This window comes from Quercus suber, unplaced genomic scaffold (assembly GCF_002906115.3).
Source record: "Quercus suber isolate HL8 unplaced genomic scaffold, Cork oak 2.0 scaffold_19, whole genome shotgun sequence".
Lineage (NCBI taxonomy): Eukaryota > Viridiplantae > Streptophyta > Magnoliopsida > Fagales > Fagaceae > Quercus > Quercus suber.
In genome coordinates this window covers 1121244-1193332 of record NW_027069484.1, presented here as the reverse complement: position 1 = coordinate 1193332, position 72089 = coordinate 1121244, and the positions used below count along the sequence as shown (strand labels likewise).

General features: G+C 33.9%; 2 protein-coding genes across 2 annotated transcripts; one reads left to right on the top strand and one right to left on the bottom strand.

Annotated features, from left to right (window-relative positions):
* Nucleotides 1-211: 211 nt before the first annotated feature.
* LOC112038084 (uncharacterized) lies at nucleotides 212-2884 on the top strand. Its single transcript, XM_024070908.2, has 5 exons — nucleotides 212-359; nucleotides 472-524; nucleotides 2091-2264; nucleotides 2349-2429; nucleotides 2531-2884. The coding sequence occupies exons 1-5, from the start codon at nucleotides 312-314 to the stop codon at nucleotides 2697-2699; spliced, it is 525 nt and encodes a 174-aa protein (XP_023926676.1). The 5' UTR covers nucleotides 212-311; the 3' UTR covers nucleotides 2700-2884.
* Nucleotides 2885-22279: 19395 nt separating this feature from the next.
* LOC112038075 (uncharacterized) lies at nucleotides 22280-62174 on the bottom strand. Its single transcript, XM_024070894.2, is given in 37 exon segments — nucleotides 22280-22732; nucleotides 25538-25681; nucleotides 26404-26487; nucleotides 27052-27174; nucleotides 27285-27380; nucleotides 27466-27548; nucleotides 28577-28711; nucleotides 28714-28724; nucleotides 28835-28941; nucleotides 29071-29160; nucleotides 29265-29393; nucleotides 29611-29778; nucleotides 29930-30046; nucleotides 30761-31062; nucleotides 32548-32644; nucleotides 32755-33162; nucleotides 33283-33544; nucleotides 33680-33766; nucleotides 33851-33936; nucleotides 34149-34423; nucleotides 34525-34944; nucleotides 36212-36425; nucleotides 36507-36562; nucleotides 37891-38042; nucleotides 39736-39830; nucleotides 50103-50219; nucleotides 50312-50426; nucleotides 50538-51202; nucleotides 52549-52673; nucleotides 52756-52882; nucleotides 53057-53505; nucleotides 53578-53863; nucleotides 54123-54884; nucleotides 56927-57041; nucleotides 59131-61436; nucleotides 61778-61874; nucleotides 61976-62174. Coding segments are annotated over 36 exon segments (9180 nt in total). The 5' UTR covers nucleotides 61811-61874; nucleotides 61976-62174; the 3' UTR covers nucleotides 22280-22393.
* Between the last annotated feature and the right edge of the window lie 9915 nt (nucleotides 62175-72089).

Below are 72089 nucleotides of genomic sequence, written 5' to 3'. Positions count from 1 at the left end.
TTTATTGATTGTTAGCGTGTTTTTATTTTATTTTTAAATAGTCACCGCTCTGTCTGGACCGTTTAATTTGGGCCATTCAAACCCACTAAGGATAAATCCCAAATTTTATTTCGAGCTAAGCTCTAATCTTTAACTTTTAGTGGCTCAGATTAATCATGGCCCAGCCCAACAAAGCCCAGCTACTTTCACACCCTGAACTATAGAATCTTTGCAAAACAAAAACCTCGTCCCTGTTGTAGGGCAACCTTAAACCCTAACCTCAAAATTTGTAGCAGACGAAGAAATCTGAAGCACATACATACAATATAGAAATGTCGGACAACGATTCGGACGCACCTGAGGAACTCACATACGAGCAGGTTTGTTCTAATCTGTTTCGAGAAATCAACTTTAAGCAACAGAAAACACTTTCAGGAAACAAAAAATTTTGATATGGGTTTGCTTTGTTTTTCTTGATTTCCTGTTGTGTAGGGAGCACAACAAGATGAGGAGATAAGAAAAGTTCAGAAAGAAAATAAGACCAGGTTTTTGCTTTCTTCTGCTTTGTCCGTCATTTTTTAACCAAATAGCGCTTTTGTTTTATTTTAGGACCTGGATGGTACTATGATTATTGGTCGAGAATTACTATGTAAAATTTTCTGAAATGTATTAAATTTAGACTCTATTGGATTTCACAGGTCTATGGTTTAAATACTTGTAATTTATTTGAGATGATTTTAGGTACTAATATAGAAATTTGAGCTAGTGTATATGTGTTACATTCATTGTCTATGAGTTTGTGCGTGTGTGTATTATATGGACTATGTGATTATCTGGCAGTTTGCTTTGAATTTTGACACTGTTTTTCACCTTAGATGTCCGATTTCAACCTTTGTTGATTAAGATGGGGCTGAATTCTTTTCATATGATGCTGCCTTTACTGAATGTTTTGCTATGAATTCAGATTTTTATTTTTTTTTGGGTTATTGAATTTGAAGCTGACTCGGGTTAACATGTGGGATGTTAAGGCACTGCTTGTGAAGGTTGCTGTTAACTATGAGATTTGTTAGGAATTTCATGCAAAACAGAGATGTTAGAAACTTAGAATAGGGATGCTCTTCTTGCTGTGGAGTGTGGACCTGTGGTGATGATTTACCTCAATTCGGTCTATATGAATAATATAGGTATGAAGGTACAAGGTTCGGAGAGTACATTGGTAATAATTTTTAGAAAAGTTGAGAAACATGACCTTTCATATGTTGAAAATTACACACACACACACACACACGATAACCTTGGATTGGCTCAAGAGTACCTAAAAGATGCTTAGAACATGAATATCTCAAGCATCAGAAATTATGTGGTGGGATCTGTGGAGGATGAGAATGTAGTTCAGTTCGCATAGTTAAGTGTATCCATGGATAGTTAATAGGAAATTTATGGGTAGGTTTGGGGTAACTGTATATTTTTTGTTAACTGGCTCTTCCCAGAATCATAACCAATGGATAGTTGGAAGAGATGGCAAATTATAGGATGTTATGTAGGTTGCTGCCCTATGCCCTTCAGGAGCGGGATATGCAAACAACTATAGAGGAATGAATTTAACATTGTAGCCAAATTAATTGTAAAAATATATGGAAGGATCTTAGGGTTAAGGCATGTGAGAGGAGGAAAGTTCAATATCCAAGCAATGATGCGGGTAATGGAAAGTAATTAATACACCATTAGCTACACAAACAATTTACATGGAACATTACATGCATTGTCAAGAGCCTTGTAGTTCAGCTAGTTGGCACCTCCTAGTGTTTCTAAAGGAGACATTCAGGGTTCAAATCCTCCCTCCCTCATTTTAACTATTGATTTATCCAAAAAATAAAATTGGAACATTACATACATTAACCAATTTTACAAAAATTGGGAAGGCCTGCATTCAGATGCTACCAAATCCTGATTATTTTTCCTCCCACTTCCGTGCCAAAATTTTTGCTGAAATTCAAATTGAAAATGTGCACATATACTTCTTAGCATTTTGGTGGTGCTGTTGAAATTACTTAGAAATATACTATTAAAGTGTGCAAAATATAGTGCTTGATGGAATTTTGTCCATTTAGGGTTGTCCGTGAAGAAAAAGAACGTCGTAGGAAATGGGCCCAAAACTTAACACCAAGACCATCTCGAAAAGGTCAGAGTGCTAAAGATGCAAAGGAAGCTGAAACACAGGAGTCTATGGGCAATGATGGGATGCTTCCAAATGATATTGTTAATGTGCTTGCAGCTCGTGAAAAGTAAGATGTGTCTCTTCTCTCTGTGTTCATGTGTCTGTGAGTTTGTTTCTAGATTCTAACAAAAATGATGTAATCTCTCTGCAGAAAAGTTTTCTTATCAGACTCAGAGGATGAGAAGCTTGAGGTGAAGCCCACTAAAAGAAAGAAAAAATCCAAAACCTCGGGGTGAGGGAGCTCTTCCTTTCGAATTGGTGGAAAAGAATTCCTTTTGAGGTCCACGTTACTTTAAAAATAGAATAATGATTTTATTGCATTGTGATTTGCAGGATAGAAACTGTTATTTTGAAGGACATAGGTCCTCCTCAATGCTTGCAGAGTTCCTTAGAGTTCTTGAAGCAAAGGAAAATGCAAGTTTCAAGGTCATCATCGGTTTTGAACAATTCCAACCAAGCTTTACGTCTTCTTTCTACTTCTGGTGTGATAAGTAAGAAATGACAAATTCTTATGTCAATTTGTTATTATTAGTCTGTTGTACACTTGGTACTGATGCTATAGTTGTGTCATCGATTGCCGAGCTTGAGTGCAAGGTTCATAAAAACAATCCAGAGGCCATTGTGAACTAAATATCAAAATGTGGCGAATTGCAATTTTGCCTTCTTATTTATATATCTTTTTCCTAATTGGAGTTTTGAGATAGAATGAAGAGTGACATGTCTATCAAAAGGTACTGTGTAGGCCTAATGCATTCCAATACTGTCTCCTACTCACCTAATGGCCTGTTTGAAAGTTTAGAGAGGGAGGAGAGTAGAAGAGAGTAGTGGGGAGGAGAGTAGAGGGGGATAGTTATTCTCTACCTTGTTTGGATTAATTTTTAAAATTAGTAAGGGGGGAAGGGAGTAATTAACCCTTCCTCTTGTTTGGATGTTTTAAAAATTAGGATGGAGAGAAGAGGAAATGATTTAAATAGACAAATTTACCCCTATTTGAAAATGGACTTGCAACATTAGTCTATAATTAATTTATTAGTTTTGTAAAATCTTGAACTTGATTATCATTTGTACAAATCTTAGAATATGTTAGTGATTTTTTTTTTTTTTTTTGGGAGAAGCATAAATAAAATTAAAAAAAAAAAGTATATACCTAAAAACTAAAAAAAGAGTAAAAATCCAAACCCAACGGCCAAAAAGAAGAGGCCCAATCTTCAACCACCATGCTTTCACACTCTTCAGATCAAACCAACATTTTTAGCAAATCAAACTCAAAAATCTATGAAATATAAAAACGTAAGAAACTAATAAAAAATCAAATCCTCCGAATTCTCGACTTTACACAATTCGTAAAGCTTCTTCACCTGACCAATCAAAAAAAGAAAAGAAAAGGGAAACACACATTAGCATACAGAAATGATGCAGAGTGCGAGCGAGAAAGAGAATTTTTTTTGCAAAAAGATTTTTCCATTTTTCTCGGGAACCAAATAGAAAAATTGAAGAAAAATAATCAAACATATAGATTGGAGGATAGAGGGATTAGAGGCGGGATTGTTGGCTGAATTGGAGTCTCGAGCACTGTGACGAGAGAGTGAGAGTGAGGTCTGATCTGATATGATTCTTGGTGGTTTCTGATATGATTCTTGGTGGTCTCTCTCTCTCTCTCTCTCTCTCTCTCTCTCTCTCTCTCTCTTTGGATTCAAATCAGCAACCAAAAATTCAATGCTTAAATTTTCTCAGGAAATAAACAAAGGTTATTTATATAATCGGTTTGTAATTTTGTTAATTTAGAAAGGGTAAATTAAGAAATTTCTTTGGTTAATAATTTATCTATTCTACTCTCCCTCCAAATCTCTCCAATTTGGGGGAATTAAAATGAGGGGTTAGAGATAGTTGAAACTCCTCCAAACCTCCCCCCCCTCATTCCTTAAAAAACTTCTAAACAAGGTAATTGAATAAATCTTTCTTTCTCTATTCTACTCCCCCTCCTTTTTTAAACATCCAAACAGGCCATAAATTTCATTGGTGATGTCAACTCAGACGCACATCTCTTTGTTTTCTAAATGTGGGATATAAATTTATAATTATATTAAAAAAGTGGTGCACTCAGCTATTCATTAAAAAAAAAAAAATGATATGAGTACACTTTGTTTTCTAAATGTGGGATATAATTGGATAATTAGTATGTGTTTGACTCCAAATTAAAAAACCAGTTTATTTTACTAATTAGCTTATTTTTGGTATTATTCATGGATCTCACTACACTTTTTAGTACTATTTATGAGTCTCATTGTACTATTTTAGCTAATAGGTACTTTTAGTAAAAAGTTTTTAGTTTCAACAAAATAAACGAATTCCAAATAGACCCTTAGTCTCGTTGACCCTGGGCTTTAAAAAAGAAATATGTCTCTTCTACATTTTATATTGGGTTTACCTCTTAAGTCTTAACCACCAGAGTGTTATATAATTATACAACTGTAAAGCCTAGTGGAAAGCCAACAAATGAGAGATTATTCAAGACCTGGAAAACTTATTGTTTCAAACTACTTGATGTACGCTTTGTATATAAAATGTTTACACCTTCACATTGGTATATATATTTTGGATAAATTTCAATAAACTATTCTGAGATTTGGGCTAATACCAACTAAGTTCAAGACTTATAAAAAATGATCAATATGGTCTCTGAACCTAATTTAGTCCCTAAATGCCATTTATCCCATTACTTATTCTCTCTCTCTCTCTCTCTCTCTCTCAAAAGTCAAACTCTTCTCTTCTCCCTCTCTCAGACCTCTTTGGCTTTCTCTTCTCACACTCCCTCTCTCATGGTTGAAACCCATGTTTTGCCACTACCATCTTGCACTCTCTCTTTGAATAAGTGTTATGGAGACAGTTCATGTTCCTTAGCCATGGAAGAGAGTTTTTATTTCTGTTTCTGGTTTGGGCTCTATTTGTGTTTGGGATTGTGTGCCAAACATCAAAGGAACGTTTGGTAGAGACCCACGAGCTTTGCCACCATTGGAGGCCGCCGACCTTTCTCCTCTTTCTTTGTTATTTTATTTTATTTTTTTCTTTATTTCTCTTTTATTTTGGTTCTTCTTGGTTTGTGTCTTAGTCAATTTATGGATTGGGTTTTCTTATGGCGTTAAGGAGTTGGTGTTTTTTTTATTTGAGTTTGAAATGTGGGGTTTACGTATGGTCATTTGCAGATTTGTGGGTATTTTTTGATTTGGGGTTTGTCTCAAAATGGGTCTAATATGGTGTTTTTGTTGGTTTATGCACATGAATCTTTGTGTATGTTTGGTAATTTGGGATGTTTGGGGGTTTCAAGTTTTAGAATTTGTATGGTTATATGTGTATGTTTGTGTTTTGTGATATGGTGCAGTCGTGTAGTGTGATTTGTGCTCAAAATGCACATATCAATGTAATCACAGTGAATAGAATTCAAAGAAAATATGAGCGAGGGAGAAGAGAAGGGCTTGAGATGAGAAAGAGGAGAGACAAGAGAAGGTGAGAACAAGTAACATGATAAACAGTGTTTAAGGACTAAATTGGATTCAAGGACCAAGTTGGTAATTTTGAAAAGTCTTGGACCTAGTTGATATTAGCCTAAACCTTAGGGTAGTTTACTGGAATTTACCCTTATATTTTTCATGAATGTTCACATTTGATAACACATAATGTATATATAGTGTATAAAGAGATTGTGAGACAATCAAAACCCTTCAAAGCTTCAATACCCTACATCAGGTTAATTTGACAAATAATCAATATCATATATATATATATATATAACCGAAACCTTTGACTTTTTATTGACCTCTCCAGAGCTTGCCACATTATTATTATTATTTTTTTATTTTTTTAATTTGATATAATTATTTTTGATTTTATAGCCCATTAAATTCTCTGGAAAAAGAAAAATTTATACTCGAATAATTCTCTTATTTTATCTCTGACTTATAATCCTACATTTAGGAAGAGAAGAACAAAACCCTAAGAGTTTCTTAGTGAGCAATGTTATTCTAAGGCTGGAGGTAATAAAAAATTTCATCGTGATTTGATGGCGGGGTTGTTGCACATGATTATGGCCCAATGGAGTGAGCCAAACTTCTTAGAGAGCAACGTTATTCCAAGGCTTCTGTGTGTGTTAGCTTTAGTTGGGTGTGAAAGGAGTCTAGGCAGAATTTTATTTCTTATGGGTTTTCCAAGCTCTTGCATAATGGAGTTTATAAAAATTGTGTTTTTTTTTTTCTTCTTCTCAAAATGCAAACACAAAAGATCAGAGAGGACTATTGGGAAAAAAAAAAAAAAAATCACTTTGAGCTTCCCAAATCTCCTACCATCAACCTTCAATTACCTCGTAAGATTCCAATTGCTTATTAATTTTTCCACTCCTACTTTGGTTTTGATTTTTGGTTTTTGAATTTCTTAATTAGTTTATTTTTATGACTAATCCAATTCTTGCTTCTAGAGTGTAGGAAGGAAAAATCCCATCTATTCATAAAAAAAGAAAAAAAAGAAAAGAAGAAGAAGAAGATGAAATCCAAGTTGTTCATATTGCAGAACCACCTTATTTGATTTTGAGTTTCACATACATATGAAAATTTCAGATAAAAAACTATTCTAAGACTTGCAAATGAGACTAAACTTTTCAAAAACATGAAATTTTCATATTTAGATAATAACATATATCATCTATATACAAAAATCTACTATAGCAATTTAGCTGGTATTGTAGGCAATTAGAAAGAATAATCTTTGTGGTTATTGCTATTCTACTATAGCAAGTTAGCTTGCTATTGTAGGCTATCAAAAGATATAATTTTTATGGTTATTGCTATCCACTAATAGTATTTGATGGTGCAATAAAAGTGCACAAGTCTTATCTCGTCCATACGGGTCGTCCGTGAGAAAAGAAGGAAAAAGTGGATGCGTGAAGGAGACTTGTCCCCAATAACTTCGTCCATCCTTAATAAAGGACGAATGAGTTCATTGGGCTTTGAACGTGTCTAGTTTTGGACGAGCATGATTCCCACCAAGCGTAAGGGACAAGTTACACTGCTGCGAGCCATGCCCTCCACTAACCGTAGGTCCAAATAAGGTAACTTCCATGGCAGTTATGGAAGTTACCTCCGAATCTTCCGAACTCCTCGACAATAGGAATGATTATTAAACAAATAACCGTTTCACGTATGCTATATAAGCATTCATCCATGAGAAGTGAAGGCATGGAGACATTTCCACAAACAAGTAAAAATCCCGAAAACACTTCCTTTTACTTGGAATTACAAACCCACTGACTTTACCATTGGAGGATTTTTGACTGGCCTCCACTAGTCTCCTTTGATTTTGTATTTGTTCTTTCAGGACTCAGCCTTAAGATCATCAACGCCTGAGATTTTCAGCCTACTAATTTTTGAGGATCAATCAGTATTCACTATTCACCATTCCAAATTTTAAGTTTGGTTATTTTAAGTTTTTGTAGTAGGATATTACATAAGAGGATTATCTATTTGTTAAATAATTAGAGAATATTCAATGTGAAGCAGATTTTGTTAAATGGATATAGAATTTGGTTGGATGTAACATGTAGCTTAAGAGGGTATTATTTTTTTTAACTGGGAATTTATGGGATATGGTTTATGAATTATGGATTTTGATCAAATTTCTCAGATCAAATAATGATGTGGGATTAAGGGGTTTGTGGTTTTATCGACAAGTGTTGTAATAGGTTCGTACCATAGACACCTGTTAAACAATAAGTCTAGGGTTATAAATTTTTTTAATGTATTAAATTCCTATTTTGTATATATTATTTTAAAGTTAGATATGCACTTATCCTTAAAAAAAAAAAAAAAAATCAAGAGCTAGGGAACAGATTCAATTTCAAACGCATTAACAAATTCTCTTAATTTATGATGACATTTTTTTTTTAATTTTTAATTTTTTATGTTTCATAAATTTTTTTATTCATTGTAAATAATAATAATTGTACAAGAAATTTTTATGTTTTCTTCGTTCTATAACATATAACTATTAATATATATTTTAGCTATAAAGTGTTATTTACAAATTCAATTTATTTGATTACAGTAAAATAAATCAAGATTAAATCATAAATGTTCATCCAAGAAATTAAATCATATATCATACTTAATACCTTTTCCATGCATCGCATGAGTTAGCGACTAGTATACTATATAATAAAAGTTGGGCTTAGAAACTGTTGTTATGCCAAGTGGCTACACCAAATTGCTGAAAATTTTTTAGATTTAAAAGAAAAATAGATATAATTTTTTTGTTCTTATCTTCAAAAAAAAAAAAAAATTGCTATTTTTTAGATAGAATCGTAAAAGTAAATATTATGTATGATGTATATCACCATATCCTAGCTTTATATCTTGGTGTCTTACAACTACTATACATTTGAATAGGAAAAAAAAAAAAAAAACTAAATTAATGTAAACATGCATCTACGCTATCTTTTCTTTTGTAGCAAAAGAAAACTAATTTGTAATAATCTATATCCTATCATCAGAATGATTTACACTATCCAAAATAGCTAAATTAAACTTCGACCACAATCATTATCAATTTCTTTTGTTAGTTACAACTCTTTCTATGACTTTTTCTATGATTCTACTTCAACAAACCAAGTATGATAAGACTCTTCATTTATTATTTTTAATTTAATTTATTATTTTATATGTTTATTTAATTTTTTAAAAACCCCCCAACAACCCAAGTCCGTTATCTATTCATACCGACTTACCAAACTATTTTTTGGATAAAGTAAAAAAAAATATATATTTGTAAATAACATACACATATCAACGTTTCCTTTTTCTTTCTATTCGTTCGAACTTTTTTTTATTCCACTTTTTTATAGGATAGTAACAAAACACATTGATTAAAAATCTTAATTCCAATAGGATTTAAATTCTATATCAAGTGGCACTCTACCTATATATATATATATATATATATATACAGAGAGATATTTACTCTAGTATGTGAATGCCTAAATCCTATTACAATATGGGTATGCATTTTTTCTTCATTATTATTTTTTCATTTTGTTTAAGCTATTTTTCTCTAACTTCAAAAAAAATTAATAAAATCTTCTCTCATGTATACTTAAATTCATGAATTCAGCATTAAAAAATATTAAACATTTGTACACATTTGTTCTCTTCTATAGTAATTGGTTCAGTTTTTCATTACATACTCATACTTTCATCTCTCAAAGTGATAGAGGAAACAAACAAATATATTATTTGTTCTTTTTCTACATTTATAGCTTAATTTGTGATTTGTGTTAGTTTCTTAATTTTAGATTATGAATAAGTTTGATTATATTCCTAATATTAAATTTAATATTATTATTTATAAGTTTTTAGCTGTGTTATATTCTTCAAATAAAAAAAAATAAAGATTGTGTTATGTTTATATGTGCATAATAAGATTAAATTTTTTTTTTCTAAGTAGTGTAATTTTAATTCAACTATTCCTTATTTTTATTTCTGCTATTAGTAATACAATCATATATATACATTATCTTTAACACTTCTTTCCATTTACAAAAAATAAAGATTATATTTCAATTAACAAAAGTTTCAAAGCATTAAAAGGAAGTTTCGTTATTCATTATTATTATTGTCAACAAAATCTTATGCTACTGTAGCTCCATTATATCCCTACACTCTATTTAAATTAATATTATATAATTCTATTTAAGTATTCATTTAGATTTTTTTTTCAATAATTTAAATAAAAATGAAATAAAATAAAATAATAAAAACCATGCAACGCACGAGCCTTTAAAAACGTGGCTATAGGTCCAGTTGAATAAATTTTTTTATGGGTGCCCTATAGCTGTGTTTTTAAAAAACGCAGCTATAGCTAATAGCCGCATTTTAAAAAAACGCAGCTATGTCCAACCTTATAAATATGTAACTTTGGGTGACCTATAGCCGTGTTTTTTAAAAACACACCTATATGCAACACCCAGTTTTTTTTTTCTTTATCTTCCCACGTACCCCCCTTTCGCATGTACCCCCACTTTCATATTTTCTTTTTTTTTTTTCTCTTCCTTTCTTTTTTCTTTCTTCATTCTTCGCCCACTACTGCGTAACTCTTTAGGGGTTTTTTTTTTTTTCTTCACATCTGGGTAACTCTTTTTTTTTTCTTTGTTTATTTGGAGCTGCTATTGCTTTTTATTTTTTTTCTTCACATCTGGGTAACTCTTTTTTTTTTCTTTGTTTATTTGGAGCTGCTATTGCTTTTTTTTTCCCCCTTCTTTTTTTGCTCCTTTCTTCTGCAAGTCACACCAGGTTCTTCTTTCTTTCTTTTTTCCTTCCTTCTTCACTCCAGCAAAACTCTTATTTTTTTTTTCGTTGTTTCTTTGCAGCTACTTTTTTTTTTTCTTTCTTTCTTTTTTTCTTCATCTCAAGCACATTGGTTTGTCTATAGATCTAGCTTTTTTTTTTTTTTTTTAGTAAGAAAATGCAGATGCTGAAAATTTTGTGTTCCTTGAATGGAATTAGTGTTAGATTTGGGTTTGTTTTGTTGAATGAGAGGTAATTCATGGGTTTGTGTTCTTATATTTTGGAGCACGTTGTGTTTGATTTTGAATTTTCTGGGTGTGTTTGTATTGTGAATATGTTGTGTTTGATTTTTAATTTTCTGGGTTTGTGTTTGATTTTTAATTTTTTGGGTTTGTGTTTAATTTTGAATTTTCTGGGTGTGTTTGTATTGTAAGTATGTTGTGTTTGATTTTGAATTTTCTGTGTTTGTGTTTAATTTTGAATTTTTTTTATTTGAATTTTGAATTTTCTGGGGGGAAAAAAAAACCCAGATTTTTTTTTTCAAAAAAACCTATAGCCGTGTTTTTAAAAACATAGCTATAGGTCTGCATCCTATAACCACGGTTATAAACGTAGCTAAAAGCTTAATCTATAGCCGCGATTAAGAAATACGGCTATAGGTCTGCCCTTTAGCCACGGTTATAAGAACGTGGCTATAGAACCACAGGAGGCTATTGCTGTGCAGTTTAGGCCTGGTTTGTAAATGCAACTGTAGCCCTTGTTTTTTGTAGGAGTGCATGAGGTCTTGCCAAGTGGTGCTTTAATTTTGCATATAAGTAAAACATTTTTTTACCTCTTTCATTAAATTTTTTTTACAGTTACTCAAAAGTTCACATTAACTTATTTTATTGTTATCTCATTAATTGCCTAAACTTACATCACACCTCCCACTGATTTAGTATTTTAAAAAAAGTAAAAAATAAAATAAGTAAGGACTAATAGTAATAACTAACCAGATAAAGCCTAGGAGAGAGATAGAGAGACACAAAAATGTTGTGAATTGTTAAATAAAACACATTATTTCACTATATATAACCAAAATAAAAGACCTGAGACTAACAAAACATTTAAAAGAGAGAGAAAGATGAATTTGAGAGGTCACCACCTCCGTTATATTAGCCTTCCACTACCATTAAGACGCCAAAACCTTTACGGGTAAATTTTTTTTTTCTTTTCTTCTTTTTTTAAATTAGGGACTTAAATATGATTTAGGTTTAGGTAATTTGGTTGGCTAGTTTTTGTTTTGGGTATATAAGTAGAAATAATATTTGGTGCTCAATGTAAAGCCATATTAATTCTACCATGGTTTAATTTTAAATCATCTATAAGACACATGTATATACACTTGCCCACACTATTTCTTAATGTCAAACTATTGATAAGTGGAAGATGATCAGAGAGTTGGGCATACTTTCATTTCATGGTATGAAATATGTGAATACAACGCAAATTAGTTGATTTTCATGATCCCACTTCTCTTTTGCATTTTTTTTTTTTTTTTTAAAAAAAAAAAAAAAAATCTTACCTTAGGAAGGCTACAAATATGTTGTAAAGCTACTAAACTAATTTTTAATACTTCAAAATGCATATGTTTATTTACTCTAATTTAGTTTACTTTTTTTTTAATAATATATTTACATCATTATCCAAAACCGTCTTACATAAAATATCACAAAATTATCCATGCATCAAACGGACAACTTACTAGTATTGTTTTAATAAGTGAAGCCATGTTTTAAAAACACAATTTTAACAAAAGTTGGATTCTCATATACCTTAAAACATACACTAATTTAAATAATTATTATTAAAATAATATTAGTCTTTTCCAAATTTATCCCTTATGACACCCCATGATGTGGAATACCTTTAAGGGTAAAAAATGGTAAACATCTTTAAGGTTTGAGCTAATTAATATCAATCTAGTTTAAGATATTTCAAAATTGACCAATTTAGTTCCTAGTCATTGTAACAAAGAGAAGAAAATAAGTAACAATTTAAGGATCAAGTTGAGTTTAGGGATCAAATTGGTTAATTTTGAAGTGTCTTGGACTTGGTTGTTATTAGCCTAAACCTTAGGAGTGCTGACTGAATTTTCCCCTATCTTTAAAAAGACTGTCATTAGCCTAATCTTTAGAAGTGCTGATAGTATTTTACCTTATCTTTAAAAAGACTGTCATTAGCCTAATCCTTAGGATTGTTAACTGTATTTTACCCTCTCTTTGAAAAGGCTGGATTTATAAGAGAACTAAGAAAACCATTTCCAGTTATGCATCTTCTTTTTGTAACAAAATCACTAACATTTCCATGAGTTACGTATGGTAGACAATAAAATTAGGATAAAAGTTGTCATTTGCAGATGGTAGACAATAGATAAAGATAAAAGTTGTTATACATCCTTTTTATTTAACTGAAATTGTGAGTGAAATTATGCCTTGTAACAGGCTAATAGCATATGTATAATACTGTGTATAAACACTACCAAAAAATTAATATCGGTGGTATACTGGAGGAGAATCAATAAAAATTTAACAACTCAATTTTGAGTTACAATTTACAAATGGTAGACAACAAATTAATATCATTGATGGACTAGATGAGAATAGCAATTTGATAATTTTTAACTTGTGAAAAATATTGCTTACGTAGATTGCTCTTCAAGATGTTAAATGTTTAATACAGTACGGAAACTTTCTGGAGAGAACAATGGATGCTGAGTTGAAAGGATTGCTACTGCAAATAATTCTAGAATTGAAAGCTACACAACCAAGTAATCAATTATAATTGTGGTCTAATGCATGTTTCTCCTTCATGTTGGCAAAAGTGATGATATAGAAAGTTCTTCAATAATCAAGAAACACTGTACATTAGATTAGCAAGGTAGACGTAATTGAACCCGCTTAAACAAAGTAATTAAATAATAGTTGAAGCCCTATGCCTCTACAAAATCCTGCACTAGTTCCATTGATCTTGGGTTATGTCTCACAAGATCTTTGATGATCAAAAGAGTGATGATTCCACCATTTCTTTTATGGGGCAGAGAAGGCATCTTCTGGGTCCTGCCACTTCTGCTCCAGCATTGAAGCTATGTTGGTCTGTTCTGAGCTGCCAGCAACTAGAGCTTGTAAAGCACCTCGGATCTTGTTCAAGTTCTTATGGAGTCTGATACGTCTGAGGACAGCTTCTTTGTCTAAGGTCTTAGAGGGGGCTTGAGTTGATGATTTAAGGTAGAGTTGGCTTGAGATGGGACTAAGTATCTCGGAATCTTTCTCTTCTGAATGATTTATGGTTATCTTTTCAGCCTGGACTTTGGAAATCGTGAAAGCCATTTCTTTTTTTAATGTGGAAGAGGCGTGTGGGGTCTTTTATTTATAGTGAGAGGCTTTGGTGGGAGTGGTTTGTTCTTTCTATATTTGTTTGTTTTCAAAGCGGTTTTGAGGCTTTTAGGGTTGCCAAAGCCAATGGTTTTTCTATAAATTGTGGGTTTTGCTCCAAGTACATGCGGCGATATCCCAGCACACTGCATTACAAGTAGACAGTTGCCAAAATAAAGGCAAACAGCTTATTTGCTGCAGCCGATATGCTTCACTTAATTAACCTAGTCCTATTTGGGAGGATAAGGGAAAAAGATAAGCAACTACCATAATCAGAAAGCCATCAAATTTTTTATTTTTTATTTTTTTTGAGAAACAAACACACACGTGAGAGAGAAAGATGTTCTAATATAAGGAAAATTATTGTTTACTCTTGGAGTATCATAAATGCGTAGTCCCTCCTCTCACATAAATAGTGGGTCCCACTAATTAAATTCATAGTGGAACTCATCATTCATGTGAGAGGAGAGACTATACATTTATAGTACTCTGAGAGTACTTAATAATTTTTCCTAATATAAAAGCATACCACAAATGGCAAGCAAGGACTTGACTAATTCACATCATTGAATTTGCTATATTTTACATATTTTCACCACACGGTCTATTTTATCATAAAATATTTCTATTTAACTAAAGAGGTTTAAGCAGTAATAATATCATACACAGGAAAAATATGGTGGATAATTTGAAGTAATCCATAATCAACCCTTTAGTTTAAAAGCTTTGGAGATTGGACCACTGAATTACTAGGCAAGGCCAAAACTAGGAGAAAATGCACCATGCATCAGATGCATGTTTCCTCCCTCTCACATAGAGGTGGACACATGTGGAGTCTACCTCCGTGTGAGAGGGAGGAAACATGCATTTGATGCATGGTATATCACCTTCAAAACCAGGTACTTAATTAGGTGACTATCTGACTAGGACCTGATTTGATGGGGCCAACAAATATCTTTAAAAAAAAGAAACAGATATTTTTTTTTTTTATCTTCTTTCTAGTATTTGATTCTAAAAGGAAAAGGAAAAAAAAAAAAAAACTTTCTAGTATTATATTTTTGGAGAAGTGATATTTTAAATTACAGAAAGGATATCAAATGATTTAGATATAATAAATCTATAGCGACTTTTTTTTTTTAAATTACCGTCAAATGTGCAAATTGTTAATAATAAATGATAAAATAATTTTTGTGGTAGACTCAGATTAATATCAATAATCTATTATCTTAACAAGCTATGTAAAAATACTGAAAAAGAAGAAGAAGAAAAGATTATACGTGTAACATATAGAGGGATTGAAATTTATATCTCTCAAAGTCAACTTTTTATGATAAAAAGAAAAAGAAAAAAGGATGAAGCTCCTAAATTTAAATCCTATCTGGCTCTTGAATTAAAAAAAAAATGTTAAAATTTAAATTTTAGAAGGATACACGAGACTCCTTATCTATTTGTAGTGACAAATACAAGCCGTTTATTAATTAATATTTTAAGAAATGTGTATGGCATAAGCTAGGTGGCCACAAATTCCGACCATTTAGCAATAAAATAAAATTAAAGAATACAGTACACCACTTTATGGATGGGGTTTAAGGACTGCAACCAGCGAGTAATTGAGCTCTATACATTGTATACAATCCACTCTTGATGGAAACCAGGGGTAAAGCGTACAGGACAATGTTAGAAATATAAATAAAAACAAAATTTAGGTACAATAGCACGTGTCAATTGAGTTACTAAAATTTCGATATTCATAAATTAAGTTTAAACGGATCGAGTTGGACCATGACTACGAAACATGATGATAATAATAATAATAATAATAATATTTATTTTGAAGAAGCAGAGGAAGCAAATCCATAGATTAAAAAAGACAGTAAAAAGTTGCTTATTTTCGAGTTTCCTAAAGGACAATGTTATAGAATGTGGAATAGAAGACTTTTTTGGGTAAATGGAAATAGAAGACTTAAGCAATAATATAAGGCAAATGAAATTCAGTCTTTGAATCCGGATTTCTATTTAAAAAGCAAACAATACAAGGACATGTTTGCGGTTTTGTTTCGTCTAATCAAGATTACTTAAAATGGAAGGAGCAGATGGCATCATCGAAGCGACAAGGAAGTGAGGAAGCAGGTTTTGAAAGTGAAAACAATGGGCAATGCATTGTCAGGGTCAGTGTCAGTTGTTTTCGATATAAACCGAGGGCGGCATATAAGTCGATCGGGCCTCTCTTTCACCGCTACTACTTTACTACTTATTTTAATTTTATGTGATAACTAAATAGAAACTTGTCCCCAACGGAGCTCCTTATTTGGGCGTTTGTAATCAGAGTAGTTAAATTCACTCTCACTCATAAACGTTTCAAAGTAGGTACAGAGATTTTAGGGTATTCAAACACCCCCACTCCCCCTCCCCCCCCCCACCCCCCCCCCCCCCCCCCCCCCCCCCCCTTCTATTTTTAAAAATAATTTTCTATTTTTGAGAATTTAAAATGAACAGAAAACAAAAATTGTTCTCAAAATTCAATTTGTGAAGGAAACTGAAAATATGCAAAAGACTATTTTAAGTTTCTAATTTTCAAAAGTCAATGAAAATACACATTTCATTTAATTTAATAAATCTGTCTAATTTAATAAGTTAGTATTAGAGTTCAAATCCTAATAACAACATATTTTAGTATTTTCTATTTTTTTTTTCAAAAAACTATCGTTTTAATTTCAACTAACCAAACGTGTTTTTTATTTAAAAAATACAAGAATTTTTTTTTTCTTTATATTCCCAAAAACAAGTTTTTGAAAATATAAAATAAAAACTGTTACCAAACATAACCTTATATTCACCCTCGAAGTGTTCAGTTGTAAATGATAGATCTTCGAGGACAAGGCAGCCAGAGAGGAGCCTCAAGAAAGAGTGTTTGTGTGAAAGATATAATAGTAATATAAATAATTCAATAGTTACAATAACGTGAGACGGTGAAGTTCAAACTCTATTTCTTCTAGTAAAGAATGGTAGGTTATGCCACTAAATTTTAAGGTAGTGAGCTCTGATGGAAAAATCTCTGATGCCTTAGAGGGTGTTTGGATTGATAAAAATTGAGTTATATAACTCAGTTTTCATCACCCAAACTCAAAAAATGTGGGGCCTACTGAAACTCGACTTGTTTGGACTAATTTTTGAGTTGAGTTTCCATAACTCAAAACTCAAAATTTTGAGTTTGAGTCATGAAATTGAAAACACAATTAAAATGTTTTTGAGTTTTAAGCTATGGGTTTCAATGACACTCTTGTAAATACTTAGCCTAGGTAGGGCTCATGGTAGTGTATGGTCAAATCACTTTGTGTGAGTTATAGACAAGAGATATGGGCCCTACCATTTTATGCAAAAATTTGAGTTATAAAGAAGAGATATGCACCAAACAAGTTATTTATGGAGAATGTGAAAAAATAGAGTTAGAGAAATGAGTTATGAGATTTGAGTTTGAGTTATAGGTGATGCTCAATCCATAATATATATATATATATATATATTTACGGGAATCCATAATCTTTTTCATGAAGACAATATTCTTTTATTCTTTTTTAGGATTTTATCTCATGCTTGTTGATAGTATGGATTTTTATCTACATATAGGGCATAGACACATATAGTGTTGTAGTTATTTTCCTTAACTTACTATATACCCTTACAATACGAAACTTTTTGTACATGATACGATACGTATTGCACATCATATGATACTGACAAGTGACAACTATGATTATGACCATGATGGCCTATGATAAGGGGCATAATTGCCTCCTTCATGGGCATTGTACAGCACAAGGGTCCCTAGACCCACTTGGGCCATGGACCTCAACCCTACAGTGTGGACCATGGTTCCAATCCCTTTGTCCCAAGTTGGGCCATAAGCTTGTTGAGGCCATGGGCCCGGGATCCATGCCACTACGCTTGACCCAAGCCCCATTGGGCATGCAATCTTGAATTGACACATGGTTCATAGCCAGAGACATGCCCGACCAACACATCTTAGCCGAGAACGTGAATGCTCGGGGATACTATATCTTAGCTGCTTGGTATTGCCCTAGACAAATATTGCTGCCGAACATCCCTCTTAAGATGGGAACCAGTTCCAAAGCCACTACTCCCACTCCCAACTAAACACCCACTTAAAAGCAATGGAATTGGACCTCTATAGCCACTAATAACCTAAATTAATCATAACCCCTCCACTAATCTCAAGCTATAAATAAGAGATAAGAATAAGGAATGGGGGGATTTTGGGGGGAGAGATAGAAAAAAAGAGAGAAAAGGGAGACCAGGAGGGGAGAGAGAGCATCAGGAGAGCGGTAAGGGAGAAGGGAGAGGAATTCATTGGGTAAGGTTGCATTGTTGGGTCTCTGTGCTAGGAACTACCCAAGGTAGGAAATCCAAAGGCCACTTCACAAGTAGATTGTGAGCCCAAGTGAGGATCGGCCCGTCAGCCTCATTTTTGGCACGCACAGGCATAATTTTAGATTCCCTCATTTGTGAGAGATATTAGGCAAATTCACGATTATCCCTAATTATAAGGAGTTGAGTTGGGCTTTCTTGTGCACATCAACACTCATTAAGCTATTATTAGAGTTACTTTTGTCACAAGTCATATGGTGGAAGCCAATTTATTTATTTAGTTATTTTTTTGGTTAAGAGGTCATTCATTTAGAAACTAACTAGCCAACATAGGTAGAGTATTGGCACATCGCCTTAAATACAGACCATCCATATCATTGTTCACAAAAGCTACCATTTCTGGGGTGGGGGGTACATTATAGTTTTCAAACTCCATTGACATCGAGCATCCTCTCTTCGCGAGCCAGTTTGCACATCTATTTACTTCTCTAAAAGCATGGCTGACTGTGACTTGCTGAAACCTACTTAGGAGGTACCTGCAGTCATTTAAGAGGGGTGAATATGCTGCAATGTGGTTTGAGTTAGAAAGTAAAAACTGAACAACAATCTTGGCATCCAACTCTACTTCTAAGCAATTGATTCCCAACTGTAAGGCCATTTGCAGCCCATCTCTCGAGGCCCAAAATTCAGCTAATAAACAAGTAGTGTGGCCTACTCTTCGAGCAAATCCTTTAATCCACATCCCTCTATGATTCCTAAGAATTCCTCCACCACCTGCCCTCCCTGGGTTGCCCAAGGAGGCACCATCAGTATTTAATTTAGCCTATCCATCCCTTGGCTTTTTCCACCTGACTTGAGCTACCATATAATGCTTTTCTTTTGAGGCTTCCCCAATGTAGTAAAAATATTCAATAGACTAATGAATGCAATAGGTATGAAGGCTCATATTCAGGATAGTATTTTCAAACACCACCCCATTTTTGTGTTTTCATAGGTGCCAGACAACAAACGGAAATTGGATTCTCCATGGACATCCATTCACCAGAATATTTGGATCACAAAGATAGTTGCTTTTTAGCCAATCGAGTAGCTCTACTTGAAAGGAGGCTTGAAGAGTTTTGATTTTCCTCCAAAACTCTAAAGCAAATGGACATTCTCTCAAAGCATGACTAAGTGATTCTTCTGCATTTTTACAAACTGGGCAGATTGTATCACATTCCACTCCTTTAGCAGCAATGGTCTCCCTCACCGGCACACTTTTATGATGACATAGCCATAGAAAATGGCGTATTTTAGGTGCGGTATCAAGTTTCCAAATCCATTTACCTGAGAACTCAGGAATTTGGCCTTCATCAGGCTTTGCTAATTTATAGGCTGAGGCCGTGCTGAACTTTCCATTTGGGGTATATTTCCAGCTGATAAAGTCCTTGCTTTCTCCAAATAATGGGATGGGAATAGCATTATTTTTTTTCCTTAATGGTGTTTGGGAACACAAAAGACAGTTTTTCCCAATTCCAGTAGCCATCTTTGAACATTTCCTCAATGGTGAGCTTGTCCTCATTATATTGCAACGGACCTTCAATAATTTCCCTCATAGTGTCTCCTTTAACCCAAGGGCCCACCCAGAAATTAAGCTTTGAACTCCTGCCTGCATTCCAATAAATTCCCTTAACAAATACTGGAAACCCCTATTTGATTGTTTTCCATGTGATAGAGCATGGAAGTTTATCTGGATCATTGGATATACTTCTTGTTTGGGAACAATATTTATTTAGGATCACTTTAGTCCAAAGTGCATCTTTCTCCATATAGAGCCTCCAATTCAATTTTGATAGCAAGGCTAGATTTCTTGCTCTGATTGCATTGATCCCGAGCCCTCCTTCCTCCTTGGCTCTAGTGATTTTACTCCATACCACTAAATGCATTCTTTTCCTCAATGGCCTTGGTGACCCGACTCCTCTATGGCTTAGTTGGTGACTTGGAATAGATTAAAGCTTGAGATAGAAGAATCATATACGGTTCAACCGGGTATGATTGAAATGTTCTCTTATGGCTATGCAGAAATACTGAGCAAAACAAAAATAATCTATTTGATAAGTCGTGGCAAAGGGAGGGAGGGGGGGTGGTCATGGCATTATAATTAAGCGGTTTCACATCAAAATCCTACTTGTAATGACACATTTCTCTCACATTTGGTTAGAAAGTGATACATATTGGTTGATCAAACTTTCATATTTTAGGGTATAGTTCAAAAAACACCCTATAATTTTATCCTTGTGACAAATTAAATCTCATGCTTTTAGATGTACCTCTTCAAACCTCCTACTTTCATTATTGGCCAAGCACCCCACTTATGGTCTCAAGTGTTTCATAATTTCTAAATTGTTTGGCTCAAAAATGCAAGTGTAAGGTATGAAGAATACATTCAATACAATGAGGTTGCATGTGAATGTGATACCATCTAGAGCTGCACTTTGGAGAATTTATTCAATCACATGATTTAGTCTCCAAAAATATGGGGCCATTGGAGCTTTCAATTTGATTGTATCAAAATGCTTGATGAATTGAGATTTTCCTATTGGGCTAAGTCATTTGGAGGCAAGCAAATCATTCATGTTGAAGAATCAATGTAAGAAAATATTTTTATCTGATAACATAAGATCTAATTTAATCAAAATGTAATTGTATTAGAATGAAAGGAACTATTCAGAATTCATCAAAGTTTAGTAGATGGAGGATCAATTTGATGTGTTATTATAGCAGCTCCCTATCTTAGTTGTTGTCAATTAGCCTCGAAATTAACATATGAATCTGCAGTATGTAGAGGAAGAGGAGAATTTGGATGTCAAGGAGGATGAACACATTGAAAGAGTTTCATTTGTTAATTTGGATTCACCATCAATCTACGATGAGTATTCCAACGATGATGAATATATGTTGTAGAAAAGTTCTTTGTATAATTTAAGAACCATACATGAGGGTTATGTACAGTAAGTGTTTGATGGAAATCTTAAAGTGTTCTTATAGATGTGAAAAGTTCACATAAACATGTCAAGTTGAATAACCTCGGTTTTTTCAGTAAGTTCCAAAGAGAACAATTTTGGTGAGGGTGGGCGATTTCATTTGAACATATGTAATTTTAAATAGTTCCTCAATTGGCATAACATTGAATCATGAGGAATTTATTTTTTTAACAATGAAGGCAAGATTTGATCGTGTTTGGGAAGAATTTGTAGAGAGACTCAATTTGGAAAGATTCAAGAGATGAAAGGATAAGATTGAGCTCTTTCTCGAACAAAGTTGTGTGAGTGGTAGTAATTATTCTTTGTGACATGTTCATATTAAGAATTGAAGAAGAGTTGTCAACTTTGTTATGCAGAAGTTTTTATTGGCATATTAGGGCTTAGGAGCTATTTCTTGGTGCGCTAAGGCAATAATGAAGGAAATGGTGGTGAAAATTATTTGGGGTCCCAATAAATTATGAAAGATTGCAACCAAAACTTAAGGACAAGTTTTCCCTGGCCGGAGGAAAATGATGCAAATTGATTGATTGAGCAGATGCTAATTTTTTATATTATGTAATTTTTAGAATTTTAGATGATAGGTTGCGGGTGTTTTTATTGCATGCCTCGTCAAATTTGAGTCCACATATGGTTACTGGTTAGGTATTGGAACTGATTAGAATGTAAACCTAAAATTCTTGTAGAGCTAGATTTGTAGAAGAGTTGTGTTATTCACATATTTCATATTTAGCTTCTACTCGCCTAAATTGCATTAGAACAAAATGCTGGGATTCACAAGCAAAAGTATATGGATAAGGAAGCTGTGTACAAAGCATTGGAGCAAATGCTACATTTCAGATTACTCACAATATTCTGCTTTTAGCATGTGCATATCTTAATTTAGTTTTGCTTTATTTTAGCTTAAATTAATTAAAAAAAAAAATACAAAAAGAAGACTAAGGAAAACATAATATTGGGCAAAAGGAAGAGTATGTGCAGCCAGCTTTTGTGTGTCAGCCATATAAAAGCTTCAATATATACATTCAGGGTACAAAGATATACACAAATAGATTATTCTTTGCGATTGTTGTCAAGAAAACTCAGCAAAAATCCACTCACAATCCGTCGTGCTACTGGATTAGGTATGCAACGACATAACCTTCCATCAACATATGCCACAATGCCTGACAATACAAACTTGCCAATCTCCCATTTCCAGATAAATTTTAACCTTTGTTTGTCTGCTTTGGGCTTTGCAAGGACAACTGCTTTTTGATTATCATCATGTGACTCTCTCTTCCACTTGATGTTGGCTATATACTTATTAGCTTGCTTTCTCAGTGCACGGATTGCAAAACTCACAAAAAGGTGTTCACACAATGTCAACACCGTTGGTCCAATTTTCCATCCCTGTGGTAAAAGATTCCATTGCTGAATTATTTCAAATTGATTTAGAGGTGAACTTGTGTGTACATTGATCGCCAACATTTTGATAATGTTTCAGTTCTAATCATAAATTTAAAATCTACATGCACACGAAAGAAATAAGATATAAGGTGATCAACATATTCATAGACACATAGGTCACCAACAGAACAGTTAATGTCCAAAGTGCAATAACCATAATGGGTTGCACTACATTTTCTCTTCTATGTCAGAAATTTAGCTACAAAAGAGACATTTGACAAAATACCAACACATCTAACTCAAAATGATTCATAATACAATGACTATTAAAAAAAAAATTGTTTATATAAAAAAAATTTTGCTACTAGACCCATCATATGACCTATACATTTAAAAGGTACTGTCACACAACTTAATGCAGGATTTTTATTTTTTTTTGTGGATAATTCCATTGTTACAACAAGGGGAGGAAATGGGATTCAACACGCAATTTGCCTACGTCTACAAAGTTGCAGTGATTTCACTATTTTCAGGAAAAAATACAATATGTGATAATATAGTTTTTCTCTCTCAAACAAATCGACAAACCCTAATCTGAAATAACGATATTAAGGAGGCTCCATGGGCTATGCCTCAGAAAATCTCCCATTAAAACCGTAACACTTTTATATTGGGTTTGGTCATAATCCAGATCAAGGCTCCACCTAGCCCAACATTAAAGAGACCTCATGTGGGAGAGCATGAGTTTAGCTTAATTAAAGTTTAGTTTCTATAACATTCTTTTCATTTAGGGGGCGTTTGATTTGTCGTAATGTTACATTACGCTATAATATTACGTTCTTGTAATCTCAATATAATAATACAATATTACATTGTTTAGGAAGGTGATGAGATTAAATGATATGATATATTTTGTAATTTTAAATTATGGTAATGTTTGAAATAAAATAAACCAAAAACTTTAATGTCATATCATCGTAATATGCATCACATCATCGTAATATGTTTCACATCAAGGGCACATCACAGCGAACCAAACACCCCCTTAGGCTTCCACCTCATCAAAGTTTAGCTTTTATGTTAAAGTATTAATTAGCATATACAATTATTTCAATGTATTTATAAGGTTCAAGAATTCGCATGCCCCTCTCTCTCTCTCTCTCTCTCACACACACACACACATATATATATGCAAAAATACAATTTACACCCTATAAGCTTGGTGAATTTTCATTTTAGTCCACTATGCTTAAAGATTGTTATCTTAATCCCTCTAATAAGGTTATAGCATGTGATGCATTCTTAGAGAATAAAACAAATTTTAAGATCCAACAAAAACAATTTAACACACAATCAAGAATATAAAAAGAATAATTATGTTCTTAAGTTAGAAAAGTAATTAAATATTTGTCAATTTACACAAACAATATTACAATATGTTCCTATTCTAAATTATATTAGTTTTAAAAATTTACATTTTTCCATTTTCTAATGACATGTAAATTATTTATTTATTCATTTTGATAATGGTTAGAAATACTATTTCTAAGCAAAGAATTAAATGAATTATTTATTTATATTCAACAATAAATAATTTTATTTCCTTAGTATTTAAATTTTAATAAAAGTTTTGGGTAACCACCTAGCGAGAGATATATATATATATATATAGACACTCATCTTTCATAGCAAAAAAAATCTCAAAATAAATAATCATATTGTACACAATAAATGGCATTGGCCAACGTGTAAATATCAAGTATGTAAAATAATGTGTTGGTTGATGAATCTTCAAAATATAAATATTTTATTATATATTATGCAAAGTTCCCAACTAATATTTTTGTTCCACGCATTTTATTCCTAGCTGCAACAACCTAAGGTATTGCCATCTAATGCATTCTTTAAGAAGCAAATAAAATATTCTTCATTTAGCCTTCCACCTTCAGCAAAGCTTTTAATCATTTGTTTAATTCTTTTTAGTATTCTTTTCTATTCAACAAAAAATATTAGTTTTTTTTAATGATAAAATATTAATTTATTGTAATGTGTAATGAGGTACATGCATTCATTTTCAAGTGCTAATTTTATTGGTGTTGCATCAATTATTAATATAAAAGGAGAATTTATATTGTTATTTTTTTTCTTTGTTTGCTCACAATAAGTTGGGAGGGAGGATTTAAAATTGGGTCCTTTTAGGCAATGCCACTAATATTCAAGGATCTTTGTAATTTATATGGTAAAAAATTATATTACCAAAAAAAAAAAAAAAAAAAAAAACTGATTTGAAATATGAAATTTCTGCTCAAGTTTAATTGTTTTAGCAATAATTAAAACAAAACCTAGCAAAACACAAAAGCAAATCTAATAGTACTTGCAATCAAAATATAGAAAATAAATATGCAGTTAAATTTATCAAAATAATAAAATATTTATCAATTCATTCAAACAATATATTCTTATATTAAATTATATCAATCATAATAATTCATATATTCTCTCTTTTAATAAAGTGTAATATAACTAATTTTCAAATATAATAATACCTAATGAAGTATTATGCATGAACAATAAAGATAATTCTTTTACAAAATGTTTTGATATGAACTAATGATGTACTTGTTCATCGTTAGTTATCATAAAAGAAAATGTTTTTAAATTCAGGATGTACTTGTTCATCGTTAGTTATCATAAAAGAAAATGTTTTTAAATTCATTTCTGAAATAACATTTCTACTCATGAAACAAACAATAAATTTAAAAAAAGTGAAAAGGAGAAGAGGCAAACGAAATGAATGGTCGCACTTACTCTTTCTCCTCGAAGATGATGCAAGGATCGAGAAGTTGTTGAAGAATCTCCCTTTAACAATGCCTTGCTAATAAGGAATGCCTTCACATGATCCATGATCTCCTCAATGAGAGAACTATTTGGGGGTAGGTTTTTCAGGAAAACCTAAACAAATAAATGTGATATTCTTAGAAACTATAAATAGTGATACAGGAGTATCTAAGCCAAAACAAAGAAGGTCCATTAGTCCATGTTGGCTAGCCCGCTAACTATTACAAGAATAGTCTTTGTTAGTCTATGTTATGTTTTGTTTATTATTATGTCTTTAGCTTTTTAGAGCATTTGCACCAGTATACGTTTCATAAAAAATGTTTCAAATTTACACATTTAAGCCCAAAAACTGCCCACATTCGTTAGGCTAAAATTGTGTAAATATCTATTGTTGTTGCAGTAATTGTATATATTTACACGGTTAATATTAATTTGTATCGTATATTTTATTCTTATTTCTCTCACCTCAAATCCGGTCTCTCTCTCTCTCTCTCTCTCTCCTCCCCTCACTCTCTTCTCTCTCTACCTCATCTCTCCAAACATATAAATAGTATTTAATGAATTGTACTGTAAAATAAATAATCTAATGTGGGTATTTTGAAAAGTGGTTGTGTAAAATAGAAAAAGTAGATTCTTATGCTAAAATAGATAGAAATTTTTGCACCAACTAGTGCGAATGCTCTTAGAAAGTCATGTGACTGGAATGTGACTTTTAATGAAATTTGATGATTAAGATTTAATTGTTATACGGAAGATGAAGGACGAGGAATTTAGGGTTACTAACAGCTATTATAAATATTCAATATAATTTTTCTGCAACCTGGTCAATAAATTACCTGATTCTCAATGACTTTGACTCTAAGATATTCTTGCCTATACAAGGTATCCAACATAGCTTGCAGGTATCCTTCTATGTAAAGCTGCAGTAATTAAAGCAAAAATTAGTAATTGATTACAGCAATAGACTTATAAAAAATGCAAAGGATAATGAGCTGCCTGTAGATATAGAACATACATACACAAAAAATAATTCTCAATTTTGTTGCATGATGTGTCTTAATGTTTTACAATAAACGGGCTGCTTTCTTGTCTTGGGTTTGATGATAGGTTCCCATGGTCTTTCCCCAGAAATATCATTAATAATCTCTAGGTTGAGTGCCATTTTTCGAGATAAAGAATATCCACCAATTCAGTCAACAAACACAAGCCACAATGTCCCAAGCTTTCAATGGTGCAACATGTTACTCGCAAAGAAAGAATATATCAATGGTATTTAGCACTAAAGGCATCAATGCGGTACGAAAGAGACTTGGTCTCAACTCATACAATTACACAAAATAAATAAATAACCAAATCAAGAAATTAAAACAATAACAAAAAAAGAAGAAATTCTATCATCTACAGTCTTGAAAAATGGAGCATGGCAAAGGAATATCAAAATTTCACATTAATTCTCTCACCAGAGTAAATATATCAGATTTTACCTCGTCCACCCCGGGGCTGTGATCAAGTTTGATCTTTCGATCTGGACCACCTTCCATCAAGGCAGTTCCCAACAAAGATGGCTCCATAGCCAGTTTCAAAATTCCCTGGTGAAAGCCACTTACCTTCAAGATAGGCAACAAAATATTAATGTTAAAAATTCCAATAATAGAAATAGAAATCAAAACACTGTAAAGTGCACTAGTGGTACCAAAAGTTGAGAAGTTAGTTGTACCATTCCATTAAAACCGCTTGCTTCTGCTCCCTTCAGAACAGAGTCTGATATTTCAGTGACAGCAGCAAAGAGTACATTAGATCCTGCTGTTCTCAACTACAGAGCCACAAATATTATAGTTTTAGTGAGTGCAGCAGCGCAGAAGCAAACATATCCGCAAATTAAAAAATACAATACTTACAGTTTTTTCAAGATCACCAAAGTATCGTTTTGTCCCAGAGGATCCTTTCCCATCTATACATTTACTTATGAATTTAAACGTACCTGTGCTCAATAGCCAAAGCAGCAAACAGATATTACAACTAGGCCTTTGCAATTAAAACAAAAGAGAAGGCATTAAGGGAGCGTTAGTGTCTGACAGGGATATCAGAAACACTACAAGCAATTATATGGCATTTCATGTTTAAGTACACGTACAAAACAGAAGGTCAAAACGGCCATGTATTTTTGAACTGCTTATTCACTTTATCTCAGCCAACAAACAGTACAATAAAAACTAAAATTACTCAAAAAGCTAGGAAAGAAATTCATAGCTGGATGCTAGCATGGCTAAACTATTACACCAAATAAGTAAAGATTTTTAACAATGTTGGCATTTTCAATAAGAAATTTATTAGATTATCCCTGTTGTACGTATCTTACTTTTGGCAAACTTGTTGCAGTGATTTTTTTTTTTTTTTTGCTTCATTACAGGTCATTGGAGCTGTTAAATGGCAAAAAGCTAGAAAATATTGTTTCCAATGAACTGACTCAGATTCTCAACAGAAACCAATTCAAGTTCCTGACATAATATTTACAACCATAAAATGAAGACTCCCTGCACTACAAACCCAGATAAAGCACCACTTTAGTTAGCACCACTCAACAAATCCCAAAAACATCCACAAGCTTCTTGCAGGTGAGACAAAGTGAGACCAATCTGCACTTTTCCTAACAATCAGGTCCAAATTCTCAACTCTTCTTTAGTGGGCTAATTTTTGAGCCTAGAACTTGTCCTCACCCCCCACCCCTGCCCCTTTCCTTCTTGCTCAGTGTCCAACTACACACACACTCACAACAATTGCCACCAAACAGTTGGACCAAAGCAGACATGCAAACACCAAAGAAAATCATGATGAATTTATTGTATTAATTTTCATTTACAAATGCCTACAAAGTTCAAATAATTTCCTGGGAGCTTATCAATTCACCACAATGATGAAAGTAACAAGTACAGAAAGGGGAATTTAAACAATACCCTACCCCAAAAAAATAAAAGATCAGTAAATTAACATATAGCGGAGAAAGAGTACCTAATGTCAAACCTGGAAGATTCCTCAACCCACGGGAAGGATCAAAAAAAATATCAAGAGAGGATGAAGCCAAGTCATCAAACATAGACGCAAAATCTGGTGGTAGCAATTGGCTTCCTTTTGCAATATAGATGGCCTCATGCCATACCTGGACAATCATATCAATTTATGGCTTAATATGTGAATCAAAAAAAAAAAAAAAAAAAAAAAAAAAAAAAAAAAGAAAAGAAAAGAAAGAAAGATAAATGATAGGCTTACCATGAATAATGTCGCGCACATCTAATACATAATTCACGCATTGTTATCAGAGCATGCGTAACCAGGACTCCATTGAGCTCTACAACCTTATTCTTTATGAAAGGGACCTACAGAATTTTAAAAATGAGAATAAACAGATGAGTTTAAGAATGAAATAATAAAATGACAGCATAGATACTGTATCAAACATTTAAGCATGAAAAATATCAAACCTTTTAAAAGCATGCCTGACATACCTTTACCACGCTATGCAGTAAAGACCTTAGAGTCTCCTGAGCTGAGCTATAACTTGAGTATGATTCCCCAGGAAGAAAATTTGCAAAAATCTATAGAAACAGATACAAATACAGGTCATATTTCTATTAATTTAAGGAGGGTGAAGTCTACTATAATGTGAGAGAGGTGGAGAGAATAAGAAAATGCATCAAACCTTTATTGGGTGGATCTCAAAATGATCAAAGTAAAACTGCCGACTCTGAGATTTAGATTCACTGAGAGATGTTCTCCAAAATGGCGCAATTCTCATTAATGTCTCCTCATCAAGGTTCAAATCAACTGGCTGTATGACACCAACTCAGAAAATCAGAGGCTAGCACAGTCAATTACACTTGGATATTGTGCTATCAAATCTATTCCATAACATTGATTATGAGAGTTTCTCACAGGCTGATCACTGATTGTCAAAGAATCCAAGTGAAAAAAGAAAAAAAAAAATGCAACAGATAAGCTTTAGGAAATATAGGGGAAAAGATTAGCATCCACTGCCTGATTTTTACCTGCAAAACTATAGATGAGTATTTAACTTGTGTAACATTGGAACTGGCAGGAAGCAGGACGAAGACAATTTTGAGTACACAGTCATTTGGCTCACTATAGTCCACCATATGTCTACGAAGCATTGCTGCAAAAGGAGCTCCTACCCACTTCTCCTCCAAATTCAAGGACTGGATTAAATACAACAAAGGCACTATAAGTAACAAAATCTGATGGAAATAATTACCCAAGAATTCTTATAACACTTCACACAATCTAGAAAGAATAGACTGATTGGGATCAGTGACTCTTTTGAAGACATCAAGCATATGGAATCATTACCTGTAAACTGATCTGGTTATATTTGTGCTGATCAGTAAATACAGAATCCATATTGATTTTCCCAAGCCTCATAATTAAGATTGGTGAATTAACTGATGTCTCACTCTCATCTCCATCCTTCAGAAGATTATAACATATTAGATAAAGACCATAAGTAAAAAGCTGTCCATCAAAATGAAATTATGTCATTGTAGCATGTAATCTGCACAACAACAGAGCACACTGTTCAAAAGATAAGACTCTAGCTGCAATGGCTTTGAAGTGATATAATAAATTATTGAGCAACTTTGGATACAATCGCATGTGCAGGGGGACATCATTCCCATTTGTCAAGTGCTATCCACTTGGTCATTCATGCTACAAAAATTTTGGACAGTAGTATTATCCTCTCAGCAGTATTTTCTTTATAGATGTTTTTTATTTGTTTTTGGTGAAATATATAGATGTGGTTAAAACCATACCATATATATTCAGAATTTTATAGTAAAGAAGATGCATCAAGAATCCTTATTCCTTTTTAGTTGGCTGGACATGAGGACAAGAAGTGGAGGTGACATATGACAAGTTGTGCATGTATTTAAATTTTTATTACTAAGAGAATAAATGTCTAATAATATATGAGTCCCTTGAATATTGCAAACAATATAAGCTTGAGTTTACAATTTGTTTTTTTTTTTTTTTTTTTTTGATAAGAAAGAAAGATGTATATTCAAAAAGCTGCTTTATGCAAAAAAGGCATAAAGCAAATCAAAGGTTAAAAAAGAAGAAGAGAAAAGCAAAGAACAAAGAAAGAAACTAATTACAATATCAATAACGGGGAATTGGACTGACCTGTTTTCTACATTCTAGTAGGTGGATTGCCAAATGGGAAACTTTTAGTTGAATCTTTGCACGTGATTTAAGCATTGAATCTCCCTTGTTACTACTGGATATCTCACAAATTCGTAAAACCCGTGTTAGACCATCTGCATATACTTCAAACCCCACCTTTACCATCTCCTTGCCAATAACTTCACCAATATTAATTCTCTGATCTCCAGAATTAGATGCCAATCCTCTGTGTTGCCACGGTTTGTAAAAAGACTTCCACGCACGCACTTTATCCAAGTTAATCTCACGTAATTGAAGACTACCTACAAGAAAAACCAGAATATCCAGTTATGTTAATCTACTTTTACAATCCAAATTACCATGCAATTATTGAACCTGCAATCTGATTATAAATAATACATGCCTATATTATTTGGACAATTCTAAATGTGTTGCACCCATCTCATACATGACAAATGCATGGGAAGTATCACAAACAACATCATGATTCATCATGTCAAACAAAAGGAAGGAAGAGACATCTTCCTTGTTAGGCATAAATTCCAAAGCTCAAGTACAATATATTCTGCATTACACATATAGTCCAAGAGAGGTCAGACTTTGGTGTGATGGCAAGTTCCCTCCACCCAAGTGAGGTGTCATGGGTTCAATTATAGGAATCAGGCTCTCCAAAAATTGGGGTAAGAAAAACCTTCAACCACCTCTCACAGACAGGAGCCTTGTGCACTGTATATGACCTTTTTTTTTATGTATTCTTAAAACTAGTGTGGTCGCATTGCATGCTACCTCAATACTTCATGTAACCCAGGGTGTAAAAGAGGAAATTAGAGACTTTTGACAATCTATAAACATTTTCAGGTCTTCATATTGAAAGGCTTGATGAACCTAACCCCTATATACATACCTATGCTCAAGTGGCATACCTAGGTCCACATGATATAGGTAGAACCATGACAAGTGATCAAATCTTGATCCATTTAATGCCAAAAAAAGAGGCATTATACTCCAATATAATTGGCTCTAGAGAATCGTTAATTGGTCAGCTTTGCAAGAACATCACACGCGCGCGCGCACACACACACATATTTATCCAAATAGATTTCCTAAACATATATCCAAGAACATTACACACACACACTGTTTAATTTTTAAGTTCCATGAAATTTTATTTCCAAAGTGAATGGCATTTGAAAAGTGTGGTAAAGCATGATTTAGGTTAAATATTTTAATAGGGAAAACTACATAGACATGTAAATGGTGGTAAATTGCATGGGGCCACTGAAAAAGTAGCCAGAACTCACAGACTATGGTAGTAAGCTTTTAATGATTACATCAACATTTATCATCCAACAGATATGAAACTCTATAAGCTTTATCACATTGTTGAACACTAAAAGAAATTACAAATAATCAGATTGAGGTGAAAGATTCTCAAGCATTATCAATCAAAGAAGAGAGCTGTTCTTCAGTATCCTTTCTCTCTACTATAGAAGACCACAGTTCCCCTGTTCTGAGCCAACTCCGTACATGAAACCAAAGAGAATATACATGTATATAAACATACACACACTACAATTTTCGTGTGATTGGGCATCTATATACACATGCATATAACACACAACTAAGACATTACGCAGAGAGAGAGAAGGAGGTGTTTCAGAGGTAAGGTTGCTCTCCCCCATGTTGATTCAGAACAGAAAAAATCAAAGAAGAAGAAACATTCATTTTGAACTGAATTGCTATGAAAAAATTTAAATTAAACAATCCAACAAGGGATCAGTGAGTACCATCGATTAGGACAACCAGTTTATGTGGTAGAGTCAAATCATCCCAAACATAATCCACACTACACCCAGATTTTAGAACCTCTTGCTCTGATGACCCCTGTCAAATTCTCAAGTGATTATTGAAAAAGAAAAAAGGAAGAAGAAAATAAACTTACAGAAGAAAATTTCAATCTGCAGATGAGTAAGGAAAATGGAATAATAGCTTGCCTGTTGGTAGAAAGTTATAGCTACATCCCGTAAGCCATTTTCAATCCGATATGGTAGACTGATGTCTGGTGGTTTTTGGAAGTGCAGAACAAGAGAAGACCCTTTTTCTACCACACAAACAGCTGCAAATTCTGTAATATGTGTGTCTGCAACCGTTGTTTGATTTGATTTTTGTTTCCTGAACTTCACGAAAAAGCACCCCAAGGAAGCAATACATACTGGTCCTGACCAACTGAGTTCAGGCTCATCCAGTTGAAACCGAATGTATTTTAATGAGTCATGATTAGCATTTCTGTGCTTTCTAATAAAATTCTCAAATATATTAAACTCTCTCCCCTTGCTAATTCCATTCTGCAGCATTAGTGTTATTTTCTGCTTACTGTTAATGCGGATGCCTTCCATGTCATCCTTCAGAGAGAAAAAAAGAGGGGAGAAGGGGGGGGGGGGTGTTAACAGACGTCATACAAATTTACAGAGACATGAGCCAAAAGAGAAGTAAACTTTATTATTAATAAATATAGAGTACACCTGTAAATAACATTGATGGACAATGATACTCTCCTCCGATTCATTTAGCACAACATAACGTGGGACCATAGTCACTATTTGAGATGGCAAATCTACTTCACGTAAAAGTGGCCCCATGGACACCCCGAGCTTTGTAATAGATTTGATTCCAGATCCTTCATTTACTTCCAAGCTTATCTCTGTAAGGCCTGATAATGCATCCAAGTCTAGCAATAGCTCTGATGCAGAATCTTTTAACAATTTGAGCTGCACCTTGTTAGATCTGGCAAAACAGAGTACATAAGATGCCTATTACATGAAATTGGGATACCTATAAAATCAGGAAAATTTTAGCATCATATAGGGAAAGATGGAATTCAACAATTCCTATTGTCGTTGAATAAAGAAAATATCTTACTTTAAGAACCATGATCCGAATGAATTTGGACGCAAAAGTAATCCTAATTCCGGAGAGATGCTGGAACCAAAATTCTCTGCTTCATCCCTGCATATATTTACCACTATCAAAATTTCAGGGTTCTAGAGCAATGCTCAAAATGTTTAAACTAATCTCAGATGAAGTGACTACCTTGACAGAGGCTTCTTATTAGGTGGAAATAAATAAAGGGAAAAATCAGTATCATTCTTCAGGGAATATGATGTAAAAATAGTAGCCTGCAAATAAATATCAGCATTAGATTTCCAGCAAGATCTTAAACCAAGCCAATCAAGAAAGTTGAAATAATTAGCTAATATGTCTGTTTAACTTATATAGTCTGTAAAACTGCAAATAACTAGAAGGTAGCATACCAACTTATGGTTTATGCACTTTTGACTCAAAAATATCAAATATATACTAAGAGCTAATGTGGCTAGAGCATAGAAACCTCTAATATGCCCCTGTCCCCGCGAGACAATCTTAAGGAAGCAAAATATTTTCCACCACCAAAATCCAGATCAATATCCAGATAATGGACAGCACTTTTCTTCTTTAATAACTTCTTGATCCAATCACCACTATTCACTGGTTTGCAGCTTGTATTAAAATCAGTTAAAGTAATAGTAAAGAATATAATGGCAGGATTAACATAAAAATCAACTGTTGAATGACTCGATATGGTTTCTTGGCTCCCAAGGTTATAGCCATTAGTTGTACATACATCTGCAGCACAAGATTACCCAAAAAAAAAAAAAAAAAGAGTTTAGAGTCAAGTAACTTGTGAACTAAAGAATATTGCCATCCCATGAAATTTTTGGTCTTACCCCTTTCACTCAAAAGTACACGTATCTTTGAGTACAATAAATTGGACACCTTTAGGGTAGGAAGAAGAAAAATTTCCTTTTGCTCTTGTAATGCAACTGGTGAATCACTATTTTTAAGATGATCCCTTGATTTATCAGGTTGTATAACAGGCACATCTCTTCCAATTCTCTGAATCAGAAAATGCATGCTTGAAACATGTGCACCATTAGATTTGAGAACACAACATGCTGTACTGAAGGAACATTTCATGGATCCAACAAATAAAGCCTTTCGGACTCTATAGCTTAATTGATCGAGAAATCCAGAGAGACAAACTGCCTTTCCACCTTCAAAATCATCTGACCACTCCACTGAAAGTGAATTCTTAGAATTTATTGAGCCATCTGAAAATTCAGGTCTTAATGAAAATAAGAAGTTACCTGCAACATATCAATCACTAATCACATTAATTGCAGGTAAAGAAAATAATTTAATGCTCATTGTTCACAAAGAAAATCGTCATTCTCACTAAGGTAACTTATCCAGGAAGAAAAAAAAAAAGAAAAAAAAAAAAGCCTGAGATAAGAAGATCTTCTTTCAAGCTTGAAGAATTGTAAAATTATTCAGCACAATCCAAACTCTAGACCATACACCACCCTCACAGATGCATTAAATCCTTTGCTACTGTGCTAGGCCAACTTTGGCATGTATAATATCTGTTCATTATTTTTCAAAATCCATGATTAATTCCTATTATTAAATTCAGGTATAAAGTTCATATATGACTTTTTTCCATATCAAGACCATTAAGGCGGATAGCAATCTCAAAATTTCCCACCAAATTATGAAAATTTTCCACTCAAAAAACACATTTGTGGGAGCCACCACTTATGGTATCCCTCTCCCTAATTAAAGAATTTTTATCTTAGACAATGTAGTGTGATGATCATGTTTTTCTCAAAGGCTTTCTTACCTCACAATAATATCCATAAATGACTTGTTTTTTGTAAAAGATGGACATTAGTTTGTGTAAATTCAGGATGTGTAAAGATCGATACACCAATTTTTTCTCCCACTTAGTCACATTCTATATCTTCACTCTCAATAATGACATACAAGTTTAGTAACCTAGAAAAGCAGGACACCCATGATGTGTACCTGTGGGACAAGCCAAATTCTTAATGTTATTTTCCATGCTAGTAAATAAGAGGCAACACCTGATTTAGGGAAAATGATTTTTTACTGCACTCTCTTCAAAATAAACAAGCAAACACATTACTTCATAGCAGTCATATTTTCCCCTTCAGTTTTTCAGATATTTTAGGATCACACAATAATCTAGATGTACTTCTCCAATACAATCAAGGAGTAACAGCATCATCTACATAGCAAATATCCAATGAAATTAAATGATCGCATCATGCAAACAAACACTCTAGCCTCAAATCTCATCTCCACTTGAAATCTGTTCTTCTAAAGTGATGAAACACATTTATATAAGATTCTGAGTAATAAGTATCATACATCTCCACATCATACCTTGTTAAAGAAGCTTACAGATACTAATGATAATGATGATGAAGATGATGATAATGACAACAATGGCAAGAAGGGGTTAATGAAAAGAATAATGGAAAGAAATATAGATAACTCTTAAACAAGTGGGGTTTTTATTTGATTTGATGAACTAAAGTTGACAATGCGTACCAACACTTAAAGACGTCAATGCCTTCTTTAATTCACCAGACAAATTGACAGCATCAAACATGGCGATGGAATCATCAATTGTTTCTCCTGTTTTTAGCATCACAGAAGCAAACTCATCTTCATTTTGTTGCGGTTGTCGAAACCGTAGCTCCATAGAGAATCTAGTTTCATTGTGTATTCTTATTAAAGGAGAAACTACAACTGACAAACCATCCTACAAAGATAAAAATTAATATAATGTGAAATTTTTATGAACTAATGAAATTAAAGAGTAGAGCCCTAATTGAACAAATACCTCAGATTTTCTTGAAATGTCAACTACAACAAAAGGCCCAGGGTAAGTTTTTGAATCTGTTAAAGGAAATAAAGGGATGAGCTAAGCCCAAATAGAAGTTACACAATCAAATTCTGAAATTAATTGAACAAATTAGGAAACTAGCATACAAAAATCAGTTGATTAAATAACAAGATTAAGAAGTCAAGGAAGCTTAACTCATTCATCTCAAGCTGATAAAAAGATACTAAGTGTCATATAAACATACATGCTTCAAGTTCATGAAAAGTTCTGCATAAATTTTCTCACAAAGCATTAAAATTCATGGTTGAAATTTAAACAGCCAACGAGTCTCATATGGTACATGATATCCTCACAAAGAATACAATTAACCTTACATGCTACACAAAGGGTAGCACCATGTATTATATGAGCTTTACAAACTTTCACATCTTATAGTAATTTTTTTTTAAGAAGCCACCCGATCACTTCTGCTGCTACTTTTCCACCCCACCCCCTCCTCTTTCCCCCTCTTATCTCAAATTTCAGAACCATACATAAAGTAAATCACGAAATAGGAATCAATCCTTTATAATTAATATTTGAGTAGGCAATTTTCTTGTTGAAGCGTTCACATAAAACCCATATCTGCTATATAGAGTTAAATACAGATAGTGATCCTCAAGTTTACAAGTCACATGGTACTAAATTTGGTTAACCACATGGTGCAGCTAAACACTTATTTGAATTAAGGGGTTAAAAAAGAATTAGTATAAATATCACAAACCACCTTTAAGAATTTATTGCTCATATAAATTCAATTTTTTTTTCTCATAGTACCGTCTCTTTTATTTTTTGATAAGTAATAAAAATTTTATTCAAACATTAAAAAGGAGAGTCACCCAAGTATACATGTGGGGATCAATACAATCAAGAACACAAATTACAAGCATCCATCAAATCATAAATTGAAGAGACGAAATGACTTTCTATGATAGACATCCAATCTACCCATGGTAACTTTTAAAAGACCCAAAACCAATGGGAAAGAAACCAATGATTTTTAATTAGACTGAAGTGATGAGATGTTCACCGGTAAAAAGAGTGAATTGATCCAAGTTGAGGAAATGAAAAAAGGTAGAGGAAGACCAAAAATAATATTAGTAGAAATAATAAAAAAGGTCAATTTCAGAAATATCAGAGTATGACTTTAGATAAAATAGAATGGAGGAAAAGAATACATAGCCAACCCTAACTAATCTATTGAGGATCCAAAGCCGACCCAATATTTTGGGACTAAGGGTTTGTTGTTGTTGATGAGATGTGTGACTAATGGCATATGGCCAGCAGTAAAAAACAAAGATATTCAATGATGTTGTAAAAAGAAGAAAGTAGTTGAAAATACCTTGGACTGACAGTATTCGCGTTCCCCAGGCAAGTGCTTGAGCTTCTAAAAGAGAAAGATGTAGGGGAGAAGTTGTGAGGGATCCAGGAATGGCAATTTGGACTGAAACAACTGGTGATATTTCTGGAGATTGGTTTGTTATATCTGAGTTCCTTGCAATCATGAAATGAGAAAACCAATCAATCAATATATTATATATCGATTCATATGAACATAAACATGCATGCGTGCAAGGCTGTGTAAAAGCACAAACTTTCGATAATTTAGTAATCGCCAATAATACACACACACATCTTTAATGAACCAACTCAATTACATTGCTAGTACTTGAAAACTGTACTTTGTTCTGGCTGATAATTGTTTTAAAGTTCTAACATTTTTATAGTTTAGAAAGACAATACAACACATTATGTTTGCATCCTCGCATGCATGAATGTATTTATGCTTGCATATATGTATGCATGTAGGTAACTAGATGAAACATTAAGAAGACTATTATTCAAATCATATTTTTCCAGCCGCGACATGTCCTTAGCCATCAATATCTCTCAATATTTTAAATATATATGTTAGAAAAATAGTTAAACAATTAAATCTCTTTCCTAATAGCTTAAGCTTTTGGGACAAATATTAGTTTATCATGGTATTAGAGCATGTGGTCTTGAGTTCAAACTTCATCTCCAGTCTACTTGACATTTAAAAAGTTAAAAAAATTCTACATGTTGGCCTGACATAGTAAAAGAGAGTTCAGGCTTATGTGAAGGGGAGTGTTAGAAAAATGGTTAAATTATTAAATTTACCATTTTCTTATTGCTTAGTGTTTGGGTTGAGTGGTAGTGTACTAAGGTAGGATCAATGGATTAGATATTATGAGCTAGCCACCTTACCAACAGGTAATCAGGTAAGGCATTATTTAATAAATGCTAGCGAACAGCCATAACCCAGCCACTTCTTCATTCCTAAGAGGTCATAAAATTAATTCATCCTAAGAAAGTAAAAGCAGAAAATATTCAACCTTTTTCTTTTTCTAATTTTTCTTTAGGAGATGTGACTTATCAATTGGATAGCTGTTGAAATATTACAAATATGATAATCAGCATGCGCGATGGGCATGGGTAGGACACTTGATCTAATCTGTGACCACCGAAAGCCGGGTTCTATGAAAAAATATTGCAAGGTTTATGCTAGTGAACGCCGCAAAGCTTGATAGCATGGCTTGGTACATAGGCCTATTGATGCAGTTGTAGATCTAGCTCTTGCCTTGAATCAGTCCAACATGTGCAGGCTGCTGATACATGGTGCACAAGCAGGCAGCCTTAGCAGCATTCAAGGCCATTGGAGATCCAAAAATTGTTGGCCTGCGCTACTGGGCACGAGTGCAGGAGGTAGGGTCAGCTTTGTAAGAATGTGGTTACGGATTAGGCTCTTGTAAGTGAATGTAGTTGCCCATGTGTGCAATGCTTTAGAGAATGTGCTGCAATTAGGACTGTTAGGCAGTTAGGAGCAGTAACCTGCCAGGTTGGCAGGTTGTTACAGAGTTAGTTAGAGTGATGCACAGGCAAATGGCTTTGTTATGCTTGTATTAAAAGGGCTGTTGCTCATGTACTCAAATTATGCTGAACGTAATGCAAGTTTTCCCTTCTCAATCCCTCAATTCTCTCTAAAATTCCCTTGCTACTCTCTAAGAAGGCCTGGTTCTGTCGAAGTAACCATTCCCCCATTCCCTAAGTTCTTAGGGATCACAAGGTCCTCAGAAGTGTAAGAATAACAAATGTTACACCTACCTCAGTTTGAGCTTGCCTCATGTACATGGAAATGCATGATCATTATATTTTGAGGAGGTACCTTAAAAATACAGAAGCAGACTGATTTCTGGCTATAGTTAAACTTTGCTTATTGGAGAAGTGACAAAGAAGGCTTAAGCCTATATGGTTCTCCACCTGTCATGGTAAAGAATAATACAAAAATTAGTTAAACCAGGTTCAAGATTTATCAAAAAAATAAATGTATGTATGTGAACAGAGGAGAGGGTAAAAAGAGAATTAAGTGCTGAAAAATCCAACATAACTAGATCAGTTAGTGATCAAAATTTTATTGAAAAAAGAGAGGGGGATGGGGGAAGCAATAGCAATTATTATTATTATTTTTTTTTATAGGTAAAAATACTTTATTGAAAAGAGACTATTTCATGCAAAATGACATGAATTAGCCTAAAGAATTACAAAAAATACAAAACCTCATGTGCAAAAGGATAAAGATTCAATAAACAATGGAATGGAATATCTATTTGCAAGTCCCCAAGCGCAACCCCAATCAAACAAAGTACCAACAAAATAAGCAAGAAGCTGGTCGCTTGTTCTCTCCATATCCTCAAATGTTCTCTTATTCCACTTTTGCCAAATAATCCACACCAAACATAGCAGACCAAATTCCAAATATCAAACATGGTGAAACCGAATTCCAAATATCCGACGAGTGTTTTCCCAACTAATTCCTCCAACAAATAAAATATCTCTCACTCTCTCTGGTAAGACCCAAGAAATACCAAAAGATTTTAAAGCAAAACTCCACAAATGATAAGCATCTGTGAAATGAATCAAAGGTGATCCACCCCCTCCCCACTACAGTGGCACATGCAACACCAATCCACTATAGTATATCCTCTCCTTCGAAGATTGTCACAAATAAGAATCTTCCCCTAGCCGCCTTCCAAACAAAGAAAGACACTCGCCATGGGACCTTCACACCCAAAATACCCTTCCAAGGGATAGGGACAAAAGGACCCCTCAACACACCATAAAAAGAGCAAGTATCAAACTCCCCATAGTTCTTCAACCTCCATCGCATCCGATCTCCATCTGGTATCCAAGGAAAATGAGACTTCAAAAGATGAAAGGAATGCAGCCAGGTTGATCCACCTACCAATTATTAAAGTCCCAACTCCTAAGAGAATCATACACCCCAAAACCACCCCTCCCCTCCAACCTGACTCACCAACAAAGACCCCATAGATGCATCCCATTCAATAGAGTTCTCGTATAAAAGTGGGAAAGCTTCTTTCAAGGATTGGTCACCACACCAAAGATCATGCCAAAAATGAATACGAATCTCTATACCAACCTTAAACTGAACATCTCCCAACCCATTTTAATACTCCTTCAAAGACCACGTCCATGAGACCCCCTACCCAACATATAACTCCAACCCCCCATTCTTCCCCAAATTTGGAATCAATCACACGCCTTCATAAATGTAAGTCCTCTACCCCAAACCTCTAGAACTCCAACCCCCATCCATTCTCCCCCAAATTTGGAAACAATCACAAACCCCAAACCTCCAAACCACTTACCCAAAAATGCTTTATTAAATGCAGTAAGTTTCCTTATACCCAACCCTCCATTTGCCATAGGGGTACAAATGGTACCCCACCCCACCAAATGGTGCTTAGGCTTTTCCCCTAAACCTCCCCACAAGAAATTCAGGTTTAGCTTCTAAATTCTATTTGCCACACTAGTTGGGATAGTAAATAAAGACAAGTAATAAATGGGCAAAATCAAAAGTGTATTTTTCAATAAAGTCAACCGACCACTCTTTGAAAGATATAATTTCTTCCACCCCCACCTATCATTTTTAAAGCTTCTCCAAGATAACATTCCAAATCATTGTCAGACTAATAAGGAGCCCCCAAAGGAATACAAAAGATAAGACATCAGCTTACATCCAAAAATATCCACAAAGCATTAATATAATCAACTTCCCATACAAGAACCATCTCACTCTTATTAGCACTAACTCTCAATCCTATTACCACCTCAAAGCAAATCAACAACCACTAATCTGCTACAAAGAAGCATCACGATAAATAATGGTGTCATCCGCAAACAACAGATGTGACACAAACAACCCATCAGCTCCTACACCACTTGCCTTAAATCCCATGATCAGACAAACATCCTACTCAAAACTTCTGTTATAAGTTAGTATAAAGCTGGGGGCAAAAGGGTATTATTATTGTACTCTCTTTATATATATAAATAAATAAATAATATTTTGTGTAAAGTAATTAATTAATCAACCCTAAACACACATTCTACCACAACGAACCAAGATTCTTTTCCTAGACTGGCTCCATTGACTGATTTCGTGGTCTCGCGACATTGTATCATTGTCGCCTGACTGCGATTCAGTCATGGTTCTAGTCGTTTTCCTCTAGCGACACATGGTAGCCACCAGCTGTAGCTCCTACCCTTGCGCCACCAGATTTTCAGCCTATGGTTTCAGTCTGATCTGTTAGTGTTTTAATTTGTTTGTTTCTTTAGTCTATGCCATATAGCATAATTTTAGAGACTATTTCATTAGTAAACACGTTTTTGAAACTATTTAAGAAACTCGCGTCTTGAGTCTTTGAGACTCGAGTTCGGTGACAAACTCGAGCCTTTAAGGCTCGAGTTTTAGTGCTGACATGGAACAATTTATCCAAGTGGAACTTGATTTTCTTAGACTCAAGTTCTATAGAAGTAGATTTGAAGAAGGAAGAACAAGAACAAGAACCAGATCCAAAGAAAAAGAACTGAAGAAGAAGAAAAAAAAAGAAAAAGAAAAAGAAGAACAGAGACACGATATCTGGAGAACACAGATCCGAAGAAGAAGAAGAAGAAGAACAGAGAACACGATCTGGAAAATGCAGATCCAAAGAAGAGGAAGAAGAAGAACAGACAATTTGGACAATTTGATGTGGAGAATGCTGAAACTCAAGTCTTAAAGACTCGAGTTCCATGTGGATTTTTTTCCATTTCAGATTGCCACCACTTGCAACTCGAGTTCCATCCTTGAACTCGAGTTTTAGAGCCTTGAGATGCTAGTTTGCTAAATAGTTTTGCAAACTTGACAACTAACTTAAATGTTCCAAAAATAATGCTAAATGCCAAAAAAAAAAAATTTCTTTATATCCGAGATCCACTAGTTTATTTGTTTACTAATTTACTGTTAGTTTTTTTATAAGTGTTGCTATGGAATCAAAACCCACCAATTTCTTATTGTCTCCAAACATGTTATCTATTACTTCTATTGGTCTTAATGCAAGTAATTACACTCAGTGGGCCCAAGCTGTTGAAGTTTGTCTTCTTGGTAGGAAGAAGTTCAATTATCTAACGGAGGACCCACCTCCATCTACAGATTCTAAATATGCTGATTGGAGGGCAGAGGATGCACATATTAGAAGTTGTTTGTGGATATTACAAAGCCTAAAATAAGTTCTAGTCTTATATTCTTGTCCATAGCAAAACTTGTGTGGCAACAGGCTCAAGAGTTGTATTTTGGTGTAAATAATTTTCGTCATATTTATGATCTTTATCAGAATTATTTCTCCATTGCTCTTAATGATTTATCTTTGGAAGATTACCATGGGAAGTTTAAAAATATACAGGAAGAACTTAATCTTTACCAGCCTATTTCTTTTGACATTAAGGTGATGCAGGACAACCTAGGCTTCCCACCTAGATTAGTCCCACCGTAGACTTTAGGCTTCCCACCTAAGGTGTTTGGATTCAGTACCAAACAAACACAATGCAATTTCTACAAATAATCTGAATAATAATAATCATAGTCTGTAATACAAAAGAAATCATCTAGAGCTTTATATGCAGCTTCCAGGAATCACAATGATAAGGATAAACTCTCATAAACAAATCTTAAACAATCTCAAATACTTATCTGATAACCCTAAACAATCTCAAATACTAATCTAATAATCCTAGACAAATGATAATGATAAACAACTAATCCTAACCAAACTCAAATATCAATCCAAACTAAACAAATAACTACATTACAATCTGAAATTATCCACGGAAAATCTAAAATGAAATATTGAAATAACTTTTGGTTATGCTCCTGCATTATAAGGTCAAGCACAAACAGAGGGATTGTATGGATATAGCTTGTTTCCTCTCTCGTTTACCCTCCATTTTTTATCCGATTAACGTAGATATTGAGTAGTAGGGACCTTTCCTCTCTAGGTGAAGTATTTAGTCGACTTAGACAGGCCTCTTTATCTAAGTCTACTCCTATTTCATTATCATCTAGTGAGAAATCAGTCTTTACTATTCGTAAGGGAGGTGGTAGATCTTCTAGAGGTGGCTGTGAAGGTAGAGAACAAGGCTGAGAAGGGTAGATCCTCAAGTGGTTGTATCTTCTATGCAAATTCGTCATATGATGGAAAAACTTAGTGTTATTGTCACCCTCCTTAAGCCACAATACTCTCGATTTTTGTCTCCAAGATATCTCTTCCAAGGAAACGAGACACTCCACTTCAACTTTCTTTTTTCTTTTTTCTTTTTTTGATAGGTAATAACAGACTTTATTGATAATAAAAGTACAATGAATTTACGATAGCAAACTCATTGCACTAAAAAGAATACAAACCAATCAAAAAGAAAGACTAACAGAATTAAGAAATTCAAACAAAGAATGACAACGCGTAAACCCCCAAATACGGACCACTCAAACAAAGTCCTAAGCAGCAAAGACTTCACACAGTCTACAAGTCTCTCAGTTGCCTCAAAAGTTCGGGCATTGCGCTCCTTCCAAATTAACCACATAAGACACGTTGGAACCATATTCCACACATTTGAAGTGTGACTTCCCAACCAATTCCACCATGCAGAGAGAAGAGAAACAACATTCTTTGGCATCACCCACTGAACCCCAAACAACCGAAGGACTTCACTCCACAAGGTATGAGCATACTTACAATGGATCAATGAGTGATCCACAGTTTCCTCTTCACATCGACAAAGGCAGCACCAATTAACAAGAGGTAAATTCTTCTTAACAAGGTTGTCTATAGTAAGAATCCCACCCCTAGCAACTGTCCATAAGAAGAAAGCCACCTTTTTAGATACCTTAACACACCAAATACTCCTCCAAGGAAAAGACACCAGCGGGGCTGCTAGCAATGAAAAATAGAAAGAGCGCACATCAAAAACACCACTACGATTCAATTGCCATACCATGGTATCATCACCCCCTCTAGGTAGCTTGGATGAAATATGCGCAACAAAATCATAAAAGATCCCTGTCTCCCAATCTTGAAAAGCACGACGGAAATGTAAGTTTCAGCTTCTACCACCCCCATCCGGTGCATAGTCAACCATATCAGAAATCATAGCTGCCTTATCCACAACAATAGCAAAGATAGCCGAATATAAATCCTTCAAGGCAGTATGGCTACCCCAAGGGTCATACCAGAATCTGATACAAAAACCCTCACCCGCTGCATACAACACATGACCAAAGAAGCTCTCAGCCCCCTTCCTAATGTTCTTTCACATACCACATCCATGCGTCCCTCTAACAACTCTAGTACACCATCCCCCATTGGCCTCCCCATATTTGGAAGCTATAACTTGCCTCCATAAATGTGTGACCTTATTCCCAAATCGCCATAGCCACTTCCCAAGCAAAGCTTGGTTAAACAACCCAATCTTCCGGATCCCAAAGCCACCTACCTCCACTGGCCACACAACTTTCTCCCAAGCAACAAGTGAGAATTTAAAAACATTATTAGATCTCCCCCAAAGGAAATTTCTCTGAATCCTCTCTAATCTGTCCGCTATATGTTGTAGAATGCGTAAGTCCCTAGATGCCTTCCATCTCATCTAACCTTGCCAACTTGTCTAACAATTTCTTCTTATTGACCCCTACATTCCCAAACTCCATTCTATTCCACCTTTACAAATCTTCCTTCAACACCTTCATCTTATTAGCTAGCACAGAACTAGGAGTCCAACTAAATGTATATTGGCCCCCCTAAGCCAGGACATTCTCAACAAACCCCACAATTTCAAACTCGAAAGGACTCTTCCCTCTCACCATTCCCCCATCCTCCAATAAGATTGGTGTATGGGTAGAAATTAGGCATGGCAAGATCCATTGCATCGCATCTGAGAAATGCTCTTCCCAATCCAAGGAGATCAACACCCTATCAATCCTGGACATTAAAGGAGGTTCTGACCCGCTAGTCCAAGTAAACCTTCATCCCTCAAGAGGCAAATCAGTCAAATTATGATCTTCAATGAAATCAGAAAATTCCACCATTGCCAAGCTAAATCTAGAACAACCCAACCTCTTATGCGGATAGCGAACCAAGGAATATCCCATCTATGGTGAATCTCAGTTAATATCTCCCAAAAATGTCATCCAACGCTATCATCATTAGAACCACAGACCCCTCAACATTGCCACTCAAACCCATCCTCCACCCCTCACCACCTACAAGACATTGAGCAAGTACCCGCCACCACCTACAACTTCTCCAACAACAATCCATCCCACATAAAGCACTTCATCAGCAGTATTGGAAGCATCAAGCACAGCCCAATCCACATAAGAGCAACTCCACAAGCTAATAACCATCTGCCTATCCAATACATCCAGATTTGTTTCCTGTAGACACACCACATCGCATTTCCAATCCTTCAACAAGTTTCTTACCACATCATGTTTCTGGAGTTATTCATACCCCTAACATTCCTAGATACAAGCCTAAGCTTCATAAGAAAAACAAAACACCCTAACACCACCACCAATGCCCACAAAAAGGGGAACACTTTCGCCCTTCATAATTTACAGAGGAAATTAAATTCCTCAGTTCCCTAAGTATCCATTTTGGAACAACTTATTTAGTTTTTTGCTAAAAGTGTGCTAAAGTATACTTGTACTATAAAAATGTGACAAAATGTAAGGTTTTAAAAAGTTGTATAAAAATGTTAAAAAGCAAAAAGCTAGCTTATAATCTAGTCTCAAACACTTTAACATTAGTGTTTGCAGAACGGTGCACACTAACTACTTTCCCTTTTTCCTTTTTAGCAGCCTTCATCTTTGTTCCCAATTTAAGTAATAAAGTCACACATTCTTCCTCATGTTCTTCCAAAGGGAGGCCCACCATTTTACTAAATCCACGTTTATTTGATTCCATAAATCCCAAATGTACCACCAACACCTTCACCATCTACCTGCTCCCCCTGGTCTGCCACCACAATAGCATAGTCAACAGGATCCATTTTGACCACTAGTTCACACTCCAAAGGACTACCGACCCCAACATTGTTCAGCAATTATAGACAGAAGCTCTCAACCAATATTATCCCATAATTGAAAAAATATTTCAGACTTAGAACTAATACCACATGCACAACAATAACCAATATTAGTCTTTCTCAATCTGCTTTCATTCCAGGTAGAAGCATTGTTGAAAATGTCTTTATTGGCACAAGAATTGGTTAGAAATTATCATAAACCTGTGGGTCAGCCTAGGGGCACTATTAAAGTAGATTTGATGAAAGCATATGATTCAGGGGATTGGAATTTTATCTTAACACTCTGTTTGTTTCAGTAATGATGTTTTCTAGAAAATGAGTCATTTTCCAAAAAACATTTTCCATAAAACTATCTCACTTTCCTATGTTTGGTAGCAACCTTAAATGAGTTGAAAAATAATCTCATAACTTCCCTTATTAAGCTTGCTGTGAGGTAGAGTTGTTTTCCAAAAAAAATTAGTGGAAAAAAATCTCTTAAAATAAGCAATACTTTTTATGTTGACTAAAGATAGTTTTCCTTTGATTCATTTATTTTAATGCTACCAAACACTGGAAAATACAGAAAACTATTTTTACACAATGTTTTCCATCGAAACAAATAGAGCTTAAATACTCTTGTAGAAATGAAATTTCCTGAGAGGTTTATCAAATGGATTGAAATGTGTTTTACTTCTCCAAATTTTCCAATTGCATTTAATGGTTTCTTAGTTGGTTATTTTCAAGACAGACTCTCTACTTGTGACAGATTAGCAAAAAGGGCTGGCAGGGTGATTTGTTATGTGTTTTCTGCGGAAATCAGTGTGAAACAAGGGATCATCTATTCCTTGAATGTTTTTTCTCTAGTAGGATCTGGAAGAGAGTGGTATGGGATTGTCTTAGGCAGCAAGTGTATGTCCACTGGCATAAGGTAATAAAATGGAATCAATAGCTAGGAGGGAAAAATGTCCGATATAGAGTTGTTAAAATGTTAATTGCTGCTGTTTTATATCATTTATGGAGACAAAGAAACAATGTCAGATTTTTGAAAACTCAGTTGACTGAAGACCAAATGGAAAAAGGCATTGAGAATGAGATAAAATGGAGAATTGAAGGGAATATTCCAAAGAAAAAACCTTCAGAGTTTTAGTGCTATCTTGGTCTTTGTTGAGTTGTAGTTAGTCTATAGTGTGGTTTGTTTGTAGTGTTACTAATAGATTTCAATTGTGAGTTGTTTCTGTAGGCTTGTCTGGGTGTGCAGCTGGTTGCTGCTGGTTTATGTGGTCTGAACTTTTGTACTCTATTCTTCTTTGGTTAATAATAATCTATTATTCATAAATAAATAAAGAAATACATCACCATGTTAAAATCAGAGGTTCTGGGAAATAAATTCTAGATTTTAGAGCTGTCTATCATATTTCAATTCTTTAAAGGAAAATCATTAACAGAATCACTTTAGATCTGTCTTTTTTCTTTTTCTTTTTGGGATTCTTTGACGTGGAAGAACCAGAACAAAATGAATAGAAAAATAAAGGATGTGACCTAGGAGTTAGCACCTAGGCCTTGCTTAAAGTCAGCACCAAGCAGGGAAACCATTAGGAGTCAGCACGTAGGGTGGACTTGGAGTCAGCACCAGACCAAAAAGAGACCAAATAGTATTTTTTTATATATTATTATGTGTGGTGTGGGCGCAGGATTTCTGGTGGTGGAAAAAAAGTATAGTGAATGTCTTTTATTTTTCTTTTTCTTTTTTTGTTTGGTTCTAGAGGATTGACTACAATGATGCTTCAAATAGATCGGTGTTTGCTCTAATACCAAAATTGAGGTAGGACAACCAGAACAAAATGAAACAACAAGAAAATAGAGGATACAACCTAGGAGTCAGCAACTAGAGGTTTGTTTGGATACCGCTTATTACTAAAATTACTATAGCAAAATAATTTTTAAATGTATGAATAGTACCATGGGACTCAATTTTAAAGAAAAAGTTGCTGAATGAAGGTACTTGTGGGTCCCATGAACAGTGCACAGGACCCACAGAAAAAAATGCTTCCGCTAGGAAACACGCAAAACACGCTTCCCAAACGGAGGTTAGGCCTTACCTAGAGTTAGCACCAAACAGGAAAACCACTAGGAGTCAGCACCTAAGGTAAACATCGAGTTAGCACTTGACCAAAAAGAGACCAAACGGCCATTTTTTTCGTTCATCAAAATATCAACTAACTCCTTAAGGAGTACAATAGGTTGCTTATAAAGGATTGTTATACCCTATCTCTAATTGGCTAGGAAATCCTAATTGCCTTATTACAAAAATAACCTTGCTTCCAAATTAAAATACTAATAGCCTAATAAATTACTAGGACCTAAAACATAAAAATACAATTAACTTTCAAAAATAAATAATACTAAATAAAATCTTCTTGCTTCTCCCACGTCACTCTTTCTTCTGCACCTAGGTAAGAGAACATGGTGAACACCCAATAGACAATTGCTACTTATCATATCATAAACCTCCTTAACTTAAATGAAAATCTTTGAAATCTTTCAAAGTTGCATAATCAACAGTACTGTAATTATAATGGAAATACATACAAAATACTAGATCTCTAAAGTCATGGTAAGTAACACACAATCTCTAAAGTCATTGTAATTTGGTTTCTTGATGTTTTTGCCTATCTAGTACATTTCTTTAATATATATTTTCTGTTACTTATCAAAAAAAAAAAAAGTTAACACACGATATTTGCCTAAAAGTAACAACAGACATTATAACTACATTGATTCTAGATTGCAATCAGGGAGAAAAAAAATATATATTTTGTCAGATAGGGTCAATTATTCTTGTCTGATAAATTATCAACTTCTGCATACATATGCACCAGCTTTTTTTCTTTCTTTCTTTCTTTTTTCCCTGCTATCCAAGAACTCCACAGAGAAGGGATTTTTTTTCTTTTTTGAGGCATTACACACCACAACGTTGATAAAATAAGAGTCCACTCCTACAATAGCTATTTTACATAAACTGCACAAGCAAATGCATGCCTGTTAATGCAGTGACACATACAAACATTATAAGGATATATATATATATATATATTGATGCTTCATATAGATCAATAACATAGCAGAGTAGCAGACCTTGCAGCAATTGTCCAGAATCATGGAGCTTCTCACTGAAAAAGGACCAGCCAAATCTAGTTTCCCAAGTACAAAGAGAAGCTTGTCCAGTGAAAGCTCAGTCAGGGATATCTTTAACTGCTAAGTGCCACAATACAGATTGTTAAAAATGAAGTAATTAAGAAAAGAGTCCTAAAACATCAATATTGTTAAGGAATCATGGTCTCAACCTCTCCAACTCTGCAATAGATATGAACAGGAACTCCATGTGAAGTTGTTGGACCCTGAATCTGGAAACTGGAGCGGTAATATATCCATATTTCAACTGGGGAAAGAAATTCTCTCCTACAATTTAGAACCAAAATGGAAGCCTTATAAAAAGATAGTTAGATGGGAAATAAATGTCAAAGAAAGGAAAGTGGTAAGAAAGTAAAAGTAGCTGGACTAAATACTCACCATGAGTTTCTTTGGGCATCAAAGTAATATATTGCAGTACTTGATGTGCTTATAACCCGGGTTTTGGTCGATAGAACATGTAGAATAATTTTAATATTACTGATGCAACCACGAAGGAGAGGAAAGATGTCCTTTGTATCCAAGAGTTGAACAATGTTTAGAGAAATTTGGTTAATTGTGATATCAATGCAAGGGAGAATTTTACCCAGTAAAGAAGTGCTATCTTCACCCATGTGTGCATTATGTTGCAGACTTGTTTCAGAAGCTTCCATGGGGTGGCTATCTAGCTTTACAACATCACGAGCTATGGAAAGATCAGTGAATACTTTCAACTTGAATGGATTTCCAGGCTTCCTAACAAACTCTGGAGCTCCATTAACAAAAGCAACAGCACAATCATTCTTCTTATTCACAAGGTAAAAGGTCCCTCTGACCAACTGATTGTAATGCTCCCACTCGATATCTCCATCATAACTTTCAGGCTTACAAGAAAGTGCTCTCCAAAGTGCCCACCCACTGTCATTAGTGCTGGAGATGTCAACAAAACCTGATCCTGGCCTATAGTTCAACCGCAATGGCTCCCTTGAGTCATTCTTGGCATGCAATGATATCAAGGAGAACCACAAAACTCGTGATTTCCATCTTCTTTGATTTTGGTACTTGACCTGTATAATAAGTTTTAACAGACATCATACGGCACATCATGATGGTATCTGAAAGACTACAAAGAACAATCAATGATTCCCACTAGAGAAATGAGGGAATGATGAGTTGTTGGATCACTACTTGTTGCAATAATTTACAAATCAGACTTCTTTACTGATGATTCTACGCAATATTACTTACTCCAAAAGTAGCATTAAAGCAACTGCTATGTGAACACTACTAATACATAACCACTTTTTCATGGGAGGTGATTTTTTTTTCATTTTTTGGTTGGAGGAATGGGAGAAGGGAAGAGACACAAGAGAGGAGCAGGAGAAGAGAAACAACCTAAGAGTTCAAAAAGGAAATGGAAAGTAACTTATCAAAAAAAAAAAAAAAAAAAGGGAAATGGAAAGTAAAAAATTCACTATTCAAACATCTCAAGAGCTCAAAATGCAACATCTCTTACAAACTAATTCTATGACTACCTGGTGACATTCCTCACCCCATTATAGCCCCTTCAACTAACACTAACAACTTCTCCATGCTACAATATCATATCTTTGTTAATACTACTCGACCAACTTGAAACAATTCTCTATCTGTATAATAAGGTTTCCCAACAAAAACGACTCTTACTTTCAAAGCCCACATGGCAAGACTCATACTTGATCTCCCACACACCAAGCAAAAGTGAGCAGAAAACAACTAAACTATACTGCCACATACTTTTGGAATTGACACCACAATCATTTCCAGCTAGGTTTGCTACAAGGTGACAGTGCCACCCAACTGTGCTGCAATGCTAGAGCACCATGTAACTATACTGACTCAATGAAGCTGACTTATCAGGAAAAAAAAAATAGTGACCCAAAAAACCTAAAGTTCAAAAATTAACAAATAGATCAAGTCTGGTCACCTAAGCCAACCTAGCACTTAGGTTTCTCACAGCAACCTATCAGATATACTAGAGCTTTGTAGAGAATCTCACCAAAATATACAATTTTAATATCTGCAGCCCATGCATGCCAAAAAATAAAACCCATAGCAAATGACAAGACCCAAAGCCAGATTGTACCCAAATAGAGCATATGCACAATAATTACAGCATCACTGTCTCAACGCCACTAATAAACCTAAGAGCATAGCCAAAATCCTATGAGCCATCATTAGTGCTGAAACATATATTTTAAATTGGGATTTTAAAACTTTAACAGCAAACCAAAACAGGGATTCGCATATATATGCTCAGTACCTATATTTGTAATACACTAACACATTATAAACAGAATCCATCAATTTTGGAAAGTGGTATTTCTCAGGCCCCTACATTAAACATAAATGTACAGTATTAGAAATTCCGTACCCTGAAAAGGGCCCTTTCTCCAACAAGAGAATAATGAACTGCACCAACTAGATTGTACTTATTATCTCCTTCTTCAACGGTAATGTACATGTGTTGGTCAACATCTTGAATTGCAACAATTGCTCCTATAAAGATTATAAATGTGATTAATTGAATTTCCATCAAATTTTCAAGAAACATAATTAAATGTTTAGATAATCAAAGTACCATTAGGAAACATTGGTTCCATACTATTGTCTGATTCCTGACCACTGGCCCAGATCCTTTCATTTAATTTGCTGGTCGCTCCATTGCTAAATAACCCAGAGAAGGTTGAGATTGTAGACAAAATCATCTGAAGCAACAATAGCAGGTAAAGGTCAGTAAGCCATGTCTTAATATTTGTAAGAAAGAAGATTAAGGCATGTCTTTTACCGGACAAAGTATCAGCACAAGAAATAATTATGATGCCTAACAGGACTCATAACAACTTTATTGAAAAAAAGGGAGGAAATAAAGCATTCCTCACCTGTATTTCGGAAAGAGAAATTGTCACATCAAACCCAGAAACTGAACCACGACCTAACCAGGCCTGATTTTGGTGCAAAGGACCATTCTCTGGCTTCTCAACTGCCACAGAAGCCCTTAACTGTTTCAAGATACAGTTCTGATGACTTATACAGAATTCCTCAGATACACAATTTTCTATAGTATCCCTCGAGCAACTTGCTTCATTATCAAGATGGATCACATTTCTGTGCTGAAGTCCTTTAGCAGGAGCCCCAGATGCAGAGCAAGACATATTAATTGATGTGACAGAAGAAAAACGAGGAATTTGGATTTGATTTTCCACACTTTCTTGAAAGACTTGAGAAATGATTGAAAACCGAGATAGGTCAAATATAAGCTTTCTTCTCATATTTGCCAACTCAAATTTCAAATGGACATCTACCTCAAGCACAAATTCCCGAAAACCACCTGCATTAGTGAAATAATTATTTGGATATATTAGGCATAATTATAACTTATGACCAAAGAAGGGGAGCATACCAGATTCATCTTCAATTACGAGAACAAGAGAAAATTGGGACACATCAATTTTAAAAGCTTCCAGCAGTTCCTTTTTTCCATGTCGAGATGCACAGGGCATTTCTGGGGCATTGTCCTTGACAAAATGATCATCCAGTCTAGTCACATCCTCCTCATGCTCCGCTTTTTTTATGTTTTTATCAGATGATTGAATGACAGATATAAGATTTCTGACACAATAAAGATACAAAGCAAGCCATTGAACGAACATTGCCAAAGCTGTTGTTTCAAGTAAAACAAAACCACCCTGCCCAATAGCATCAAGTTTCACTACAGTCAGAAAACTAACGATTTTCTTTTTAATCACAAAAACTTAATGATTTAGCTAAGAAGAAAACAACATTCATATGCATGACATTTCAACAATGCAAACTCATCTTTTAAGCATAACAAAAAATAAAGAAAAAAAAGTCTCTGACAATAATCATATGAGCAAATAAATACAGCAAAGGAAGTGTAAAGGAGATTATTGCTCTCCTCCAATCCAGTCTCCACCAAATTATCACCTGTATTCCCCAAGAGATTGTTCGAAATTCACTGCCAACAGAAAGGGATGATTGAAGCGTATTCAACTGATGTGCTCCAACCAGAACATTCTTTAGAGAGCATCTTGCAATAACAATCTCATTCAGTTCAATATTTGTGAATAACCAATGAGTTGGATTTTCAGAATCAATTATCAAAGTGGAATTTTCAACCATGTTGCTCAGACTATCAGAAGATGATGCATATTCAGGGGGAGCCAACCATAAAGTAATCATGCAAGTAGAAAGTGACATTTCATATAAGCTATCAAGAGATTGCAGAGACAGATCCTTCAGTACAGACTGATCAGTATTTTCTCCTATTTGATTCTGATATCTAAAAATAACAGACTGGATCCCTGAAAAATCTATGAGAACTTCCATTTGTTCTTTGCAAGGTATCTTAAAGCTTGTTTGCTGAACAGATGCCCGTATTCCACAATCAGACAAACCACCTTCAGCAAACTTTCTACTAGTTAAAGCATCAAAGATTTTCATGGAGCTCTCCACATGTTCGCTCCTCCTAGAAACATGAAGAACCATATCCACCGACTTGAGTTTGAAGGTTCCGTAGATTTTAAATAGCACACTAACATAAATCAAGGGATCTCCTTCTACTATTATCTCCTCTTTTTCAGGTTCAGCAAGCACAGTCTCTTGCGTGGTATATTCTTGAGGTACAGGACCACTAGGATCAAAGCTATGATAAACATGTGATACTGCAGAATATAAACCTCCAACCACCTATCACAAAATAATATTCTTTAGTCAAAATTGGTAAAAAATAAAAATAAATTAATCATGTACAAAGAACTCATGGGATATACACACACATGCAAATACTACATAAGAAGATGAAAACAACAAACACACGATGTCAAAAATTCTCCAGTTCACCTAATTATCAATCCTTATTTAGAAAGAAACTACAAGAATTACAATGATAATTACAGTACAACAATAACTCCAATGGAAACAGAAGCTGGCATTCTTGAAGTCATTATGTTAACTATCACAACCCATGGCCATCAAGACAATTAAAATTTAAAACTCAGAGCATTAAGTCCCAAGATATTGGGGTCTCGAACCATTTCTCGCTATTCAGTTCTACTCATGGGCATATCTGCCTTAAAGCTGTAACCAGCACACTTTTTCTCAGAACTCCACCAAGATTCTTTCCAGCTGTCTACCTTCCTGCCTTGTGGCACCTTCAAAAGATATCAAATCACTTCCAGAAAGCTGAAAGTGCCAAAAGGACAATAAGGCTGAAATTTGCAAAAGATTTTGAAATGAATATGAGTCCAGATATTAGATACAACTTGTGGCAGTAAAGCATTTATCAGCTGACTCAAATTATTTGGTCTACGGCCTTTGTTGAGTTTTAAAACTAATAAAAAAAATTTCCCATACAATTGTAAGTGCATATTTCAATAATAATAATGATAAGGGAGTTCAGGATGCACCCAATGCCCACGTAACTAAGGTTCTGCTAAATATACTAACTGTTGATGCGAGACTTAAATGCAAATGATACCAAAATCATTTTTCTTTTCTTTTCTTTTCTTTTTGGGGAAGAGGGGGTAGGAATATTTGTTAGTTTTCAAGAATATAACCACACAGACCATACCCATAAATACCCCATGCACAAACTTATAAAATGTCAATAGCTTAAGGTTAGTCACAAATCAAAGCCCAATTACTCTTTATAGCACTAAAGGCAACAATATTTGGCATATAGAAAATAGCAACATAAATTTCAGTAAAACATGAACCTTTTGCAGTACAATGGCAAACTTCTGGAAGACAATTTGCAAGCCATATATTAATTCCATAATCCAAAAACCAATTATCCCAAAGGCATGAAACTTTTTTAAAATTTATTCTTTTATTTTAGTTGTAACCTTCAAAAATAATTATACTAGTACTATGACCATGCAATGCACAAATTCATAAAAATTAGTATGTGAATTAAAAATATATTCCAATAATATCAGTGAAATCAAACAATGAAATAGAGTACAAATAAAAGGCTGAGTTTTATCAAAACCAAAAATGATAATAAATCATTTAAGTTATTTAAAATAAATAGTAAAAATTCTTTTAAATTTCTTGAAATTTTTTAAATTTCTTGAAATCTAACTTTGGTAATAGAATTTCACCCAAAGCAAACCACCTAGGTAACTTTAATATACTTTTAGTGATCCAAATGGCAAAAACACAGCAAACAACAATGACATATAAAACTCACATTGAGTCTCATGGTGTAATGACGTGTAAAACCCAACTTTTAGTATACAGTACATCATATGCTAAGAAAAATATATCCATCAGAGATTGAAAAGTTGTTAACAAAGAGAGACATGTTCACTCATTTCAATCAAGGGTCATTGGTCATAAATTACAATTTGTCATTTGTACAACAATGAACCCAACACTGAAAATACATAGTATCTTGAAGTTACTATAATTATTACATTCGGATTAACAACCTGAGAGTGAAACAAAGACCATCAAAGACTACTTTCTTCCACAAATATGTTTATAGGATTGAGTCCTTGCAGCAGAGGACATGCTTAAGAAGAACTTCACAAGTAACAGATGTATAGTGTAGACAATCAGAAACTACTATTTTCATTAAGAAGAGGCGAGCCCCACAAATAAAGAAACAGAAAGTTGTTCAATTAAAGATATGTTCAATAAAAAAGAAGGCATGCATTATTAAACGAGAACATTAAATAAAGTCAATTAAACATCAAATTTGATTAGGCAATAGAAAATCACAACACCTGAAAGAGAGCATACAACTCATCCATATATGATAAAATGGTGATTCCCATAGCCTTCCCACAAAAAGCTGCTGAGAAAGCAACAACAGCTGTGCTAAATGAATGAAGATAATTCCTGCAACACAAATGCAATTCTTTCACAATCAAGACAATTAATGTAGGACAAACCAAAACAATCCGAAATAAACCGAAAAACAGGAAAATAAAGATTTGAGAACTAGGTGTCAGCAACTTAGGCTGGATTGGATTCAGCACCAAGCAAGGGAAACCTCTAGGAGTTAGCACCTGGGGTTGGCTGGAATTGGCACCAAACCATTAAAATAATACTAACAACAATAACAAAACCTTAGTCCCATATTTTTTGAGGTCAACTGTGGATCCTCAACAGTGTTAGTTAGTGTCAGTCATATGTATTCTTTTCCTCCATTCTATTCTTTTTGAAGTCATAACTTCTCTTACTTCCTTAATTGAAACATTTTTTTTTTCAACTTCTACTAATGTTATTATTGGTCTTCCTCTACATTTTTTTTTTTGTTCCCTCAACTTGAATCATTTCACTCTGTCTTACTGATGCATTAATCACTCTCCTCTGCACATGACCAAACCATCTCAAGCAACTTTCCTTCATTTTGTCATCAATAAATGTCACCCCTATCTTTAAGCAAATTTCCTCATTTCAAATCCTAACTTTCCATGTATTTCTACTATCCATCTTAACATTCTCATTCTAGTTACACACATTTTATGAATATGCTGCTTCTTAATAGCCCACCATAGAGCGTAACTGGTCTTATAGCAATTTTATAAAATTTTCTCTTTAACTTAATAGGTATTTTACAATCACACAATATTTCTAGTGCGCTTTTCCACTTCATCCACCCTACAATTTCTCTCTATTTTTATGGACTATTGATCCAAGATCAAAAGCTCCTGCTCTTTTGCATCTCCCAACCATCAAGTCTTACCACTCCTTCATCGCTGCTTCTAATTTTACAAAACTTACATTCCCTGTGCCAAGAACCTTATATGCTACAACTCAATTAGCACCTCCTAGTGTTTGCAATAAAGATGTGAAAGGTTCAAATCCCCTGTCTCTCAACTATTTGTATAATCGGAAGCCTATATCTTGTGTCCACACCAATCTTTCATACTATTTAAAGCAAACTAGAAATATCTTTGTATCAGCTTGAGGGGGAGTGTTGGAATATATAATATAGTTCAAATGTATTGCTTTGTTATTTTACCACTCACAAGGGATACATGTATTTACCCATTAATGACTATTTAAGAGTAATAAAATATCTGTTAGGGTACATTAGAAACCCCAACAATGAGAGAGTTTGAATCTCGACATTTTCAACAATTATGCTACCTAATATTAGTAGTACCCAAAAACTTAAATAGAAATAGTTGATTATAAAGAAATTCCACAATTAATGGTTTCACATTCAGAGAATTCCATATAGAACTAAAATGGTTGTCAAAAATGTGCATTAAGCCATGTCTACAAATGATGAGAGGTAAGTATAAGTTGATGTCGTCAAAACCTAAGAATTCATTCATTTGTTACTGTGTAATTAAACTATAATTTTCAATTTTATTTTTCTAAAAATTGCCACATATCAAAATCATACTAAGGAATATCCAATAAAAATAAAAATATTTTTGAAATTAAAAGTTACAGCATTAAGTTTTTTTTTTTTTTTTTTTTTCTTGACATAAGTACTTAAAGCAAGTTTTATTATGGTTTGAATAATTGTTAAATGATTAAATTCACCATTTTTTAATAAGTTAAACTTTTGAGACAAGTGATATATCATAGTATCAAAGTAAGTTAAACTTTTGAGACAAGTGATATATCATGATATCAAAGTAAGTGGTCCAAAGTTCGAACAATGTCTCTACTCGACCTCCAAGATATCAAGTTAAAAACTATTATGTTGACCCTCACTTATTAAGGGTGAATGGGGCCTATACATGAGATGAAATATTAAAACAATTGTTAAATAATTAAATTCACTATTTAGTAACAGCTTAAGTTTTTGGTACAAGTGGTAACTTATCAATTATAACATAAAAATAAAATCAATAATGCAAATGAACATGATGTAGAGAAGAAAATAAACTAGAAATAACAGATAGGGCATTGCTGAGTTCATCTGAGCAACAATCAAATAAAGCAAAACTAGATACAAAAATTCTACCTGATGGATGATAAGTGGACTGTCATGGGTTTTAATGCCAAAACATCACTTTGTTGCTTCTCTGCTAAGTCCTCCAAATTAACTTCAACTTGACTTTGTAGCTTCTCTGCTAAGTCCTCCACATAAGCATCTAAACCATTAACCCGCAGATATAAGTCAAGTGAAACACGCCCTTCAGATACATACTTTTCATTATCTAATTTGGGAATATCAATCATCTGAGGCTCTTTCAACAAGAGATGTTTCTTTTCTGCATCATCAGAACCCAGGGACCCAGTCAATGATACCAGATCAGATCTGGACGTCGGCCAAACAGCAACTTCAATGTTATGAAGATCAAGCACAAGGTGAAAATCATCCTGATTAACTACATCTACATGTTTTATGTCTTTATTCAAACCATCAAACTCTTTTCCCAATGATATATGGATATGAGGACCAGCTATAAATATTCCAAGTTCAATGTGTTTTTCAGGGATTCTAAGCAAGGCTGTCTTCATTCCCCTACCATTGAACTTGTATTTACTATCCTCGTTGATTTCTGGTTGAACATTAACTCCTCTTGGTGAACGTGAAAGAACCATTGATCTCACATTGTCCTCAGTCCTACTAAGAGTGTCTTGTACCTGCCTAAGAAGCAGAGATAATGACAGTAATGATGAAAATCCCAAAGCCAAATTCAACTTTCCTAGTATCAAACTGCATTTCCAAAATCCAGAATCTTGATTCTTGAGGCCTGGATACGCCAAAGAGCTTTTCATCTCACAGAGAAGGCATGGATTCTCTGAATACTGAATATCACGTTCTTCAAATTCTAAGCAAGCTCTTCTCCATCTCAACCACATTTCCCTCAGAATACTGTTCAGGATCAGTATGCAAGCACCTTCAACATCATCGGCAGCAACGGTATTACTAGTTTCTGAAAAGACAAATGATTGTGCAGGCTCACCCCACAAAATTGATTTAAGATCATCAACTCTCTCCATCCTATGCCCTTCCACAGAATTAGGATAACTTTTTGAACTGCTTTCCCCGACAGAGGCTTCCATAAAAGATGATGATGAGTTAACCTTCAATTGCCCACAGGATAGAAGGACAGAATGTTCACAAGTGTTTTGTACATATACTAATAACAATTTTTCAATTGAAAGACAGAATGAGAGGAAATTGGAATATGAGATCCCAATATGTGATTCTAACTTCTCATTTACAGAAGGTTGACATTCATTCATTTGACAAATATTAATTACAAGTCTCCCAAGGTTCAAAACGAAGCAACTGCGCGCATAGGGATCTTCAAAGACGGTTCCACAATCTCCATCATTTCTTTGATCTTGCACCAAAACTTTCCTCAAATGTAAGAATTTTACAATGGCATGGAATACATTGCATGTGAGTTTCAAAATACATGCTAGTAGTTCAACAATCTTGCAAAGAAACCTGAAGTAACTAGTGACAACAGATTCCATGCTAGTATCTTTGATACTATGAACATTCAAAGCTGCTCTGTAACGGGCAATTCGCCGCGCCCGTGCAATAGCTTCAGCAGGCAACTCTTTCTCAGTATCGCAGATCACCTTCCAATGGTATTTGATAGAACTCAAAAACCTTTTTCCATTGGACATCTCAGTACAGGATCTTTCTAAAAAGTGATCAGAAGGATATCCAACCAATGACAAGAAATGCTCATAAGCACTGACATAACGTAGCCAAAGACAAACAACAACAACTAGTTTACGGAATGATATTCTAGGAGCAGAAGTCACATGGCCAAATTTTCTTGCAGCTAATTGCCATAGTTGTCTACCATCTCTAGCAGGCTTGGATTCAATAGATGATATTTTACCCATTGCTGAATACATAGAAAGATCAGCTGGCGAAAAAAACAAGCTTAATTTTGGAACCCAAAGATTGAAGTCCACAAGCTGAAGATCATCCAATTTAATGTAAGTTAACATATCTGTTGAAAGCAAAACACGGTTTATCCGATCTCCTCTCTTGAAGCTAATCCCAAAACCATTGCCACTGACAGTACAAGAAATCTTTTTCAAAGGTAGAAAAATTGCACCACAAAGCCCTCTAAAAAGACAGCCATGTGTACGATACCGAGATTCTGCATTAAGCTCCTTCATTTCCGAGGCACATGTAAACAAATCATTTAAAACGGGGAACTGCACTTGCAGTCTAATATCACACATCTGAAGCCAACAATGTTTGAGCATAAGATTCCAAAAAGATGTTCTAAACTGACTTCTTGAAAAACTGGTGGGTAAGATCCTTTCAAGGGCACCATGCAAAGCACTACCCTGAAGTCAAATAAAAGCATCAGCAGTAATGATCAATGCACAAAGCTTTCACCCACATGTTTTATAAATAAATTTTTATTTATTTTTAATAATTCAATAGTTGGGTGAGTTAAAGAGAATAATTGCTATATATTAAGTATACTAGTAAGTATGAAAACTCTCTCAACATTCAATAGATCATTCTCAAGAACATGTCACTAGTTATACTTCTCAATAAGCTTTAATCACTCGCTATAGCTCACTCATTACTTCTATTATTATATACTCCATACCAATAGTGTAAATGTAACGTATTTCATTCTCTAAAGAATTAAAGAAACATAGCAATGTAATGCAAATACCTCAGGATCAAGCATAGAAAGGCTCTTCTTCATATCCTCTAAAAACGTATCCTTTGGTTTCCCAACCTTTATGGAATACCCCTCTTCATTCAAATCCCTTCAAGTAAAAAAAATCCCAAAATATCATTCACATTTCACACAATTGAAAGCGCGCACGCACACACTGACACACGCAGAGAAAAAAGTGCAATGACTCACCCGGCCGATAGTGTGACATTGACTCCACGAACTTCGATTGCGAAGGCGGTTTCAGACCAGTTCGAGAACCGTATGCTCAGCGATTCGACGGTGACGTCTTTGAAACAAAAGCGAGCGGGATCGTCGACGATGAGCTCGTTGAGAACCGAAGTGTTGAGCCGCAGGTTCCTGGCGACCGCCTGAGAATTTATGAACCCTAATTTAAGTATTTTACCCTAACTCTTTTTTTGCTAAAACATCGGTGCAATTTATGAGAGTGAGTGAGTGAGTGAATCGGCGGTAAAGCAACTGGAGAGGGGAAGGGATATCCAACAGTCACCGAATATATGTAAGTTCTGTTGACGGGACAATTGGGCACGTAATCTTTTATCCTTTAATTTATTCGTGTCCAAACTTTTCAATTTCTTTTTCCAATTTGATCCTTTGAGTTTCAAAAATAGCAATTAAATTTTAAATATTTTGTCTTTTTAATCCTTCAAATTTGTCTTCTTTTCCAATTTACTACGTAGAGTTTTAAAAGTTTGTGAAATGTGACTTTTTTTTTTTTCAATCACAAAAATACAATTTACTCCATGTAAAGTTGGGTTTGGTATTGGCTTTAAAAGCCAATTTTTTTTACTATTTAACTTATTTTTATTATTATTTAGTTTATTTTTACTATTATTTATGGTTTTATTGTACTTTTTAGTAATATTCATGAGTCTTACTGTATTATTTTAACTATCTTTTAGTTTTATCTATAGTACTTTCAGCCAAAAAAAATTTAATTTCAATTAAATAAACAGTTTTCAAACGGAATCTAAATTTGATTAATAATCATTTTTTTCCACTCAGTTAAAGTTCGTCATTTTAATTCATTTATTTTGACAACGCTGTCATTTTAATATGTCTATCTATTGTTGTTTGAAATGCACCATTAACTTTCTCTTTTTATAGTATGAAATAGTTTCATTTTAAGAGGGTTATATAGGTGTTTTCCAAATGGCAATGGATGGAATGACTTAAGATGACATCAACATTGTCTTAATGTGTAATTTTCAAGGCGGTTTCTTCCTCCAAGTAAAAGACAATTAAATCTAAGGACGATTGGGCACTTTTTCAATGAATAGGAAACATATTACCATTGATTATTTGCACGCACTTATTCAATGAATAGGAAACATGTTACAATTGGTTATTTATAGAACCATAGATCCTTTTGGCCCAAATGACCTCATCTTAGTAATTCTATTATTAACTCATGTTCAATGTGATAGGCATGCTAGGGATTTTTTTAAGTTTGAGGATATTATAGTCATTTTCAAGATTGTAGGGTAAATATATAATTTTGGAGGTTTTCAAATGATATTTTGGTCAATTTAGAGGATTAAAGATATTTCAGTTATGTTGTATATTTCGGGGGTATTTATATTGATTTGGAGGTTTTAGAGATATTTCCTAGCTAGCAGCTAATTGAATTCTATTTTATATATATACACACACACACACAAAAGGAAGATTGATGTGGTATATGTGTGATAGTTTATTCACTTAAATATTTTTTTCATATGACCTTAAAAAAATGAGAAATGATATGTCTACAATATTTTTACAACAAATTCTAAGTGGCAAGTTGTTACTGGTTGTTATTGTTGAGACAAAAAAGTAATCCTAGTGTTAGTTTCAAATTTGAACCAATAACAACTAACCACCTGTGATTTGTTGTAAAAATGTTGTAAAATTGTTGTAGACGTAGCATCTCTCTAAAAAAAATCTATATTTTCTAATAATCCGAATCTTTTTTTTTAGAAGAAAGTAATCCGAATCTAGTTCTAACTTAACCATTGTGTGTAAGAGCCTAAGTTTTGCATTTTACCTTTATATTAGCATACCCCAATGATTAAGTAAAATAAAAAACTAACCCCAATGATGTTCTTAAGCCGATTTGCACCAAGCTAAAATCAAGCATAATTAACATCCGATATAATTTAACTATGTACACTTAATTCTTGTGTCAATACAATATCATATTCATAATTAATTAAATTCATCTATTATTGTTCATGGGAAAGATGTACCATATGCTTTCAACCCATAATCATAGCTATCAAACCCATACAATTACAAGAGGTGGAAATTTGATGGTGTAACATTCAAGATTGATTATTACCCAAATGCACAACTTGAGAAACTAGCTTTAGGTTGTGTTTGGCATAAACTTAAAAAACCAACTTTTTTTACTATTCAACTTATTTTTGGTACTATTCACGGGTCTCATTGCACTTTTTGGTACTATACATAAGTCCCATTGTACCATTTCAACTACCTTTTAGTTTTATCTACATTATTTTTAGCAAAAAGTTTTCAATTTTAACTAAATAAGTTGTTTCTAAACAAAGTCAAACTATTTTGGTGCAACTTAGATTATACTTTTACCCTAACTAACCAAATAATGAAGATTCGATAAACATCCTATAGGCAAGTCATGAGTTTTAGGTCCACTGAAAGAATTACAAATTATATAGCTTGACCATCACCTGCTGCACCTATTAAATTTGTTAATACAATATCTAATTATCAAATGGATTGATCTTATAGTTGGATTGGCAACTCTTATCTATATATATATATATATATATACTAATACCCAAAACTCAGAGGAAATCCAATTAGATTTTAATTGGATTCTCAATTTTGCAACATGTGGCCCATTTAATTTTCAATTTTGTACAAAATGAATTATTGATTGTAAAAATTGAAGAGTTCAAATCCAATTAGATTCTAAATTAGATTTCAATTAGAGTTCAAATTTCTGCCACGTGTCCATCTAAGTTTTTAATTTTTGTGGCAAGTGAATTATTGGGTGCAAAAATTGAAGACTCAAAAACCAATTAAATTCTAGATCATATATATAATGAAAAACCATTACATATTTTAGAAAATGTATGGTCTTAAAAAAGTGTAAACTAATATCATGTATAATTTAAACATTTTCAAAAAAAATATGTATAATTTGAACCGTATAATTGTAATTGTTTTTAATTGTACTTGTGCATGTGCACAAAGCTACACGCTAGTTGATATAATCAAAGCCAAGGGTGTTTTAGTGATTAGCAATCCATAATGTTCCATTTTAGAAATCAATGCGTCAAACAAATAAACAAATTACACATTGACCTTAGTTTTTCTTTGATTTAGATATGTGTTACCCCATATTCATTGGATATTGGATTGAATTGACTCATTTGGTGTTGTGTGGACGTGTATTGAATGCCACATAAATATATATATATATATATAAATGAGTTGGATTTATGTTACACTTTTTTTTTTTTTGAGAATGAACTTAAAACTTTATTGAACTTGGTTGGCCAAATTGGCTAAATCATGTTGAGCTACAGAGAATAAAGAATGGGGGACTTCTTCCATTCATACTTCATAGTCAAAAACATTTATAAAATATCTAGCTAGACTATGTGCTAATTTATTGTCGTCTCTTCTACAATGAGAGTATAGCAATTTTGTAAAGAAACCACAAAAAAACAATGGCATCCTGAATTAAAGGCTCCACTGAAGCAATTGTATTGCCACCCACCTTCAAGGACTCAATAATCAACTCGGAAACACCTTCAAGAACCACTTCACTTATGCCTATTTCATTTCCAAACTCCAGAGCCCGTGCTGCTTCAACTGCCTCAATTTCAGCTAGTTGAAGTGCTAGGGATATAAGCTGAGTTAGTGACGCTATGATGGAGCCAATGTGGTCTCGAACAACAACTCCTATGCCACTTATATTTTCATTCCTGAAGATTGCTCTGTTAAAGTTTATTTTGAAACAACTTGCGTTTGGTGGCTTCTATTTCACCCTTGGTCTTGGTACTGTTGGTGGTGTACGTGGGAGTACAGCGAGGAATTCATCCAACTTCTCTTTTGCCTACAGTGCGAGCTAGTTTGAGGTGTAGCAAGGCTTGTGGGTGCGAACCTGGTTTCACTAATGCCATATTCCCCACATTATCATCACAAATAGCTCCGGGTTGCCTTGATTATTTAGTATCCATGACAGAAGCTCCTTGAAGTTTGTGACACTTGTGTTTTGGCGAAAGCTCCACTTTGATGAAGACCACATCGAGTTAAGTTCACTACATGACCACAATGCATGTAATGGGCTTTCCTTGGCACTCAAGCACTGTTCGCACAACGAGTTGTCCATTATGTGTTGCCTCTTCAAATTTGCTTTTGTAGGAATAAAATCATGACAAGCTTGCCACAGGAAGTTTTTTATTTTATTTGGAACTCACAAATCCCAAATGCAACGCCAAAATTTTTTATCTTCAACCTGCGTTGCCTCACACCCTTCCTTATCTTCCTCATGCTTCAAAAATTGGTATCTAGATTTGCAAGAATACTGCCCACTTTGTGTCCACAGCTAGAACAACTTGTCCTTTGTTGGGTGTCTCGACAAGGGTATTTTCTTAATGAGTTCAACTTCCTTAGGAACAAATAGGCCATCAATAACCTCTTCATTCCATGTCCGCTTGTCTTCATTTATCAGAACTTCAACTGTGGCCTCCTCCCACCCTTCTAAAATAGGTAGGGTGCTTGATTGGCAGCCATGTGTGTTGCCAAATTTGAGCTTTCTACCCATTGCCTATTCTCCAACAAGCTCCACATTTAATAACATCACGACCATGTAGTATGCTTTTCCAGGCGTAAGAGCCACGCCTTGATTCAGCAACCTCCATGATTGTGCAATTTGGGAAGAAGCGGGGTTTAAAAACCTTAAAAATAACGAGCTTTTATCCTGTAATAAGCGCCATGCTTGCTTGGCCAAGAGAGAGTCATCGTGCAAAACTAAGTCACGGAAGCCCATACCACCCTCGCTTTTGGATCTTGTCATCTCACCCCATTTTAGCCAATGAATTTTCCACTTTTTCCCTCTTTGTCCCCACCATCGGTAATTTAAAACACCCCATTGCAAAAGTTGGAATAGCTTGGATAACTATCTTAATGAGAACCTCTCTTCTAGCTTGGGAAAAGAGTTTTCCTTCCCAACCTTGCAATTTCCTCCATACTCTCTCCTTGATATAATTAAAGCTTGCTTTTTTTTCCCTCTTCTTGTCAAAGATGGCAACCCCAAATACTTTTCGTAGTGGTGGATTTCACTAATAACTTATTATCAAATTCATATTTTGAAAATCCAACCGTTGAATTACATGTTCTATATATTCTTAACATATATGCCAAATTTTATGCCAATCATATGTAATTTACCATTTGATCCATAAACTAATTTTTTATGCATTATTTTAAATTACAAAAACTTGAATTTAAACAATTGATTGATGACATGACTATTTATCTTTGATCACTTTGAAATTTTGCAAGCATGAAGAAAATATAAAGATAATGTAATCTAACTATAGATTTGTCAAATTTGCATCAAATAAAAAATATTGAATGGTGTATTGCGTAAAGTTACAAAAACTTTAATTTAAACAATTGATTGATAACATAACTATTGATATTTGATCACCTTGAAATTTTGCAAGCATTAAGAATATACGAAAATAATGTAATCTAACGATATTTAACCCATGCTTACACACAAGAATGATATATTGAAGTGATGCTATTGATGTTAGTTTATGTTATTAAATATATATGACATTAATTCGACCAGGACATTTAAAGGTATTGAAATTTTCCTTACGATTTTCATGATATTAGTTACACAAAGTTTCTCATTACATTGCTATTATGTATATAATTTTGAAAATCACTATTGGATATTACATATACAATATCAATTTGCAATCATTGCATGTGAAATTTTATTAAATACAACACAAAATAAAAAGAATAGATTAGTCCAATAGTATCTTTTAAATTGAACAGAGATAGGTGCATGAGATCGTTCAGCTCAATTACAATTTTTAAAGTTCAAGATCTTCACATACAAAATATCTTAATAGAAATAGTATGAAAAATATGCTCATTAGTTTAGAGAAAAAATAGCAGCAAAAATCTAAACAATTTAATTTTTATGGAAAGCTAACAAAAGCAAAATCCAATTTTGATTCTAATTGAACTTTCTTTAAGCTTTGATTTAATATATATATATATATATATATATAACCTACTTAGTAATTGTGGGGCCATGTTTTACAGCCCAAGCCTAAAATAAATGGGATATCGGCCCAATAAGCCCAATACAATAAATTTATAGAAATTGGATCAAAGAACTAGGCTTTAATGAGTTGGACAACGGCTAGTATGGATTTGTAGGATGGTTAAGCATAAGCAAGAAGCACTAATATGAATGAATTCACCGTTCAAGGAGATAAATTTTCATATAAATCAATTAAACAAATTATAAGTAAAATTTTGATTACTACAGTGTTCTTTCTTGATTTTTCTAATCCCTTTCCTTTGGAGCCTCTCCACTAATTTATACTATGTTTCTTCTCTAATTTTGGCCCTACATGTGTATGGTTGGTTGCTTATGCTGATACTTGTCCCATCAGCCTCCTCCAAAAGTCTTTGGGGGAGGTTGTAAGGTTGAAAAAGTACTGTTTAGCAATCACTTCCTCATTAATGCAACCAGAGAGTTAGCTATAGAGCATTCAATGCGATTGTAGCAGCTTTCTCTTGGATATTTTTGGGTTCCCATCTTTCTTGTACGTTTACGGTGCACGTCTCTGTCACTAGAGCTTCCTAGAAGGTTGCCTTGATCATTAGGATTTACATCAGATCCATGTTTAGCTTATTTGAGGAGGTATTCCTCCTCGGATCACCCTTCCATTCATATCATAGTCATGAAGCTCTAAGCTTAAACCATTTACTACTATTTAATCGTCCTTGGATCACCCATGTTCTGAGCCAAGGCCAAAGGCCCAATACTGGATTTGGGCCTTTACCCCTACAGTAATAATGAACCATACATGGTCATGGTGTATTACATAAATAACTTATAATTTGAATAATTTTTAGTTACACAAAAAAATGGCTCATAAATATAAAATCATTCAAAATCTCTTTTCCTCTAATTTTATATATAGAGTTAGATATATGATTAGATTTTTTTTTTTTTTATGGTTTATTTATATTGAACTCCTCATTTTTTATACTGAATTAACTCACTTTGCACAATTTATATAAAAAAAAAAAACTTAAATTAGACGGGACATGTGGTGTAAAATTAAACTCTAATTGAAATTTAATTTTACACTAAATTAACTCACTTGATAAAAAAATTTAAAAATTTAGATTAGATGGGACACATGGTGCAAAACTAGACTCTAATTGAATTCCCATTTGAAATATAATTGAATTTTTTCTTAGATTTGACTTTATATGTGTGTGTGTGTGTGTGATGAACCTCAATTATTACTAGATTAGTCCTTTTAGGGTATAGTTAAACCTATGTGAGCTCGGAGACGTTGACTCACAATGTGTCTTGACAATGACATCATGAATTTTAGTGTGTGTATCAGTCATTTTAATTAGGCTATAGCGCGAATGTGGTTAGTACTTTTCTTTAGGCCATTACAAGATATTTCAAGATGCTTTTGATTTTTTTTTTTTTAATTAAGAAATACATACATTTTTATTTATTAATTTGCAACACATCAACTTGGATATGTGTTGATAACAAATATGGTATATAGTATATACTCTAACCAAAGAACCTTCGTCTTACCTTCCCCCCTCCAAAAAAAAGAAAAAGGTATGCTAGGCATGTTGTGCGAAGCTGCAAGCAACCTTATTGCGTTTCTTACCTCTTGAAATTCCTCAGTTCATTAATGATGCAACTTTTTTATATACAAAATCTTTGATTCTCACACATTTGTTGTGGATTTATTGTATTTGCGATTATAATGCTATCAAGGTCCTTCTTTTCAAAGTCTAACACAAGGCAAGCCCAATTGTTATTAGGTCCTTTGTTTCTTTTACCTTTCCATGTTTCGCATGGCCCAAGCCTATATAAAATTATGGGGGACTTATAGAATGAGTTTAATTTGGAGGGCAAGAGAGAGCTTATTTTGAGCTTACTTATTGGATGGAAGAGGTTCTCTGCAAAGTGGGTTTTGAGCACTTGCAAAACTCATAAGTCCATGAGCAAGCCCACATGCGAGCCATAAACTCAAGTAAAGCTAATCTGAAAATTCGTTGGATTACCTTGATTCTGACCTATTTATCTCCACCCATGAAAAAATTTACGTGTCATCATTTATTGCTAACCAACGTGATCCCTTAAATTAAGGGATCAATTCTTTCCAAAAAAGTAAATAGAGACTTGTTTGGCTAACCAAATCACCTAAAATTATTACCACACATGTGATGGTCACTATCTACAAGACTTTTCACTTAAATTAGACTATAATAGATTTTTATCTCAGACAATAAATAAATTTTTTGAAAAAAAAAAAACCTAAAATTGGGATCAAACCAAATTGTTGCATCCTTTCTTCTCAAAATGCAAAAAACAAAAAATAAAAAATTGTTGCATCCTTTCTTTCTCAAAGAATCACGAGATAGACTAGACGCTTTTGACAATTTCTTTGGAATTTTCAATCTACATGCATCAAGTCATTCGCAGATGTAGATCACGATGCAAAGATTTGGTTGGAAGTTACACACACATATTGTTTGGGTTATGTTGGTGATTAGGTGATGAAATGGAGTTGAGTTAGTTTTTAAATTGAGGTGGTAAGTTTTGTTTAGTCCAACTAAGTTACGTTGTAACAATTGTACCTTAACACATTAAAACATATTGTGTATAGAGAGGTGTCAATTCAATTATAAAACTTTTGGCATATAATTTGGGAGTTAAATAGAAATGAATGGCCAAAAAAAAATATATATATATTTTTTATAACAACATTACTACTATACAATCTCTTGAATAAAAATGGAGGAATAGACATTTAAGGGGAAAAAAAGGCTATTATAAATATTTAAATAAAAACTTATTAAAACACATTCAATGCTCTTTGATTTCTCATAATTTTAAAGAAATTAAAAAAGGAATGGAAGAATATTCTTATTTTCTTTCGGTGTCATTCCTTCTTATATAGCTATGTTTCTCTTTCTCACAGCTTGCAAAAAGTAACATATTGATGTCTTTGTATAATAGTAAAGAAAAATTATTATGAAGTGAATGCTGAAATCATATTGTACATACTAGACTCATCACACGCACGATGAGACTTTTATTTTTTTTTTTTTTCTAGTATCATAATTTCCCCTTTTTTTTAAATTTTTTTTGGATAAGTTTGTTTTGAAGACATGGATTAGTAAGAGAGTATTCTATTTTGTAGGCATTTTAAGTGGAGTTAGAGATATATTTTTATTGTAGACATAGCGTTTCTCATTTTTATTAGATTGTTCTTAAGTTTTCTCCTTGTTAAATGTAATGTCTAGGAGTATTTCTGAATCACATAAAAGTTTAGTTCAAAGAGGGAAATCTTCTTATAAATAGTATAGATTAAAAAAGAGTAATAAGACAGATACAAATTATTTTAAAATATTTTTATGAACTGTTGATGTAACTTTAGCATTTTTCAAATAGTTATTGTAGGGACTCAGTTTGGATTGACCCTGAGAATGAATGAGTTTTCAGCCCAATCAAGCCCAAACAATAAATTTTTAGAGTATGGGTCCAAGAACTAGTACTGTGTGACAGGAAATGTTCTACTCATCAATTAACAAGGGATACTTTAGGTTCATTCCTTGAGAAAATTTCTCCTCGGCTCTCTTTCAGTCAGTCTCTCTCTTCTTTTTTCTTCTTTTTCTTTTTTCTGCCAAAAAGTCCCCCTCTATTTCCTTCATTCCTATGTTATATACTCTGTTTTCCCCCCGTTTCCATTGTACATGTGTAGTTCTTATCTTAGGAGCTCATTTCTGTCCCATCCAGCACCTACCGGAACTTTCAGCTTAGTGGCCATAAAGCTGCTTAGTTACTGTTCAGGTATCACCTCCACATTAATGCGGCCAGAGTGTTAGCTGGGAAGCATTTAATGTGGAGGTGATGGCCTTAGAAGATATTTGCTACCTTCCCCGACGCCCCCTTTAGTTATATCCAATTTCCAGTTCATATATAACTTGGCGGAGTCTCCCTAATAACATGAAAGTT

Coding starts and splice junctions, on each gene's coding strand:
- LOC112038084 (XM_024070908.2), top strand. CDS start 312: ATGTCGGACAACGATTCGGACGCACCTGAGGAACTCACATACGAGCAG. Junction 2,265..2,348: donor GTGCTTGCAGCTCGTGAAAA/GTAAGATGTGTC, acceptor ATCTCTCTGCAG/AAAAGTTTTCTTATCAGACT. Junction 2,430..2,530: donor AAAAAATCCAAAACCTCGGG/GTGAGGGAGCTC, acceptor TGTGATTTGCAG/GATAGAAACTGTTATTTTGA.